The sequence below is a fragment of the Equus przewalskii genome, chromosome 5, assembly GCF_037783145.1.
Source record: "Equus przewalskii isolate Varuska chromosome 5, EquPr2, whole genome shotgun sequence".
NCBI classification, from domain to species: Eukaryota; Metazoa; Chordata; class Mammalia; order Perissodactyla; family Equidae; genus Equus; species Equus przewalskii.
Window position 1 is genome coordinate 21,186,551 of NC_091835.1, and position 72,089 is coordinate 21,258,639.

The following is a 72,089-nucleotide window of genomic DNA, read 5'->3' on the forward strand; positions in this document are numbered from 1 at the left end:
TCTAATACAACAATACATTAAAAAGATCATACATCATGATCAAGTGGGTTTTATTACAGGGATGCAGGGATGGTTCAACATCTGCAAATCAATCAATGTGATACACCACATTAACAAAATGAGGAATAAAAATCACATAATCATCTCAATAGATGCAGAGAAAGCATTTGACAAGATACAGCATCCATTTATGATAAAAACTTTTAAAAAAATGGGTATAGAAGGAAAATACCTCAACATAATAATGACAAACCCACAGTTAATATCATTCTCAATGGAGCAAAACTGAAAGCTATCCCTCTAAGAACAGGAAGCAGACAAGGACGCCCACTGTCACCAATCTTATTTTAACGTAGTGTTGAAAGTCCTAGCCAGAGCAGTGAGGCAAGAAAAAGAAATAAAAGGCATCCAAATTGGAAAAGAAGAAGTGAAACTGTTACTATTTGCGGACGACATGATTTTATACATAGAAAACACTACAGAATCCACTAAAAAACTTTTAGAAATAATAAATGAATACAGTCAAATCACAGGATACAAAATCAATGCACAAAAATCAGTTGCATTTCTATACACCAACAACGAAGTAGCAGAAAGAGAAATCAAGAATACAATCCCATTTACAACTGCAACAAAAAGAATAAAATACCTATGAATAAACTTAACCAAAGAGGTGAAAGAGCTGTACACTGAAAACTATAAAACATTGTTGAAAGAAATTGAAGGAGACACAAAGAAATGGAAAGATATTCCGTGCTCTTGGGTTGGAAGAATTAACCTAGTTAAAATGTCCATGCTTCCTAAAGCAATCTAAAGATTCAATGCAATCCCTATTAAAGTTCCCATGACATTTTTCACAGAAATAGACCAAAGAATCCTAAAATTTATATGGAACAACAAAAGACTTCGAATAGGCAAAGGAATCCTGAGGAAAAAGAACAAACCTGGAGGTATCACACTCCCTGATTTCAAAATATACTACAAAGCTATAGTAACCAAAACAGCATGGTACTGGCACAAAAACAGACACACAGATCAATGGAATAGAATAGAGAACTAAGAAATAAACTTACACATGTATGGACAGCTAATATTCGACAAGGGAGCCAAGAGCATACAATGGAGAAAGGAGAGTCTCTTCAATAAATGGTGTTGGGAAAACTGGATGGCCACATGCAAAAGAATGAAAGTAGACCATTCCCCTACACCATGCACCAAAATCAACTCAAAATGGATTAAAGACTTGAATGTAAGACCTGAAACCATGAAACTTCTAGAAGAAAACATAGGCAGTACGCTCTTTGACATTGGTCTGAGCAGCATATTTTCAAGTCCCATGTCTGACCGGGCAAGGGAAACAAAAGAAAAAATAAACAAATGGGACTACATCAAACTAAAAAGCTTCTGCACAGCAAAGGAAACCATCAACAAAACGAAAAGACAACCTAACATTTGGGAGAAGATATTTGCAAACCACATATCAGATAAGGGGTTAATATCCAAAATATACAAAGAACTCATACGTCTCAACAACAAAAAAACCAACAACCCAATTGAAAAATTGGCAAAAGATCTGAACAGAGATTTCTCCAAAGAAGATATATGGATGGCCAACAGGTACATGAAAACATGTTCAATATCATTAACTATCAGGGAAATGCAAATCCAGACTACAATGAGATATCACCTCACTCCAGTCAGAATGGCTATAATTAACAAGACAGGAAACAACAAATGCTGAAGAGGATGTGGAGAGAAAGGAACCCTCATACATTGCTGGTGGGAGTGCGAACTGGTGCAGCCACTATGGGAAACAGTATGGAGATTTCTCAGAAAATTAAGAATAGATCTACCATATGATCGAGCTATTCCACTGCTGGGTATTTATCCAAAGAACTTGAAAACACATATGCATAAAGATACTTGCACCCCTATGTTCATCACAGTATTATTCACAATAGCCAAGACTTGGAAGCAACCTGGGTGTCCATCAAGGGACGAATGGATAAAGAAGATGTGGTGTATATACACAATGGAGTACTACTCAGCCATAAGAAAGGATGAAATCCAGACATTTCTGACAACATGGATGGACCTTGAGGGTATTATGCTGAGTGAAATAAGTCAGAGGGAGAAAGTCAAATACCATATGATCTCACTCATAAGTAGAAGATAAAAACAATGACAAACAAACACATAGAGACAGAGATTGGATTGATGGTTACCAGAGGGGAAGGGGGGAGGTGGGAGGGAGAAAGGGGCAATTAGGCGCATGTGTATGGGGATGGATTATAATTAGTCTGAGGGTGGTGAATATGATGTAATCTACACAGAATTTGAAAAATATTATGATGTACATCTGAAAGTTATGTAATGTTTTAGTCCAAAGTTACTGCTATAAAAACAAAAATTAAAAAATTAAAAAAATTTTAAAATTTTTTGGTGTTTTGTTGTTGTTTCTGCGGAGGAAGAGTTATATGATCACATGTAGACTATTTCTCCACTTTTGCCAAATCACAGGAAAAGACCCTGTCCGATTGTCTTGCATCCCTGAACTTGTATGAGGATCAATTTAACAGATTCCACATAAATTTTAGCATCAGGAGAATGTTTCTTTTCAAAAACCCTGTTAGCTTTGCTTTATCACATAAATGTAAGATGTCATATTTTCCTTATTTCCTTGGTTATCAAGAAGCTAAATTTAGCTTTCAATTGGATTAACTAACTGATTGTACGTTTCTGGAATATTTATTTCTCTTCTCCTTCAAAAGATTTCTAATTTTTAAATTCAAGTTTTATTTTCCCTGAAAAAGAAATCTGTGAATCAAAAATGCATATAGTATGATATCAAACATTTGTATTTTAAATATCTAAATTATCTAAAAATTATAAAAAATTTTAAATAAAATTATATAAAGCGATTATGGACATACTCCATATCAGTACATATAGGACTAACTTCTCTGTAAGTTTTCTCAGAAAACCTGTAATCGATTATAATAAAGAAGATTAAATGCACATTAGGATGATTAAAGTGTAATTATTTATGAAAATGATCTGTAACAAGGTACAAAAATGGTAGGAAAGATTATTCTTTAAACCTCCATATTGTTCCAACTTGTGAACATGTTTTACTTCAATTATAATAAAAGAAAGAATATATGAGAAAAAATAAAAGAACGCATATATAAATAAATGTAATACAAAGTGCAGCCAACTTGAAGTGCTCAGAAACGTCATGCTGAAATTAAACAGCGGCCATGAAATACCTTTGTCCTTTGCACTTGCAGAATTCTTGTTTTCTGAATGGTGCCTTTTCACTACCTAAAGACATCTGATAGTCACCAAATAATTCCATCTAAGTGTCTCACGGTGGGGACGGCTTTGAGACACTTTGCAATTCTAAGGTTCTGCATCTGATTCTCGTTCTACTGATAATTTCAGGCTTGTCCTCTGGGCCCCAAACATAGCACATCAATGTCAAGACAAATTAAGTATACGAGGCCTCTTATAAGCAATGTCTCTGAGTCAGATGAGCCTGGATTTTAATTCTATTACATAAATTCCATTAAAGACGTCTTCTAAGGGAAGAAGCTATGGTGGGGGTTGTGAGAGATGAACAATATTTTTAAAGGCAGGCCAAAGAGATAGAAATTTTTTTTTTTGATTAAAATCATGGGAATCTTAACTACGCCCATATATATAAGCATTCACCATATATTTTCCCTTGAATGGCTTCTCTTAGCTCCTACTAGCTCTGGAGCCCTTTTGGATGATTTCCCTTTTGCAAAATTCTTCAGTTGAGCTGGGTTGGCATGTTTCAATAGTTGACAAACACACACGCAGAAAGCCATTGCAACAGTTGGCTATGGAACATACTGTTATTGTCCAAAGGCTCAGATCATCTTTGTATTATGAAAGGAGGTATTTGGGGTTTTAAATCATTATTTGTATTCATGTATAATTCAGGGCTGCCTGGCTGCCAGGTTTTCTAGAGTTGCAGAGGATGCAAGATGGGGATGGAGGATTTGAAAGTCAATCGAAATATTTTAAAGTGAATTGCAAAATGGGGCAAGGATGGGGGCTCAGCACAATAAAATTTTCATGATTGGCACGGGGCAAACTGTCTCTATGAAATTAAGAGGACATTTGCAGGAGTGTGGCTAATGAGAAACCTGAGTGCACCTGCCGTCCTTTATGTGGGTGATGAAGTCAAGGTCACCCCACAGACGCACAGTCTGGCCTGGAACAGTTGTTTTCATATTATCTAAGAATGTAAGAGACCCATGATGCTCTGCTTAATAAGTTTCTATGATGCAGCCACCCTAAGGCAAGAGCTGTACTTTATAGTTTTTAAAAAACAACAGCTCATGAATAAACAATGGATCTAATGCAAAATCCCTCAGGCTAGAGAACCAATTCTGAGCCAGCCACTCCCCTGACCCGGCCCTCAGCGTATTAAGAAAAAGCAAACCCTGTTCGACATGCAGCCTCGTCCAGCAGGAACTTGAAAGGCTGTCTCTCCTTGGCCTTAGAAGCAAGTCAACTATAAGATCCCACAAAGAGAAGGAAAACAGTTAGTGGGTGGTAAAGTAATCAGTGAGACGAAATAATAATAAATATGGATTTTCTAGGCGCTACTTTCATTCCCATTGCTGGTTTCAAATTACAGGATGGATAGCCAGCTGGCTCCACGTTTCTGCGGGGCCAGAAAAGCCCACTAATGCCTGAACTGCCTTACAGCTCTGGGATTCTTTCTGCAAAGCTTCCTGGACTCCTCATCCCACAGCAGAGAAGAACATCTGTTCTGATGCCTTTCTGAGCCATTGGTAAGAATTCCATGGAAGGAAGGGCCTGGAACTCTACCGTGGGCCACACGAGACCCACTTTTGTCAACGGGCAGTTGCTTCTACAGCGTCCTCCCACGGAAGAATGGAAGGCACTGTGAATCTCCCCAGATGCCTCCTCAACCTTCTCAACTTAGAACTAGTAATGCCAGTAAGAGTTGTATAATTTCTTTTTTACCTAGAACGAAAATTGTTCATTTCACAGTTTGAAAGAAAGTTTCCCCTACAACTTTCTTAAGAAGCAGTAACAGGTCACCTTAAATTCACCCTCATGCTAAAGTGTATTTTGCGGCTCTCAGATCTCCCAGTGCAGCAACCCGAAGCTCTCAAGCTTTCGAATCGAGAGAATCTAAGTGTCTTGAGGCTTGGCCAAGTGGCTCAAGTCGCTTTCCAACGGGATCGCCATCAGAAGTGTCCTAGAGCCAGCGCCCGCCAGCACCCAGCTCGCAAGAGCAAACTGTGAAACTCTCCTGGATTTGGCGCACCCATTGTTCAATCCAGCCATTACTATAAAGTAAATGATGCGAATCTCCAATTAAGTAAATTATATTAAGAGCAGAGGCAACAAATGTTCTACACGCATCCTTTCCTAAATATTTGACTAGAGGTTCATTAGCTGTGCTTTGAGGTTATTCGTGTCTTCTGGATGTCTAAGAGGGGAAGATACGACACAGCAGCGTGCTTCTGCATGTCTCCTCCCAGCTCTGTGCTCAATGATGTCAGGTCGGTAGATTGAAATTGACCTTGTTGGGAGTATTCACACCACGGTAATCAGCAAGTGCTATAAAGCAAGGCTTTTTTCTCCTCCCTGAAGATCCAGTTGTTAAACATTTACTAGCACACTGCTTTCTCCAGCCGGAGCATAACGATCATAATTTTAAGGATAAGCACATCTGAGACCAGATCTCCGTGTACCACACACTGCACTTCTTCCGGCACAGCGGTTTTAGCGCAGGACTCATAGTTTCTAGTGGTTGATTGACAAACATGCAACTGACGGCATTGAATCCCATCTCTTCACAATCGAATGCCCAAGGCTGACGGTCAGAAGGGGCAGAATGGGCAGGAATTAAACCAATGGATGATGGGTGCCTGAGAGATGGAGCGGTCTGCTTTTGCACCATCGGTCATTCAAAGCTCAGGTTGGCCGATGTATTTGGCCTCTGAAACTTTTTTCAACAAAGGTTTTTGCAGAGGCGGGATCTCTAAAGCAGATGCAAGCGGGGCTGCTGTGTGACGAGGTGGGAAGGGGCCGGGGTCCACCGCCCACCGGCTCTGCGTCTCCCTTCTCACTCCGGGTAGGGCTGAAAGGCGAGCTCTTCAGTTTCAGGGTGCACAGCTTGGAAACCTCCCCCAACAAGAGTGAAAGCAGAGAACAGATGATTGTTGATGTTAAAACACACACAGCAGCCTCGCTCCCACCTACATGGGCAGTTTACCCCAGAAGCTGTTTACAGAGCTGGCTGCTTTCACCTACTAACTTGAGCTTCTCCACAATGGGATCTGTTTTGAATGGAAAGAAGGATTTTGTTTAATGACTTCTGGGCTCAGGTGAGCAGCCAGGTTCCCACACTGACGGCAAGAAAGAGGCTCTCCGAGGTCCCCTCTGGCCCTGGGATAGCATCTTCTGGTGCCAGTGGGTGAATGGGCATAAGGAGCCAGGAGAGAATGGGAGGATGGTTAAAACTCCTGGAAATGTCTTGTTCAAATGTGTCGCCAGCACCTTGTGAGAGAAATCCCAGCCTCACCAATCATCCCAGTGAGATGAGTAAGGTCACAGAGAAGTCTTCCCTTGGGGCTTCTCGCCGATGATCCAGGACTCTCAGATGAGCCAGCGGGTCTGTGAATGGCGTGAGGCTTGTCTGCAGAGGGGAGACAGCCACGTCAACGTGTGGAATACTTCCAAACACTGCCACGGCCACACTCTTGACAGTCATCACAAAGCCACATTGGTGGCCGTCACGATTTTCTTTCAATGCTATAAGCATCTCTAATTCTGTACCTTTAAAGCTATGGGAAGAGTCATAGTCTACCCTGTCTTCATAATTACCCACATGTACATAACTCATGGCTTACATTTTTTCCACCAGTTCTAAAGCATTCCAGTATAGGAAATTGACCACGGTTGAACACTTTGCAGATGTGTTTATTTTCTTAGAATCTTCTTAGGCTTCTTGCGCCTAGTCTGCGCGTGTTTCTCAGTAAGCAGTTTATACTCTGCTGCTGCTTGAAACTCTGATCCAGCCTCTTTGTCAAGATGTCAGCATCCGTGAAGGCTGGATCCCCTCGCCCACCAACAAACCAGTGACCCCCAATTCCTATGCTCCTGTCCTTCTGCCCCTGCTGCTGGTGCCAGCTCTTAATGTGACAAAGAGGGATCCATTGGGGTGAGAAGAGATGGGGCATTGTGATGAATCAATGATGCGCCACCCAACCTCCTCTTTGTTAATTCAGAAAGAATCAGTCTGATTTTATACATCAGTCTCCTGTGAGTTGAGATAGCATATGTCACTTTGCCCTGTCTGCTCACTTCAGATAAAAATCATACTTTTGGGGTTAGCTAAATTGGAGGGCTCTTTGTAGAGGCAAACTCTGTATTTATTTCATTCTCACTTTATAGGTACAGAATACTTGTCCCCAAATTTAGACTCTTGGGAGAGTGGAAAACTCCACTTGGGCGTACAGTCCTGGGCTGAATCCTCCATTCCAGTCTATTCAAAGAAGCCTGAATTGAGCCACTGAGCCAGGCACTGGCCTGGCCCATAACAGGATAGACTTTTACATCCAGTTGGCTAGTGTCCTCGGGGATAGGCCCTGAGATAGGCCTCAAGGTAGATGGGGAGTATTGACAATTGAACTCTACAGCCCTAGCTCCCTTCACACACAAACGCGCCCAATTCCAACTTAAACAGAAACTGAACTATGAGAAACATTTTACCCCTGAGGATAGGAACATGCAAATAAGGTGAAGCAAAACCAGAAAAAAACCTGTTTGCCTTGTCTTAACCATCCGGGACTATGTACCTCTCTCATCATTAATGACATCTCTGTATAAATATTTCCCCGGGAGGCCACTTCTGGTGGCTCACAGACCTCCTGCCACGAAGGGAGGGGGGATGTTACCTCCTTTTCTCTATCATGCTTCTGCCTCTTGACGGGAAGACTGATGCCCATGAGTCCACCTGTCCCCTACAGGTGAACCTGGAACTGAGAACCCTGTCCCATGTCCTCCCGAAAATACAAACCCATTTCATGAGAAATTGACAAACCCAGCAGTGCATTGACAAGTCCAGATGACCCTTCTCTTGTTGCAGTCCAAATGCACAGTATCATAGTTAGTGAAAACCTCACTCCTTTTGGACAAGTATCCAGAAGACTTCTGTTCTCCTTGCAGCTCTGTCGCTCGATTGCTGGAATATACGAGGTCTTAGATAAATCCAAGAAAATGCATTTTGGAAATTATTTTAAATCCTCCCAAAATAGAAAACAAATTTAATACTTTTTTTTTACCAATTCTAAGCAATAACTCTTGTTGATAGTGTAGAGCTGCCAGATTTTGTAACACTGTCATGTACAGAACAGAAAGAGATTGAGCTGGGGTGGGGAGGGGAGTGGAACCATTGACTCAATCAAGAAAATAGGTAGAAAATTAAAAATCGGTGATAGAATGGAAAATCTAACATCTGTCACCAACAATTCTACATAAGCTGTCTCCTCACCAGCGTCCTAACAAAGAGCCACGCTTCTCCTTATTTTTCTCCTGCTCCACTTCCGTTGATTCTGCCGAATCTTGTTACCACCAAGTTCTCATGTGTTCAGCTCGATCTCATTTAAAAGAAAATAGGTATCATTTATTGAGCATGCAGGCAACTTCACCTCCACGATTTCATTAATTCTTCAAACCGACCCTGTCAGTGAGGGATGAGAGGACCGAGGTCCTGGCTCTGGGGTGACCACTCATAGCTGTTGGATGATGGAGGCCAGCATTGACTATATCACCACCAGGGGATCCTCGTGCCGCACCAAACAGGCTTTGCTTGTTCTGCTTCGGTTTGGTGTTCTGAGAAAAGTCACAAAGATTCTTACTTTTTCCTGGATATCTTGAATATCAGCTATATTTGGAAGCAGAGTTTTTTAGGGGGGCATTAAGATTAAATGGGGTCATAAGAGTGGGGCCCTGATCTAATAGGACAGGTGTCCTTATAAGAAGAGGAAGAGACACCAGAGATCACTCTCTCTCCGTGCTCACAGAGAAGAGGCCACGTGAAGACACAGCAAGAAGGCAGCCATCAACAAGCCAGCCAGAGAGGCCTTACCAGAATTCCGATCTTCTGGCACATTGACCTGGGACTTGTGGCCTCCAGAGTTGTGGAAAATAAATTTCTGTCATTCAAGCCACTCAGTCTGTGGTCTTTTATTATGGCAGCCTGAACTGACTAGTATAGCTTCTTAAAATATATATAAACGGATTTTGTTTTTCAGCGAATTTAAATATTTTTAAAAGGGGTGTCCAACACATTTACCTTTCATCTCTTTTTGCACCACGTTCTTTTTAATACTTTCTTTACAGCTCCCTTGTCTCCTGCCTTTCCTGTAGGACCTAAGTCTCATGTCTTTTATCTTTGCAGCTTGCTATGGAATATTTTACGTGACTCTGGCAATTGTGACAATGGAGGTGCAGACTTTAAGTCATTGGAATAGAGGTGATAGTTGAAGTGATGGGAATATTTGATTTCCTGAGAAAGAAAATGTAGGAAAAAAAAAAAAGGACATGGGCAATTCTTGGGAGTGTGTATATGAGCCAGAAGAATGGAGCTGTAATTGCAGTGCTGGGGGTGCCCAGATAACACAAAACCACGGATGCAAAGGGGAGAGGAGGTTTCCAGAAGGCAGGTCTGGCTGCTGTCTCCAAAGCTTCAGGGGGCTAAGAAAGATTTAATTGAGAAAAGAACCTTGAGTTTGGTTAATAAGACATCATTAGGGAGCCTAGAGGACTCATCTTTAGCTAAGTGGTGGAGGCCAATGCTAAGCGAATACGGAAAACGTTATTGTAAGTGAACTCGACTATTCTTACAGGACATTGAGCAGGAGAGGAGAGAAAAAGGCTTATAGCTTCAGGGGACAGAGGCCAGCACATGTGCATTAATTTTGGAGACAAGGCTGATCCGGCGAAGTGGAGAAGGCGTCCTTGATGGAGCACGGTCTCCAAAGACAAATGTCAATAGTGTAGGGCTGGCACTGAGGAACAAGCACCATTCTCCCCCTACTCCTAACTCGAGGGTAAGCATTAAGCATGGAATACATAATAGGCCAGACTCCATTAAGCTTCCCCTGCTGCTGTCAGGGGCTCGGAGCAGGGGCTGCCAGAGCAATCTCGGACAAAATCAATTATCAGCACAGGAGGGGATGGGGGTCATCAGCAAGTCAATGGCTGCCATGTCTAAATCCACTAATTCAATGAGGGTACTATAAGAGTCTAAGGATGAATGCACGCAGCATTTGGGGGTGACAGTCTTCATGTTTCTACCTCATTGGCATCTCACAGTCACTCTGTGAGATTCGTAATTTAACCAACTTTAAAGAGCAGGCTCAGAAGTTAAGTGACCTGCCGACCTGCCAGAGGAGGCAGAGTTGTAGGTGACAGGATCAACACTCCAATCCCAATCTCATGACTCAGACTTCAGGGTTCTTTTCACATGACACTCTCTTTTCCAGCACTCATCTCGCAACAGCCAAGCCACGTAAAGAAGACAGAACAAGAGCATCACCACGACAGACCCTACAGTGAGTGGAGGACTCCCTCACTCTTTGACCTCCATCTCCCATTTCCAGTGATTCACTGAGAATGACCACCTTTATTGCTGGAGAGAGGGTTCTTGCTGGAATCCTGCCTCCTTCCCTGCAAATAGTGAACTGTGTAGGACAACCTATAAAAAATCCTAATGTCCAATCGTCTCTTTCCTGGAGGTTAAAGGCAGCCCTCAGATCCTGCCCCATGGTCTCCTCTTCCCCTCCAGTGCTCCTCCATTGTCACAGGAGGCTCCCAAGCAGAAGCCATCCAAAGTCCAAGGGAGGGAGGAGTGGGGTGAAGAGAATGGGGAGTCAGAATGGCCTCAAATGCTATGACCCACAACTCAGATAAAGCTAGGTGGGATGTCCAAAATTAGCCAGATAGCTTCTGAAACAGTCATAAGAATTGCATCAATCTAAGAAGTTTTTTTGTCTGTTTATTTGTTTTGAGGAAGATTAGCCCTGGGCTAACATCTGCCACCAATCTTCTTTTTGCTGAGGAAGATCAGCCCTGAGCTAATATCCATGCCCATCTTCCTCTGCTTTATATGTGGGACGCCTACCACATCATGGCTTGCTAAGTGGGGCATGTCCACACCTGGGGTCCGAACCAGTGAACCCTAGGCTGCAGAAGCAGAATGTGTGAACTTAACCGCTGTGCCACTGGGCTGCCCCCTAAGAAGTTTTTTTAAAATATAAGATTACATCTAATTCAAATGGCTTTAAGTTCAAATAGAAAACATGTGTACATAATTTAGAATACCATGAAGTTCAAAGTCTGTACATCTTGATTGAAAATGTATTTAAATATCTAAAAAACTAAAAAGGAATACAAAATCCAGACAAGTAGTGATCTGGGATGAGAGCTGCTGACATCTGACACTTGAAGGAGAACAAAGTAACGTGTGTGTGTTGACTCCTAGAACAGGGCTATGCGAGCTATGACACCAACGCCTCTGTAAGCTTGTAGCTTGTGATCCAGTGACTATGAAAAGGTACTCTTTTGGCTCAGTGAGTAGGTGTCTCCAGTAGTAGAATTCTTACACAAATGAGACCTCTGGCTCTACATTCTCTCAGTTATCTGGGATGTGTAGTGGACACACCTTCCTTAGTGTCATACACTGTCAACTCCAGAAATATTTGGAGCTAAGCAATCTCCATTAAAGTGCATCTTAAGTATCTTCTTCAGCTTCTTGACTTCTTCTTAACTATCTCTTTCACTAGAAAGATTTAGGATTAAATATAAAAAGACTTAAGAAATTCAAAACCAAATCTGAGTATAATGAGTAACTGAATAACTTGTGATATTTAAAGAAATGTGGCCAGTTAGTGCGATCACCTTCCTTCTCTCTTTTACATTATGATCGATGAATTAGTTCAGACCCTTCATGTTCATTTGAAAATTTATTCACAGATTTAGAACATTTAACAGAACCTTAGAGAGTGATATATATATATAATGTATACGTATGATTTAAGCAAATTATTTATTACAGGGAAGATTTTTGTTATTACATTGCCTTCAAAGCTACACTAATAAGATGTAACTAATTTCTCAACAGAAACAGTGGGAACCCAAAGGCAATGGAACATCTTTAAAGTGCTGGAAGAAAATAACCACTAATGTGGAATTCTGTCCCAGCAAAAACAGGCTTTCAAAATGAAGGAGAAATAAAAACATCTTCAGATAAACAAATACCAAGAGAATCCGCTGTCAACTGATACAAACTAAAAGAAATATTGAAAGGAGTTCTTTGGGCAGAAAGAAAATGATTTCAGTCAGAAGCACAGCGAAAGAAGAAGGATGGTGAGCACTGGAATGGGTGAATATGTGGGTAAATTTTAAAATATCACTGACTGTATCAAAATAATAATGAATCGTGGGACTTCAAATAAAAGATCAAAATGCTTGATAACAATATTACAAAAGGCAGGTGGGGTAAACAGATTTAAAACGTTGCAAGGTCTTTACATGATCCGAGAAGGGATACAAATGCTGGTGTCTATTTGATGCTAATAAGTGAAGGATGTCTGTGACAATCCCCAGAGTAACAACTAAAGGAACAATCAAGGAATGGACCACAGAAACGCTGATAGGAGAAAACAAGGGAATAAAAAAGTAGTTGACTATCCAAAGAAAGTGTAAAGGGAAAGACAGAACAATTTTCCCCTGCGTACTCTTCAGAAAATTGTATATTTCTACTAGTTTTGCCCTCTTTTTCCCATTGTAATAGTTACACTACCTATGGCTTGATTGCTATGAACATCGTCTTTTCACACTTTTTCTCACTCAGTCTTTATATAAACCTTGGAAGGCAGGTACTATTATGTGCCTTTTATTAATAACAAGATGAGTGAGTTCAAGAAACTTGCCCAAGAAATAAAAACCAATAAGAGGTATTATCTTATACCATGGCCTCACCCTAACCTGTCCCCACAGAGGCTCAGGTGAATGGGGAAGCGTCCACGACACTGATGGTTCAATTGACAAAGCCCTTTGGGGCTGTTCTGACTTGTGATCCATTTTGCACCAGGCTTTTCAATTCAACGGACACTTGTTAAATGTATTAAAGAGCTAACATGCTAGGTTCTAGAAATATCAAAACCACTTAAACCGGTTGGCCATTCTAGCTGAAAGCAGAAGAGTGAGACTATTATTATTATTAAACTTTTTATTTTGAAATAATTATAGCTTTGTACGCACTTGTAAGAAATGATACAGAGATCCTGTGTACACTTTACCCAGCTTCCCCCAATGATACCATCTTGCAAAACCATAACATGATATTGCAACAGTGTATTGACATTGATGCAGCTAAGATGCAGAACATTTCTATCACCAGATGCTTGTGCTGTCCTTCTACAGCCACACTCACTTCCCTCCTGCTTCCTCTACTTCCTTAACCCCGGCAACCACTCATCTGTTCTCCATTTCTATAATTTTGTCATTTCAAGAATGTTATACAAATGGAATCATGTACTATGCAACCTGTGGGAACTGGCTTTTTTCACTCAGCATAAGTCTCTGGAAATTCATCAAGATTCTTGCATGTATCAATAGTTCCTTCTTCTTCTTTTTTTTTTTTTATTGGTAAGTAGTATATTCCATGGCGTGGATTTCCATAGTTTGTTCAAACATTCACGTGTTAAAGGACATGTGGGAACTTGTTACGGATTGAATGTCTGTGTCCCTCCCAAAATTCACATGTTGACGTCCTAAGCCCCAATGTGATGTATTAGGAGGCAATTACCTTTGGGCGGTAATTAGGGCATGAGGGTGGAGCTCTCATGAATAAGATTAGTGCCCTTAAGCCCAGAGAGGTCTCTCACCCTCTTCAACACGTGAAGACACAACAAGAAAACAGCCATCCTTGACCCAGAAGAGGGCTCTCACCAGAACCTCACCATGCCGGCACCCTCATCTCAGACTTCCCAGCCTCCAGAGCTGCAAGAAATACACGTGTGTCTGAGTCTGTGATATTCTGTTATAGCCTGAACCGACTCAACAGAACTATGACAAATCTGCAGCTATGAACATTTGTGCACAAGGTTTTGTGTGTATGAGTTTTCATTTCTCTTGGAGAAATGCCCAAGAGCACAATTGCTGGGTCGCACAGTAGTTGCATGTTTCATTTTTTAAGGAATTGCTTTCTAGACTGGATGCACCATTTTAGACGCCCACTGGGGACGAATGAGGGACCCAGATTCTCCACATCCCTCGCTTGCGTTTGGTGTTGTCACTATTTTGGAGTCAGATAATCTGTACGTGTCTGTCATCTCAATTTCGGCATCTATTGATTGACTATTTTCATTCAATTTGAGCTCTTCCTGGTTCTTGATATGATGAGCGATTTTCCGCTGAAACCTGGACATTTTGGGTGGTATGTTCTGAATCTTACCTGAGCCTGTTTTACCTGGCTTCCTCTGGCATTGCACCGGGGGGGAAAAGAGTACCACCTTGCCGTTGCTGCCTGAGTGGGGCAGGTTTCTTGTCATTGCTAGGAAGTGGGGGGAGTTCCAGCAGCCACAGGCATCCCCTGATACCTCCCTGGCTGGGACATAGTAACGCCTCATTATTGCTCCCTATGTTGTCTCCACTGGCACCAAGGGGAAGGTGGCCTCCTTACTGCTGGGTGTTAGAGAAAGTCCTGACTCTCCAATAGGTCTGCTCCGAGACCACCCCAGTGGGGAGGGAGGGGCATGGGTACCCATTACTGCTGGCCTTCTCTGAAACCATCCTGACAGGCGTTGGGGCACCTCATTACAGCCCGGCCAGGTGGACGTATAAGATCCCCACTCCACCCTTGCAGAGTGGGGTAGGTACGGGACCGCAGTTTTTTCTTGGTGTTTGGCTAGCGTAGAGCAATTATTGTCTGTTTTCTGTCTTGGCAGGCTGCCCTTTCCCGGTCCTTTGGGCAGAGAAAGCAGGCTTCTCTTGGGGATTTTTTTTTGTCTGCATCTTTCCAAGTTACTGGCTTTTCAGCACCAAATTTGAAATAGATGAGGGAAAAAGGCAACCCAGGAAATTGCTTCTGGTCTGTCTTCTCTCACCCTCTCGGAGTCTCCTTCTGTTTGCTTTACATAATGTCCAGGGTTTTCAGTTGTACCCAGGAAGAGGAATGGTGCATCTACTTCAGCTCCCCAGAAATAGAAATTTGGCAAGAGCTGAGTTTTTAGGAATTCTAATCACCAATTCTGATGTGTGTGGGGTTTTTCCATACCGTCAATAAGCAATACTCCCACACCAGCTGGGTGTCCCCACTTCAACTCAATTCTGACGCCATCTCCCTGGAGCTAGCCTCAGATCCCACAGATTAGGGATCAGCCCTGCAAGACTGTCTTCCCTCCAACATGGCTCAGACACCAAGCGCAAGTCCAGGTTGTCACCTGTGCTCCTGGCCAACTGACAGAATCTCCAAGTAGTGGGAGCGTTCATCCCTAGGGTAGAAGAGGTGGTAGGAAGGAAATGCTTACATTGACCTTCTCAGGGTTCCAGCAAACTTCATTCTTGTCCTTTACTGTTTGGTGTTCAGTCCTCTCATTTCCCAACAGCCTCTAGAGCAAGGCAAAAAATGCCAACCAAAATGAATTGCTTGGATGTCTTAAAACTAGCATTTCCAATTCGACTCCAAATTCTCCTAACGAGTCTCACGCTGTCTTTATGGCAAGTTTAAATACTATTTGTCACTGCACCATCCGTCAAGTCAGGGAAGCTGGCTGTGAGACTTTTGCCCTAAAAGAGGGAAAGAACGTCCTAGAAGGGACACCAGCAGCTCTTCAACCAAGGTCGACACTGCCACCAAGTAGCCATGTGACCTGGGCCCTCCATGTGACTTGATTTTAAATATATATCCCTACCTCCTCTTACAGACCTTGAATTCTGTAATAGAACAGAGGAGCCCCAAGGCATATATATGCTATCACAACCATAAAAGTGTGAAGGGTTTGAAGCCAGTCTTGAGCGGGTTTAGCTTTATGTGCTAGTTTCCATGGGGTCAATCAATTTCCAATGGGATCGGTGGATTAGATTTATATTTACAGGAACAGGAGACCTGTGCTCAGCAACACCTGTGCTCAGGAGAAACTGGTAAGCCACATCCTTTTACATTATTAGCATTAGCATTTGGAGATGTCTTTTTCCAGAGAGAGTGGTCCAACATTCCTCCCCATTTTCTTGGTAAAAGAAGCCTTGTTGTGGGGAACCCACGCCATATGGATCATGAGGCTGATCCACTCTTCTCAGCCACAGAAGTGATATGACCCAGGCCTGACCAATAATAGTAGCCCGTTTTCCTGGCCACAGTGACTGGTGAGAAAGGGCACGTGACCACAGCTGGGCCAATCAAAGTCTTTTCTAAGTCCTGATGTGTGGACCTAAGAGAGAGATTGAGAGCCTGGAGCTGCCGATGCCCACCCCTCCTGCCATGCACAGAAAGCCCACCTGAGGATGGGCCCACACAGAGGAGAAGAAGGCTGAAGAGTGATTGATGGAGACACCATAGTGGAGGGAGTTCCTGGAAGGAATTTCCTCACATTCCTTCTAATATGAGATTTCTTTTTCATGGGGAACTTAACATGAGTAGTTTAATAATGATGAGCTTGCTAGAACCAGCCAACAGAAGCCTTCATATTCTCCCAGCTCTTGCTGGGTATGAATGAATCCATTCAAAGTGGCTCTGTACAACCATCAAGGATGAGCCTGTCCTCTGACGCAAAGGCTTACCTGGCAGCCAAGGCATTGATCCTCTGCAGCCACTCATCTCTTCCTGAAAGACCAGAGGTTTCGCGGCTCTTTCTAGACACCACCTTGCCAGGCTCATGCCTTCAGTCCAGGGAGCACCAACTCCACTTGAAGAGAGAAGGTGCTTCCAGAATCTGCGTCTACCTTGGAGGAAACTCCATCTCAAGTCGCATCCAACTTCTAGCAAGATTAACCCCTCGAATTTCTCACTCGCAGGAACTACAAGGTTCGATTTGTTTTACAAGGCAAGATCTTTTAAGAAAGGTGAGACAAAGGTAATTTTATAGAGAACAATTTTTATGAGACAGAGATAGATACTACCATTTCACATCCTAGAGATGGACTGGTCACTCTCACTAATTCCCTGGTCAATCCATGCACCGGAAGAGAGAAGCCTGGCTCTGCGTTGTGTGTAAGATCTCCAAGTTTATCTTCCGTGACATGAGTTCATTGTATGAGATAGGGATGGCAAAGAGGTTTCAAATCTCGCATCAACTCTTGTATCAACTCTGGACAGTTGGTGGCGGCTCTTGGTGAATAAAGAGTAGGGAGCTATGTGTGGCCTCAGTGGCACAGGGCCTTGATCAGTGATGGCACCTGCTCTGGAGCTATCCAGTAGGGCACACAGTGATGCAGCCGTGGGCTAGATTATCTTAAATGTCTCCTCAAGCCCAGTTGGCTTTTCTGATTCTACCTGATTCTGCAGGTAAAAAAGTTTGAGTTTACTTCATGCACGTCCCGATGTTTATGCTGCAGAAGTCCCATGTTCCCTCCAACAATAAGAAATCACCAGTTTCGTTAATGGGCGGGACACAGAATTCTCCTTCCTGAGAACGTCATGACTGGAGCCCAAGCTTGAAGCTGTGGATGATTTGCTGTGCAAGTGACTCAGGACTCAACGTTTTACTTCACCTCCGACAGGCTTGCTCTCTCGGGTCTTCGTAAAGGAAACTTTGGGGAGGTTTGGGTGCCATTTCTTCACCACCCTCCTCCAGATTTCAACCAAGTGAGCACGGACACCAAGGAGCTAGCGGAGATCCAAGCATAGCTTTATACCTGCTCAGCAGAACCTGATGACGGCCAAATGGAAGCTCCCTTATAAACTATGTTGGAAGCCCCCTTCATCTTGAGTCCAGGATGCAACCCCCTCGTCCTCTCCCTTGAACTGTAGGCAGCAGGCCCACTGAGCCAGGCCTTCCTGACCCGCCTAGGTTGAAGGTGAAGAACTTGGATGCAAAGGAACAGAGGCTGGGATCTCCCGGGGGCAGGCCTTTGCTGTCTACTCACTGGTGAGAGGAGACGCAGCACAGGCTCCCCCAGGCGTGGCCCCAGCCAGGCTTTAAAGAACAGGAACTGGGAAAGAGGAGCTGGCCCCCTTTCTGACACACCGCAGAGTAGAATGAACCAATCAGATTAGCACATCCACCTCTGAGGGATGGGGGAAGACTAAAGGCTGCTCTCCAGATCTTCTGAGAGCCAGGAACCGTGGAGAGAGCTCTTGTTTAAGGGCAGTAGAAAGAACACAGGAGAGAAAGCAAAGTGTTTCTCCTGCGGGAATCAGCAGCGGCTTAAAGCGGTGGATCCAGTGTTCCCTGTGCTCTCGACTGTCGGGAGCTGCCCGTCCCGTCTGAGAGGTGAGGCTTAGGGAAGCCTGCAGCCCTATATGAAGACAAGCAATTCTACGTTTATTCCCCTCTCTGCTGGATTCCATAGAAAGCAGAGAGGGGCCCCATGACGCCCCTAAGAGAGCCAGAAGGGACCACAACCTCTCCTTTCCACAGTGGAAGAGGAAGCACGCCAGGCTCCAGAGGCTCTGAGACCCACCCCAAGACCATTCACTGTGTAAGCAGTCTTCTAGATGGTTCTACTGTGGCAACTCCCATATTATGCACTATTACGAAGCCCATTAAAATCGTATTCACAGATACTCCAGAAAAGTTTTCAAAACTCAGAGATAAGGCCAAAAATAGGATCTCATTACCTTTTAATATTAGGCTAAATGATTTTCTAACAAGCAAGTCTGAAGGTCATCTGACTCTCAGGGAATACACTGGTTTGAAGAAAGCTGATGAGGTATAATGACGGATCCATTAGACAAGATTACCCTGAAGGTTATAATGTAATTGCCCTACAGGAATATTAACTAGTTTTGTATCTAAATCACCAAGCACTTTTTCCCAGCATTCCTGTCTTCGCTGACTGTCTGTCTCCTGTCCACGCAGTCTCCTTGAACCAGGTCTGTTATTCCACTGTTGTTTTCAGGCACGCGTTAAAGACAGCTCTCCCATGTGGTATTCAGATTATGATTTTAACAACTGAAGAATTATCCTTAATCAAGGATTTGTAATAATTTGTGAAAATGCTTAAGATATAGTAATATTAATTTATAAATTTAGCCATAGAATTAAATATAATCTGTCTTCTGCTGAGATGTATTTATCCATCTATGTATCCAATTCTTTATCCATGTGCCCATCCACCTGCCCATTCATAACTATCCATTAACCTATCCATCATAACTATCCAATAAAGAGTACAGTGTCTTAAGTCAGACTGTCGGGTCTTATTAAGCTGCTGTTGATTCCATTTTAGGTTCTGCTCCTTACTAACCCCATGAGTTTGGACATGTCATAGCTGCTAAAAGATGTGTTTCCTCGTTTGTAAAATGATAATGTTAGGGGAATATGGAGAAATCTAGAAGAGGATGTATGTATAAAGCATTTGGGGTGCCTAGTTCATATCCTCAATCAGTGTACATTATTCTTAATAGCTCTAAGTCTAGAAGTAAATATGTAATAAAAATAAGAAGGAAATTTAACAAAAAGTAAAGAAGGTTTACTTGGGACTTATTGAATCATCACTCCTGTCCTTGTAACAAGAAAAGAATGTCTGTCCTTGGACTCACCAGAGAACTGAGGTTGCAGGGCCAACCGCCAGCCCCAAATCTGGAGAAACAGGAGACTCCAGAGGGCCAAAGCTGAGATCAGCGCACCTGGAGTAGAAGCGGCGGGAGCCGTGAGCCGGCAGGACACGCCGCTGGGGACCGGGGTGAATTTCTGGAGGTTGAGTGCGTTCCACCACAAGAGAAACCCCTGAGGTGGCGTCTTCAGGCGCTCTCACGCTTTTGTGGGGTTTACCGGCAGGAACCCCACCAGGTTCTCCTGGTGAAGATCTGAGACAGGGCTCCTCTTGGCTCTGGCAGAGAGAAGGGAAGAGTAATCATTGTGTAATACGCCCAGAGGCTTGTCCATAACAAAGTCGTACTCCCCAAGAAAAAGACTGCCAGGGCTTCTGAAACCCTATCGCGCTTGGGGGAAATGGGTTCCTCCCACTCAAGCCCCCTTTAGCTTTCTCCTCTCACCCCAAAGAAAACAGAGACAGCAGGGTCAGGGCTTCAAGGAAACAGTTTGTGGATGCTCCAGCCAGGGAGGGGAGTAGGCGGCAGAGGGGAGGAAGCTATCCCACTGGAGCCACCCTTGTGAAGGTCCCCTAAGACACAGCCACTAAGAGGCTGAGATTTAACCCTAAATTATAGAATGGTACTCCTCCCCACACCAACAGGCCTCCAGAACAACGCCAGTGGATTACAGACAGAGCAATGCAAGACATGCTCTCCCTGAGGAGTAGTGCTTAGGGAAGCCAAAGGTCAAGAGGGGAGATGAAAGGGAGAGAAAGAAACAGAGAGAAAACAGTTACCAACGCGAGAGAGATTAATCTAACCATATCAATAATCACTTTAAATGTGAATGGCCTGAATATAACAATTCAAGGACAGATCAACAGAACGGATAATAAAAAAAGACTCGGTTCTTTGTCGTCTACAAGAAACCCACTTTAAACATACAAACGCAGGTAAAAAGTGAAGGGATGCAGAAAGACATACTATGCTGACACTAATCAAATGAAAGCTGGAATAGCGACATCAACTTCAGATAACGCTGACTTCAGGACTAGGAAAATTACCAGGAACAGAGAAAAGTGTTACATAATGAAAAGAGGTGAATTCTCCAAGGAGAGGTACGCCTAAAAATGTATGTACCTGACTATCAACAGAGCTTTAAAATATGTGAGGACTTTCTCTGGTTGAGGTGATTATGAGTCACTTTATTTTATTTTCCAGATGTTCTCCAACAAACACAGCAAATTCCACTGCTTCCCCATGTTGCTTGCCCGATCCTTCCGGTGGTGGACAGTGGAGGAGGGCAGGAAAAGCTATGGCGACAGAAGCCCAGGGGACCAGACGTCCATTCAATGATACTTTAGGACGTGCAAGTTCACCTTGTCCTGGAGAAGAAAGAGCAGCGGCTCAGCCTGAATAGATGGCCTCGCAGAGGGAGCTCATACTTTACAAAACCAAGTCTCCACCCCAGACTTCCCCGTCCATTTAAGACCGAGGGCCCCACGGACAAGTTTTCAGGAAGCGTTTGGGAACACCGGCCACTGAAGCCGAATCACAGGCATGAAAATGTGTCAACCTGCTCATGTGTGACCTTCAGAAGGATTTTAAGCACTAACACAAGGACTGCACTCAGTCTTCAGGTGTGGGAGGGAGACGGTATGACCACTGGCTTGGGCAGCCGAGCGCCTTCTCCTGGGAGTCAGAGGGTGTTAATTAAATGGCAAAAGCTGGTTCTGCGGGTGTTTATAATTCCTGGGAAGTCTTCAACTTTGAGCTGTGATGCCAAATCCTAGCTCTGGTGAAAAACAGCACACCTTTGCCCTGTGAAAAATGCTATACAGTGTCCTACCTTATTGAATTAAAAAAACTGGATTTTTTTCATGTAGGAATGTGTATCTCATTTACATGGTTAATAGGAAAACTTGAGAAATAAATGTATGAGGTTAAGATATTTTTCTGGCCAATTAAGAGTTAGTCAAAAAGTATTTTGGTTTAGTTCGTGTTAATAAAGATACTGTTCCTGTCTTTATTCCCAGCATGGCTTACCACCAATCAATTTTTGTCTTTCTTGAGCAATTAAGTTCTTGCAATGACTTGCGGTTGTGGTTACCACACTAAATACACATTTTTTCATCACATATCTCAATCAATGAGAATGAGGGATCGTTAAATGAATATAGAGTGATCCCATGATTTATTATAAATTTTTTTAAAAATCTCCTATATCAATGTATTCAATTATAATTTCTCTTTATCCTAAAAGTAGATTGCAAATATTTTCAAATCAGTAACAGCATCGCTCTGTCATTGTCAATGGAGCCTTTTCATCAAAATGTGCCCAACAGGGGCCGACCCCGTGGCGTAGTGGTTAAGTTTACGAAGTGCTCTGCTTTGGCAGCTCAGGGTTCGCAAATTCGGATCCTGAGTGCAGACCTAGCCCCGCTCAACAAGCCATGCTGAGGTGGTGTCCCACATAGCACAACCAGAAGGACTCACAACTAGGATACATGACTATGTACTGGGGCTTTAGGGAGAAAAAAAAAAGAGGAGGATTGGCAACAGATGTTAACTTAGGGCCAATCTTCCTCACCCAAAAGCACAAAAAAAAAAAATGTGTCCAACAGTCTTAGGCTGGAGCTGAGGACACATGTTCATCCTCTGTCTGTGTTTAAGCTGCTACAGCAGCTGTGAGCCCAGACTCCAGGCAAGAATGGAGGGTTTAACGAACAGAAGGCCGGGAAGAACTTGGCTCCTCCCTCCACCCACGCAGGTGAATGCACCTCACAGAGCGTCTCTTCTTGTCCGTACCTGCCTGCTATCAACTCGTTATCTCATCCTGTTTTGAGCCCTGGTCCTCAGAGAGTTGAAAACCATTCCTTCATTTAGCAAACACTCACCGGCAGCCTCTGTGTGCCAGACTATGTTTTTGGTACCCAAGATGCAGTGAATAGGACTCTGTAGGTGTCTGCTTTGTGAAGCTTCCCTTCTAGCCGGAGACGGCAAGTCATAATCGATGAAATGAATGAGTAAAAGATCCATGGTGACACGATGGGCACTACAGAGGAAACTGCACAGAGGTGGGACAGAGAGACTGGGGTGGCACAGGTGATGCTGCCTCAGGTGAGATGCTCAGAGGAGATGCTCATGGAGGAAGGACAGACGCACTGAGGTGAGAGTGACAAGAAGAAACCAGCTGTGCAAGGGCTGGGAGAAAGAAGGGGAAACTGTGTGTGCTGAGAAACTGCACACACAGATGGGCTTAGCTTGGGGGAGGATGCGGCCTGGGCCATGAACAGGGGAATAAGTTCTGAGAGGCCCTGGAGAGGAGTGTGCACATAGCTTGCACATCTGCGTTCCTCAACATACAAACCATGAAGACTACACAGCATTGAACTGAGATGCACGTGTGGGTATGAGTTTCCAGGGGAAGGCAGATTGTCACAAAAAGGCCTCATGGGATGAGATGACTTTGGCGACTATGCAGTGAAGGGCTGGCCTCTCTCTTCCTCTCTGCCGGTGGCACTTGCTCCCCCATCACGGACACGATCTGGAAGGAAGTGGCCTCAGCCAATGTGGGATAGGAGAGGGGACAAATTCTTCAGCCTCCTCCTACTTCTATCCAACAGAGAGTAGAGAGGAAGAGTGAGGTGGTCCTTCCAGGAGGACTGTAGCCATTTCCGGCCGGTAGTCCTCCAAGGAAGGGCAGGAGAATCCCCGTGAGCTCTGTGTGGTGTCTGAGGTTGAGGACCGGGCGTCTTTCCCATGGCCATTTGTTCACGAGGTTGAGGACCGGGCGTCTTTCCCATGGCCATTTGTTCACCAAACCACCTCAGTGCCCCCGAGGGAAACCATGATGAGAGAAAGGAGCTCTGGGCATCTGACCCAAAGTTTGGTGGCATACATGAGTGTAGACGACAGAGCCAGCCTCTCATCTGAAGATTCTTGGAGGTGAAAGGCTCCCACACCGTTAGGGTGTGAAGGGGTTGTAGCCAATGTGCCCGTCAAGATGAGGTCGAGGGTGCTGCTGCCTCTGTGTCTCAGAGAACACCAGAGGGGACGCCAGTGGGTTCCCATGGTGACTACTGGGGAAGCCCAGAGGCTTGAGAAAGGGGTAGAAGTCACAGGCTCTGCAGGGGGCTTCCCTGCCAAGCCATGGGAGCTCAGCTAGGGGAAGGGCTTAGGCCCCAGGGCTGCCACTGTGGTTCTCTGAGGAGAGGGGCGGGAAGGGGTGCTTCTCCATGATGTCAGCGCAGGACTGATGCCCAACACACCCAACATCAACCGACACGCCACTTAGGCCGAGAGCAGGACAGTAGGGGTTCGCCGGCCTCTCCCTCCCACGGTGTCGGAGCAGGAGTGCGTGCGCAGAGTTAAGACTTGGCTGCCTGGAAAGACTGGGGTCAGAGGAGAGGGCACAGACGGTCTGTCAGAGAAGACCCTGGTCCTCGAAACGGTGACTGCCAATTCTGACTTTGAACGAAAGCTGGGCTGCAGGTGTGAAACTCTCCAGCTGGTGGGTTTCAAAGAGAAACGTCAGCAGTAATGGCAGGAAAAAGGGCAATCATTTCACATTTCACCCACAGTAAGTGGACTTTCCCCTGTTTTTGTTTTTGTTTTTTTCTAAAGATTGGCCCTGAGCTAACGTCTGTTGCCAATCTTTCTTTTTTTTTCTTTCCCTTCTCCCCAAAGCTCCCCAGTACATAGTTGTGTATTTTTAGTTGTGGGTCCTTCTAGTTGTGGCATGTGGGATGCTGCCTCTGCATGGCCTGATGAACGGTGCTAGGTCCACGCCCAGGAGCTAAACTGGCAAAACTCTTGGCCGCCAAAATGCAGCATGCGAACTTAACCACTCGCCCAGGGCCGGCCCTGACTTTGCCCTCTTGATGAGTTATTCTTCTCAGACTGTTTTTCTCAGCGCCTGCAGATGGCCCTGCCTTCTCGCTGGCTGGTTCCTTTTTCAGGCTGGCTGACACCTTGGGTCTCGGCACATCTTTGCACATCTCCAATGGTATCCCTTGTGTATGGATTTTTTGTGTCAATCTCAGGGTTTAAGGAATTGTCTGTTTTGATAGTATGGACACATGGTTTGACAATTTTATGATTTTTTTAAAAAGCAGGCTACCCTCAGGTCCTGTCTATAGGGCAGTTTGGGGTGGCTGACACCCAGGCTCGAGAAGGAACCCCAAGCTCCTTGCAGAGCATGGCCCTGGGAAGGGGCTCAGCCACCTTTGATTGCTTTACTACTGTCTTTTTCTTTTACAAAGTTGGTTTCTATTTTTTGTTTTTGTGAGGAAGATTAGCCCTGAGCTAACATCCACCGCCAATCCTCCTCTTTTTTTCTTTCTTTCTTTTTTTTTTTTTTGCTGAGGAAGATTGGCCCTGAGCTAACATTTGTGCCAATCTTCCTCTATTTTTTATATGTGGGATGCTGCCACAGCATGGCTTGATGAGTGGTGTTTAGGTTTGCACTTGGGATCCGAACTGGTGAACCTTGGGCTGTTGAAGTGGAGGGTGGGAACTTAAGTACTATGCCACTGGGCCACCCCCTTTTGCAAAGTTTTAATTCAATTTGCTTATTTTACCTAGTCTGCTCTTTAAGCTTTGTTTTTTACATTTTATTTTGTTTATATTGAACTGTGTCAGTTTTTCAATTAGTTCATGGCATTTACATGTTTTATCTTACTCTTTTGCTATTTTGGCTATAACCACCTCTTCTTTGAAATGAATTTGTTTAACCCTTTGCCTGTGGCCTCATTTTTCAATTCACCTCTTCTCTTGAGAGTTTTGCTTGCTTTTGTAGTTTCCCGTTATATCCCCTTTGCTCTAATTATCTATTTACCCTTTATTTCATCCTGTTATTGTTGAATTACCATATAGAGATTTTGGTTTTGATTTTAGGAATTCTAGGCATGGAGGTCTGGTGGCAGGGTGCAAGATGTGGGAAGTTGTCACCTGGCTCTGAACGATGCCATGCTTGTTTTACCGGGAAGCCAAAGGGAAATGGAAAGAACAGACATTTGTCACACTCGCTCAGGATCTCCGAGATGGATCCCATGATAGTGACGGAGCAACATTTACTCCCATGAAAGCCAGAAAAAAGGAGAATCTACAGAATTTGTTTTCAGAACTCTGGCCTTTTTAAAATGTATATTATTAAAATTTAAGAAGGAAAATATAAGCATGTTAGGATCTGATATCATCATGTATCATGGGTTGTCATGAAGAAGCCACCAAAAATCAAATTCTTTCCTTTAGTCTATTCATTTTAGAACTTAGGTTGTTACCTGAACAGAAGGGAGCAGAAATAGGAGGAGCTTGGAGGAGCTGCCTTCATAAATAGGCAACAGCTCACTTATAGAATCATGAACATAGGTCCCCTACGAGTGAAATTTTCAACAGATACAGCCTACTTTCCTGCTGTGGAAGGCAAACCACAATAAAACCGCTAGCAATCCTGCGTGCCAAGCCAGACTCGCTGCTCTGATTAAGCTCAGGATCCAAGGAGCCTTGGCCAAAGAGAGAGGCTCCTAAATGGCCAGGGATGAAACCATCTCGTTGCTGTCGCTTGAACAACAAACCTTACACCAGGTGCGATAGCGCCATTCTGCAATGCTGTATTTTAATTCCCAAGAGAGATAAAGTCTTCGGAAACCTTGAAAACAAAGCTGAAAAGTCAGCAATTTCTAATCTGTATACATGCGTATTTATAATGGTCAGATGTTTCACTGTATGTCAACAGAGTGCGATGGCGATTAAGATGGTGGGGAAAATGGTCATAACCGTAAACATGGAGAAAATTGAAGTGTGATGCGTTCTGCAGACAGAAAATGGAAAAATAAATGGGTCTGATTCTCCCTTTGGCAGTTTAGGGGGAAATTTTTTGAAGTAATGAAGGGAACTAAAATGAAATAGGGTGAGAAATTGGCTCATGAATTGAGACGCATCAGTCAGTGTCCTAAGTAATACAAAATTCCAGGTATCATTTAGAGCATTCACATTGCCTTCACGGCATCTCAATAGAGTCTTCAAATGTTTATTACACAAAGATGAAAAATTTTATAGGCAGAATATATTAGCGAAAGAGCATTGGATTGTAACAAAAATAAAAACACCTTCTGTTGAGTGTATGTGGCGTGTTCAGCACCTCCCTGCGTGTTTTGACTGTGTTATTTCATCCTCTCCACAGCTCTGTTGATACAAACAAGGAGTATGCAGCCAAAAAGTTAAGCTCCTTGTTCAACGTCATACAGCTAGTAATCGGCAAAGCTGAGTTCTAAAGCAAAGATCTCTGAAAACAGGTGCTTTTCCTCTGGCTTTCCTTTTCCCAGCATTCTTAGTGAGGTTCAGCCACATACCTGCTGGCTGACCTCCATCTACTCTCGGTCAGCATGCTGTAAGCTGGGTGTTGCTGGCAGTGGCATTGAGGGCTGGACCAGCTGCCCCCATCTCATGGGGCCCCAGCAAGCAGGGAATTCACCTTATCAGTTAGTGTGACTTTAACAGAGTCCTTTATTTTCTTAGCTATCTAGTTTCTTTATTTGTAGAGTGAGGAATTTTTAACCATTAAGTGATTTAGAACTCAGAGTATGCAACAAAATCGCCTATGAGCGATTTTAAAATGTAGTTACCAGGGTCCTTCTCCAAACGAACTGAACCAAACTTGGGTTGAGCCCTGAAAGGTGGAATTTGGGACTTCCCCCCCGGACAGTTTGAAGTCAAACCTGTATTTTAAGAACCACTGAAAGTGCTGACTGCAAATTCCTTCCCAGCTCTCACCTAGTTTTATCTTTAGAAGATCTTTAAATATCTCTCTGTTGTGCAGCATTTACACCTCCACACTGGCAGCTAAATGCCTGCTGGCGTTGCATTACCAGATAGGGGAGCACCGTCTGAAATGGAGAATGATCAGGGATCTTTACGTGGGATGACAGGTCGAGACTCTCCACTGAGCAGAATGCACAGCCAACAAGAGCCTTCCATGTCAGGCCAGGCAATGAAGGCATCAATGACCAAGGCAATCCACGGCTTGCTCCCCCAGCACCATTTCAGGCACTTGGACCAGCACTACCAACCCAATGAGTCCTTGGTGCAAGGTCTCTCAACCAAAGAAATTCCAGTTCCAAAGACATTGCTGGGGGATGGGTTCCTTCCAAGTGAAAAGATGGAGTGTTGGGCCCAGGATGATGGGGGAAGCAAGATTAGGAATTTACAGGAATCGTTGGACAGGAAGTGAATTTCTTCAGACCGTGCACTTGGGGGTAGGAGCCAAGCTGGACTGGTTCTTGGATGGGGCAGAGAAGCTGCCAATATCATTCAGATTAAGTGTGCACAGAACACGTCATTTTAGAAAATGCTTGCGAAAGGAGATAACTTCAGACCAAAGTTCTATTCCTGAGTGTTCCACGAGTGTCCACGAACTTTGTACTGAAGAAGAAAATCAAATGTAATGAACCACACTCTCAACTACACACAAAAATATGTGGAAAATGTACTTCAAAGTAAGAGAAAATACGATAGTAAGTTACAATCCAAATTAGTACTAGATCGATTTTATTTTTCCCATTAACATTTTTTTCCTTCTCTGCTCCTGTATACTGAGTCTGCAAGAGTAAATGGCTCTCCTTTGATAGATCTGCCAAAATTGGCACATGGGATAGCGCAAAGATTAACAACCAGCATTGCCGTGAGGAAAATACAAGGATGTTATTGTAGAAATCCATCCACTGTTTTCCTCCTTCATTTATTTCCACACAGCCCCTTTCATCTTCCATGAACCCAAACAGCCAGTTGCAGCTCTGGAAATCTTCCCAGGGTGTATCGAATCGTGGATCTCCAATAAGCTTTGCCCGTTCCTAAAAGGGGACCACTAATTCACATCCAAGAACGGCAATCATGGCTTTGACACTCTTCACAGATAAAAATTACAGCCATTCCAGGGCTATTCCTAGGCATGGACTAGCATGACCCAAATCAGGGGACACGCTGTAGCAAAAAACTGGGAGCACACCTTGGAACCAATGCAAGAGGAGCAGAGACCACCACGAGCCAAGTCAGGGCAACAAGATCTATAGTCAGGAATTTGCCAGGCAGACAAAGGGACAGGAGTTGTGACCCAAGGTTGACCGTGGGAGGGACTGGCTTGATTGCAGAAGACAGCAGGACCGTCAACATCTCTAGGGTGTGGATTCTTTTGAGAAGACGGATGCATGTGTTCTCTTTGGCACTGCTGGGCATCTTGTGAGCTCCATGTGGGATCCCACCCTGGCCCGGCATCCATGATCAAGCTACCTCTTCCCTAGTGGGACGCAGGAGTAAGTCATCTCTTGTGCCCCTTCTGGAAGTTTCCCAATACCTACATCATACTCTCATTGTTTAATTTCCCTTTGAGTCTGTGCTATGAAGCTGTTTTGCGAGGTAAAAGCATCTGTTCTTTGTTATTATTTGAGATATGTCTTAATCTTCTTATTAGATTATAAAATCCTTGGAGGAAATTATTTTTATCTTATTCATCTTTTTATTATCAAAACTCCTACAAACTATGTACCTAGAAGCCACTGGCTGACTAAACACGCACAATTCCCTTGAGTGGAATCCAAGGACTTGAACTCAGATGCTATGAGTATGGTTTCAACTGATGGAAGAATTTTAAACTCCGATTCCAGCTGGTATGATCTTGAAGGACTCCAGATAAAATATTTCTTTGCTCCTTAAACAGGGGTACGGAGAGGGTCTGGCACATAGACAAAGTCACAGGGCAGTGTGCTACACCATCCTGGAGCATCCATTTTTGGCTTGTGCTCTACACGAAAGCCTTCTCTTTGTTATTGAACAGATAGGAATATGCTGTGCAGAAGACAAAAATCCCACAGATGGATTACATAAGAAATGAGTCATTACCTGGGGTAGATTGTCATACACCTGTTTACCCTCCCTTGCCATTAAGATAATTCAGTGAAGCGTGTGATCCACAAAACATTAAAAAAAAAAAAAAGAGCAGAAAGATGATCTTATTTTACATGATTTCTGGACTTGGGCCTCAACGGATAAGCACCCAGACTCCAGGGCAAATGAATCTGGATTTGAATCTCAACTTGGCCACTTTCAAGCTGTGTGACCTGGTAAAGTAGACAAGAGAAGCCTCAGTTTCTCTGTTAAGTGGGGATAAGTGGTTTGTTAGAGGCACTACATGAGATCATTCATTTACATGAATGAGATAATTCACACCGTGTTGTAAGTGATAATTCTTTAATAAACGTTAATTATTATTCTGTTATTATGACGAGGAAAGATGAGTACTTAGAAGGCTGAAAATGAAAAATTAGATGATACAAAGCAAGCACGCTAAAGAATCACAAGCTGCAGTTCACAGAAGGTCGTGCGAGAGCTCAGGAGAGCCCGGAGGAGCCAGCATGGGCAGAGGTGAGGGTGGGAGGCTGGTGGTCCAGCAGCGGGAATGTCACTGGACCCCAGGCCCCAGGAAGGCTGATGACATGGACCCCAGTCCCAGAGATGCTAGTGTGCACAAGTGACATTAAAATAAGACTTCTGCCCAATGAGGGTCCTGGAACCAAAGAGAAACCTGATTTGATAGAAAGAACACTTTATGGAAACGAGACACATGGCTTTCCCAGGGCTCAGACAACCAGAAGCCCAGAGAGAAATCTCTCAGAGACGATTAACTACACAAATCTCTGTAAAAGCCTTCCTTAGGCATGGCGGCTCCCCAACAGGAGGCCTTTAACAAATGTCATTGTTGACGGCATGGCCATCCTCGTGGTTAGAGGTCGAGGGCTGCTGCCCAGCTGGGCCCACCTCCATCCCTGAGTCTTGTGTTTTGGAACCAAACGGAGTCTAACCCCTCGATGGTCTGTGTTTGGTTTTTGCAGGAAACCAATTCTCTCACACTTTGTCACAACCTGCAAGGCAAGCACATTCTAAGAAGAAGGCAACACAAGCAACAAGACGGTCAAGGTACCGAGCTGATGTCCCGGCCCCCAAACAGCATCCCTTTCAGCCATAAGTCCTGGGGTAGAAGGAATCTTGTATGTAGGGGTGGGAGGTGGAGCCATGAGATCCCAGCTCTGAGGAGTGGCAAGCAGAGGCAGGCGTAGGGAGCCGGTGGGGGGGCGGTTCTCATCCAACTCAGTAACTCTTTTCAATTAGGAGCCTTCCAAACTCAGGACTTCTTCAAGTTGCCTTCAGCTACGATGGTGCAATCGCTTCTTGAATGTTAAGCAAGTTTTGTTTTGAGCATACATTACATTAAGCAGGTGTTTTAAGCTATACTTGCTTTTTATTAACACTGGATATTTTTCTGGGCGTCAAGGGATTTCAGACTCTGTCCTGCCATCCCCATGGACCTGCTCTCGGGAAAGGAGACCCCAGGGGAGGGCCTACACTCACACCCGCTCAGCCCCAGGCCTCGCTCTGCACTGAACACTCTCACATATTGAGTTTTCTTATAAGATTCCCTGTAAATGGAGACTCTGCCACTAAGCACCAAAGGCACCAGTGGACATAACCATGCCCGTGTTGGGGATCAAGGCACCTGCATTGTCCCTGCTGTAAGTCGCCCACTCGGGTCACCCTGGCCTTCAGGGTCACTGGGCCTTTCCTCCCTCAGTCATCATCTAGGGACCTAAGAAACCACAGGTTCTGGGACGCACATGAAGCTTAGCAGAGGCTGGCACTCCTGATGCTTTTCTTGAAGGTTAAGGGCAAATCAAAGGGTCCTGGCTCCTCCCCCACCACCCTTCTCAGAACACTGATAACCAAACCCGCATCACGAGGATGCAATGCCGCCCGGTGGGAGAAGGCTGCTTATCGGGCCTCCACCCCGGGGCTCTCCGCACAAACAAAGAAGCTCTGTGGAAGGCTACTGACGTCATTTTTATCAAAACTTCAGGGTTGAAGATTTGGGAAACCAGCCAGCCTTTCACCCCCATCCTTCCCAAGCCCGGCTGTGGTCATCCAATGTGTGTGGACCACCACATTACAAAGTTCTGGAATTAAAGGACTCCAGTGATGAGGGAGACCCCCTCACCGGGGTCTTCACCGTCCCAAACACTGGACAACAGCTGAGGAGGGGACAAGACCCAGAGGTTTTCTATCAATGCTGTATGGTATAGAAGACAAACCCCACATCCTAAGAGGGCCTCAGGAAGCCCTGCTCTTCCCTCTTGGGTCTCACAGCTCCCTTTGCTCAGGGAAGTGAAGGAGCCCAGGCACGAGGGGCAAATTTGTGACAGAGCATGGATAACCCCACTCTGGAAATCCAGAGCTCGTTGAGTCTTTCTTGCTCCAGCTTCCAGGCCAAAGCTTGACCTTTGACAAGTCCCTCAGCTGTGGCCACGTCCAGGAAATGGGTGTGAGTGAATGAGCGCCTGCCTGTCTGGGCAAACATTGCCCCAGGTGAGTTTTGTTCCCATGTTTTAAATCCTGCAGAATGGATGGTCTCCTCAAGGCAGCCGACTCTTCTGGAGCTGAGGAAACCAATATTAGTTAGTGTTTTTGCTTGGAACAGAAAAAACAATGGCTGCCGTGCCCACCATCTGGAATTGGCTGGTCAGTGTGTGCTGACGTATTCTCTGTAATGGGATTATGTTCTTGTCATCAATGCAGAGGGCGCCGAGCTGACTCCTTAGGACGTAGGTGTTTGTGAGGAAGCAAGACTGAGCAAACCAAGCTTGTAAGGAGGAGCCTAGGAGAAGCATTGGTTCTAATAATTGGGGATAATTTGGTCCTCCAGGATATGACCTGGAGAATCCATGAAGATTCTCTTGGTTACAACTAACAGAAATTCAGTCCATCCTAGTTGGAGTAAAAAGGGAAATACACGAGAATACAATTGAGTTGTCTCATCTAAGGAAATAAACATGGGCTTCAGGAACAATTGCAGCCAGGGAATTGACTGCCCACAGGACTCCACGCTCCATCGTGTCTCCACTGTGCTCTGAGCATCGGCTCCCTTTCCTCTCAGCACAGATGTGCTTCCTCTGTATGGCAGAGAGCATGGCTGCCAACCGCGCCTGAGATTCATATCTCGTGGCTTCCTCCACCAAATAGCAGCCCATCCTTTCCCATGTCCATTTCAAACCATTCCTGGAGGAAAGCCCCGTTGAGCAGGCTTGGGTCAGGCCCATCCCTGGACCAAACAGTCGAGGCCAAGAGTAAAGTCCTCATTCAGAAGGGAGACCCACCACAGGAGAAGGGATGTCGCCTGGGCAGACCAAAAAGGAGGGGTCCCAGCCCCTGGGCTCAGCCTTTCCACGCTAAAGCAGGAATTGGCAAACTGGGGCCCCTTGGCAAAATCTGGCTGACTGCCTGTTTTTATAAATAAAGTTTTATTAGAACACAGCCACACACCACTGCTGTCATGCTATGACGGTAGAATTGAGTAGACCTTATGGCCAGCAAAGCCTGAAATACTAGCATCTGACCCTTAACAGAAAAAGTTTGTTGGCCCTTGTGCTAAAGGTTAAGACATCCCAGAAGGGTCCTCAGGGCTGGACCAAGCTCATAAAGAGACATCCTCCTGTCTCAAGGCTTATGCTGTTTAGAAGCATCCCATGAAATAATAAAAAGGACACTTTGTGACATGGGGCTGAATTTAGTAGAATCCTACAGTATGTAGCTTTTTCAGATTGGCTTTTTTCACTTAGTAATAGGCATTTAGGTTTCCTCTATGTCTTTTCATGGCTTGACAGCTCATTTCTTTCTAGTGCTGAGTAATATTCCATCGTGTGAATGTACCACAGTTTATTGATTCACACACTTACTGAAGGACATCTTGGTTGCTTCCAAGTTTGGGCAATTATGAATGAAGCTGCTATAAACAAGCGTGTGCAGGTTTTTGTGTGGACATAAGTTTTCAACTCCTTTGGGTAAATACCCAGGAGCACTATGGCTGGATCATATGGTAACAGTATGTTTAGTTTTATAAGAAACCGTCAGACTGTCTTCCAAAGTGGCTGTACCATTCTACATTCCTAGCAGCAATGTGTGAGAGTTCCTGTTGCTCCACGTCAGTACCAGCATTTGGTGTTGTCAGTGTTCCAGATTTTGGCCATTCTGGTAAGTGTGTAGTGGTTCTGTGTCATTTTTTTTTATTGAGATATAATCAACATATAACATGATATTAGTTTCAGGTGTGCGACATAATAATTCTGTATTAGTATATATTGTGAAATGATCACCACAATAAGTCTAGTTAACAGACACCACCACCCATAGTTACAAATCTTTTTCCCTGTGATGAGGACTTTCAAGATTTACTCTCTTAACAACTTTGAAATACACAATATGGTATTATTAACTATAGTCGCCACATTGTACGTTGCATCCCCGTGACTTATTTATTTTGTAACTGCAAGTTTGTACCTTTTGATCACCCTTACCCATTCTGCCCATTCCCCTCAACCCCCAACCCCCTGCAATCATCAATTTGTTCACTATATCTATGAGTTTGGTTTTTCCTTTGTTTGTTTTTTAGATTCCACATATAAGTGAGATTTTTTTTTCCTTTGCAGAACTGTACTATTTAACTTGTGCTGTCATGTGCTGGGGGTCCCCCTGTGGGAGCCCCCACCCCCTAGAGGATCTCTGCGGACCCTGGGACTAGATGAAATGAGCAGAGACAGCTCTTCCCCACCTTGTGCGTACATGTTCACCAGGCAGCCTGTCTGCAAGAGTGTTCTGGTCAGCTTGAAGTCTTTCAGCGGAACTATTAAAAAGGCATTCACCGGTCCTTGATGGGGCTCAGGTATGTTGGTAAGGACTGGGGAATCTACACCCAAGGTGATGTGAGCAGGCCTCCCCTAACACATTGCTCATGCCCACATCCTGGAGTTAGAGGAAAAGCAATGCTCCTGCTTGATCCCAAGTCCAGTATTAAGCCCCTTGGCCTCTCAGAGAGAAATCAAGGATGGAGGGACTGCTGCCTCAAGCCTCCTGTCCCTCCGCATCTCCCTATCCACCCCCCTTTCCCCAGTTCACACAAGAAGAGGTAGGTGAAATGAACGAACAGTCCCCTGGGCTACAGCCCTAAAGTCAGGAAGTTAAAGGTCAAGCAGAGGGTATGGATTTTCTCTTTGGGAGATTTTCTTTGCAGTTTGGCTGGATTCCCAGACCACCACCTCTCCTTGGCTTTTCTAAGCTCGCTTTGTCTTCTTCTCCTCATGGGGCTGAGGTTAGAAGTTCACGGGTGAGCTTCCCCGACATTTGGGTGGCCTGGGACGAACACCAGGAACAACTACATCTCAGCCTCAGGGTAAAATGGTTTCTCTGGCCTAATCTTTCAGGCCAAGGTTGGTTCACCACGTGATCCAACCTTTGCCAGCTCTGAAGACCATGCTGGAGCTTAGCGCGTGAGATCAGAGCTGCAGCTGGGATACACCGATCCCCCAGGAGATTGTCCTCTGAGCATGTACCTCCCTCGCAGACCTCAGGGGAAGGGGAGATGGGCTGAGGGGGAATTAGGATTCTTCCGGGTCCACTGGCCTGCTATTATCTCATTATCTCACCTCTTTCCCCAGATATACCCACCCTGATGCCCTACCTCAGAGAAGAATGCTTCATCCACAGCCCGGAATAGAGGCGATCACTGACCCCAACTTGCTGTCCACTTCTTTCTGAGCACGAGGACAAGGGAGCCATCCCAGGAAGGTCCTGTCCTAAGGGTGCTCTCTGCTAGCAAGATATTGTCACAAAAAGAGCTGCAGAATTGGGGATTTCTTTTGAGTGAGACCAAAATACATTCCAAGCTCATTTTCTGAGGCCGTAAGACCCTTTTTGAGAAGACTTGTAGAAGCTGTCCAAGTCATGGAGTTTATCTAACCCAGATTCCGGGATTGTTGACTGTCCACTCATCACCATTCTTAGCAAAACTCCCAAGGACAAAAAAACAAGCCAGATAAACACTGCTAGGAAGCAAACCAAATATGCCGTACCACACAAGGCAGCATTCATGCCCACCACACGTCAGGCGGGATGCATAGAGACCATCACCCTATGGTTCCCTGGGAGATTTGACAACCTCAGAGTGACACCCCCACTTAGAATACAGCAGGGCCCACTGAAGTTTCCACGTGATCCCACTGGGAGACCTGGATGTGCTTTGGAACACGTCCTCCCAGAGGTGAGGTTCCAACATCTGGACCACTTGAGAGAAGAAGGAAGAACCCTGCTTTCTAAAACCTCCTGGCACTGACCATTCATTATTTCATCACGAGGCCGGGTTGTAGGTAAATCCTTTCCTTATTTATCTTTCCTCCTAACAAAGAGTGCCAGAACTAGAAGTTTCTTTCATTAATCGAAGTGGGTAAAAATCCAGCGTCCCTTCGGTGAGAAATAGCTTCAGGACAATGAAACAGAGATTGACTTCCTTCAATTCCTTGTGGCAGGATGACTGCTGAGCCTCCATCAGTCCTCAAAACAGGGACAAGTGACACCTATTACTTTCCTGATAGAGTTTTGATTTGTGTCCACATGGCTGAAAACTAGGTAAATGATAGCAAGGCTGCCTTCCAGGTCCCAAAGAAAATATGACTAAATAATGGCACGGTTCAATCTCCTTCAGATAGACTGAGAAAAAGGATGGAGTTATCCAAACAAAGAAGGACAACAGGAGTTTAGAAATTATTCCACCTGTTGCAGTGGTCCTCCTTTTAGTGGTCGGCCCCTTCTGAAGCTGTATTTGCTCATCTCTGAGGTTGAGCGGGGATGAAAGCTGGGGGAGGGGCGCTGGACCCTCAAGCTAAAGCTCCTTGTTTTCCAGGGCTATTTGCTGTGTTTTCTTCCTGGACCAGTACCAGACACACCTGTTTGAAAGAAAAGACAGAGACTGTTTAATAAACAGAATAAGTAGATTTTCTTCCCGCTGTTCTGAATGGATTGCTTATTCTTACAAGCAGAGACACGCTGCTCTTGCTTGCTTTCTAAACAAATGCCACCCACTTGTTTCTAAATCTGACTGCACATTGAAAACACCTGGGGGGCTTGCGAGAAATACAAGTTCCCAGACTCCACTCCCTCTCCCCCCTCCCCCCGAGATTCTGATCCAGTTGGTCTGCCTGGGGCCCAGGAATCTGAATGTTGAGCAAGCATATCTGGTGACGCAGAGTGCTAGACTCCAGGGACAGCATGGTGACCCCACTACACCATAGCGAGCATTGGCATGCTAGAGTAGAAAAAAGGAACCCGGAGATCTCTAACTCAGCCTCCTCATTTTGCAGAGAAATGACACTGAATAGGAGCGATGAGAAAGACCTACTTTGATCAGGCTGCGATGCTGCGAATGCTCAGCGTCTGCATAGAATTGATTGCCTCTCACTGAATTTGGAATTAAGAATAGGGTTCTGGAAAGGGTTGGGAACAAATATCCTTACAAGAAAAAAAAAAGGTTTATTAGGAGTCATCTGTACAGAAAGAAGCCTTTGTTCAGGAAAGATGGCTTTGAGAAAGCAAATATTAGTGAAAGATGCTCTGTCAGAGGAAGGCCCGGGGCGAATCCGGCCTGGAGCACAAGGCCCGCTCTTTGTCCGGCCATCTGCAGCCTGCGTCTGAATGCCCCTTGAAGAAGCAGGGGCCCCAATGGCTGATGGCTTTTGGACTTCAAATAAAAGAGAAACAAAGCGATTCTTAAACAAAAGAACTGCTGTCTGAAAGCAATTCTTAAAGAGAAAGAGCCCTATTGATGTGTGTGCTGCCCAAATGGAGCTTAATTAGGCCACACATGCTAATGCGCTAGGGAGAGACCCCCAAATCCAATTCCCTTCTTTATTTCTAGACCGAACAGGAAAGCTGGGTCACTGAAGTCTGCCTTGGGAGCTCTACCTGGACCGTCAGATCTTAGGTCGATTAGGGTGCCCTTGGAGTTACCCCTAATGACATGTAAACTCATAAGTGAACGGCTTTGGGTGGTCTGTGCCCACCCTTCACCCCAATTATTGAACCACAGGCTCCAGAAGTAGAAGAGACCTTTCTGGGCACCTCATCCGTGGGTCTGCCGGGCAGCGATGAGCACACTGTGGGCTCAGCATGGACCAACACAGTCCTAGCTAAAGGTGAGTATAATTGTTTCCATACTTCTGGGCCTTTCCAGTTCTGTTCCACTGAAATCTCACCATGAAACAGGGGTCCCTTGAAGAATATTCTTAAATGAAGTGAAGTAGGACAGAGCGGGGCCTCCCTGGGCACTTGCCCCGCAGTTGGAATAATTTGTAGACTGACTGAGATCCTTTGAGGTCACCTCTTTAAACATTTAAAAATGTCTGCAGTGCTCTTATCCATGAATTTCTAACCATGTGGCTCATGATATAGAGCTGACAAAATTCAGGTTCCTTGATCTATCCTCAAGTAGTTAGTGACAGAGCTGGACAGCACCTAAATGTCCCAACACCCACTCCTTGCACATCAGTGTGCAGCCTTGAAGTCGCATCTTCTGTTGATGTTAATTTCAGAGTTGTTAGATCTTGCCTGAGTAAACAGTGGCATCTCATCTTCCTTATGTTTGTAAGGAATCTTCTGGAAGATTCTGGCACACCACTGTAGCAAACACACCTTCATGTGACCCCCCCAATGAGTCAAGCCTTTGTGTAACCTCCTCCCCTTGAGTGTGGGATGAACCTGTGACTTGCTTCTAACCAACAGAACAGGCAAAAGGTGATGGCTGTCCCTCCCATTACGTTATCCCATTTTGTTCTATGGGATAGTCACTCCCGTGATTATGCTACACTTATGAGACTCCCTCATAGGTACCTGGAGTAAAAGATTCTCCTGCTGGTCTAAAGAAGTCAGCTGCCACGCTGTGAGAGGGCCACATGGCAAAGAACTGGAGCCAGCCTTTCGATGTTTATAGTAACTGCAGCTAACAGCTGGCTAGAAAACAGGACTTCAGTCCTACAGCCACAAGGACTGAGTCCTGCCAACAACCATGAGAGCTTGGCACCCCAAGCTCCTGAGAGGATCACAGTTTAGTTAACATCTGACTGCAGCCTTGCAACACCCTGAGCAGAGGACCTGATTAAGTAGTGCTCAGAGTCTTGCCCTACAGAAACTGTGAGAGAATACATGTGCAGTGGATTCTCGTTATTTGCAGTAGTTATGTTTTGTTTTTGTTTTTGTGCTGAGGAAGATTTGCCTTGAGCTAACATCCATGCCAGTCTTCCTCTATTTTTTAGTATGTGGGCCGCCAGCACAGCACGGCCACTAGCAGGCAGTGTAGGTCTGTGCCGGGAAACCAAACCCAGGCCACCAAAGCAGAGCACACTGAACTTAACCACAAGGCCACGAAGGTTGGCCCTGCAGTAGTTGTGTTTTATGAAGTCACCATGAGAAATGTATTAGTGCTGTGCTCCCGGGGAAAGACAGGGTCAGGTTCCTGTGAGTCTCTGGTCACAAGATTTTTGTCAACCAACCAATACATAATTTTGCTTTATGTATGTTTCTGTTTGAAGACACCTTATTTAATATATATGTTGATTCATTAACACGGAATCCACAGCCAGCAGAACTCTAACTTATGCCTGAACGAAGCTTCTCTAACACACATATTTCTTCCATAAGGTACGCCACAGCCTTCTTGTGCTTAGAAGCACTAGACAGCACTTCAGCATGATGCCTGGGGGTCACCTAAAACAGTGAAATCACCCCCAAAAAGCACAAAAATGCAAAAACTGTGGCACTGAATAGACCACATCAAGGGCTCTTGTCTATGATATGAAAGCGGAAAACAGAAAGCAGAGCCTCACCTTGTCCAACCCCAGCTGGGAGTGTGCACACTGGGTGACGTGAATTTTTTGCTACTCTGCACAAGTCTGCAAATGATGATGAAAGCACTGCAAGTATTGAGTTTTTGAGGATTCTCAATAAATTTTATTTGCTCTATCTCAAGATATTAGCAGGTGCAGAATCTGCAAAGAATGAGGGTAGACTATAGATTTGAAGCTGCTACGTTCGTGGTAATTTGTTATGCAGCAATAGCTAACTACTGCAGTCTTTAACTCCAGTGACTCCTGAGAATATGTTCTTCCAGATGGACATTTCCAGAACTTCTCAGCATTAGCAAAGTATGAGGAGTTGAGAGACTTCGCTGCACTTCATTATGATATGGTCTCTGTAGCCGGCTTGACTCATTCACTCAGCCTGGCTTAAACAGTAGGTCAAATCTCTTCTATCCTTAAAGTCAAACGGCTCAAGCCTTCTTATTCTATAAGAACATTTATTTTCCTTTTCCAAGGATCCCACCGCCTTTCCCTAATGGGTCAAAGAATCTAAGAGCTCATTCACCATCCGTGCCCCAGTCCATGCCCCAGTCAAGCTCACCAGGGTGGAGAGAAAATCAGGAACGCTGTCCTGTTCTCTTGCCAGGCCAGCCCTCAGCTGCTCTTGCTATGGTCATTGCCCTGCTCTGTGGCTCCAAAACCCTTGGCTTACTGGCCACCAGCCCCTTTCCTTCATTCCTTACCATATGTGTGCAATAAACCAGATTTATACCTCAATAGACTCAAGTAAGGCCTCCTCTCCCACGTCTGGTCCCCTAGCGCAGACACACCTGCCACTGGACATGGCCTGGAATACCTAGAAGGCCAGACATGCCCCGACTTTGTTCTTCACAACTGCAGCTCTTGGCCCCCGGATGCCACACGCCTACAGCCCAGCTTCAGCTCTCTCTCCAGTAACCCAGCTGGTTGGGTTGACCCACATTCATAAAGCTTCTCCCAAGGATGGTACAGAGGAACAAGGAGGCAGTGTCTGAAGTGCTTTCCATTCCCAGTTCAACTTTGTGTCAGCGACTCCTGTGCAACTCTCCGTATATGCACCCCCCTCACCCTCCTCACTTGCCCCTTCTTCAAACCCAGGCTGCCCTCAAAAGACAGAAAAAATCCCACCCACTTACATATAGTCCAAATATTATGAAAAAGGACCTTTGAGCGGGACACAAACCTTCTTACATCAGACTGCACTGCTAGCCGCAGCACAGGATTTAGAAAGACGAAGAGGACAACGTTGCCTTTATAAAAGAGGAAGAAAAATCGGATTGCCACACATAATTAGCAGTGTCTCTCCATCCCAAGGGCTTAGAAAGCCTTAGCTGTTTCCCCATGTTGCTAGGTTAATAATCATCTTCTGCTTCAATGCAGCAAAATAGGAGGAGAATTAATGATCCGTTTCATGGTAAGCGCTCACTGCGTCCCAGCGCAGGCTTACAGAGTGGCCTCAAAAAGTCAATTGCACAGACCTGCTCTACGCTTGCAGAATGGAGGGATGATCTAATGAAACCATAATTTCCCCTTCTTTGAAGCCTCTGCACAAAATATATAGTTTTCCACTTCAATTGACTTCCCCAGGGTTTCATATTGGTGGTGAAAGAGTGTCTTCTTGATCATTATCAATTAATGCCATGTTCCCAGATCACTGAGCATTAGCGATGCTCCCATCCCATTTGCAGAAAGCTGTAAAAAGTTAAATTTGGAGAATGAGGGACAATACATTAAAAGCAGTTTAAAGCATGTTAGCACATTCGCCTAAAAATAACGAAGATAATTGTAATAATTTATAACATAATTCTGCTTAAGATTTCATTATGCTGTGACTTTGAGATTCCCTTTTCCAGAATTTATAACCGAAATGAATCTTAAAACAATAAAAGGAATCAGAGAATAAAAGCAGAAGATCCTTCATATAAAAAAAATATATACCCACGGGATCCTTCAGGAAAAAAAAAAAAAAAAAAGAATAGGACAAATTCAGGCACCAGTGATTACTCTCCACTTGATCATAAACGCATTTGCGTCACTTAAACCACATCACCTGCTTATAATATTCCACTGGGCTTCCTGCTCCAGCATTCTTTCTCCTTCCATGGATGAAGTGATTTGGCTTTATTCTCATTTGACTTCTTTATCCTAGACTTCTCCTTGATGGCTACATTCCAAACTAATATTTGGAACTGTCATCCAATGTCATTCGAAAAGTCTTCTGAAGCACTCATGGAAATCAAAAGGGATAAAGTAGCATTTTCCAAAATATGTCAGCAGTATTCCTATTTATACTTCACCTTTTCCCAAAAAGTATTTGGGATATCTCACTATTAGACATATAATAAAATACGATTTTAAGTAAGGGAAAAAACAGTGAGAATAATGGAAAACAAGGATTGACAAGTAAAAGTCTACGCACCTGTTTTGGTCAACTAGTGCCACAGAAGAACAGTGCCAAAGTCTCAGTGGCATACATGTGTGAACAACTTCCTTGCTCAGTTCATGGATCAGCTAGGGGTAGCTCTCACTTCAGACTCGGGGCTCTGCTCCACGTTTCTCTAATCCTTCTTCGGGGACTCAGGGCCAGTTAGGGCATATTCTTCTCATTGTGATGACAGAGGCACAGGGAGGCAAATGGAAACGCACGACGCTTCTTAAGGCCTAAGCTCAGAAATGATAAGTATCACTTTCACTTTCCAATCTTGCATAAGTTCTTCTCTTGGGTGAACTCTAAACCAAAACTGCACAGGGAAAGGGATTCTGGGAAATGTAGTTCCCTGCCTTAGATGCATATGGCAGTGGTGGTGGTGGTGGTAGCGATGGTGGTGATGATGGTGGTGGTATTGGTGGTGAGCACGGTAGTAAGGGTGCTGTTGGTGATGGAAATAGTGGTAACAAACTGACAACAGATAATCTGGCACAATATGCAAAACGTTCAATTCCTGAGCACTTTCTGGAGACGGGCTGAAAATTTACCTTTGCAATTTTTAGAAATCAACGTGAAGGGGAAACATGATCAGTTACATGACCAAAGAGGCTGTAAGATACAGCTTAGGGTGGAGTCATCTGTAATTCATCGTGGAGTGAGCCCTTTCATCGATGTTTTATATCCTTCATCAGGTTCATCTGATGTTTATATCCCTCATCAGTTTTGAGTCACTCCTATATTTTATCAAATAATTCCACTGTTCTCTCTGCTCTTTCTTTCTATGACCTATGACAAAAGGTCTCACCATTTCACTCATATTTTCCATCTCTATCTTTGGGAGAGCTCTCCCTGACTTTACTTTTACTTTTTTTTAATCTCTAAAAGCTGTTCCTGTGTTGCAATTTTTTCTTTTTCATATCATCTTGTTCTTGGTTTATGAACTCAAAATTTTAAATTTCTCTATTTATTGGAGTTTTGTTCTTAGTTTTTCTTTTGTATCCCAAATTATCCTGTTTCTTCTGGGATCTATTTTTCCTGTTCCTGCGTCTAGGCCTTTCTCACTTGAGGGTCTAGCTCTTCTCATTTGCCTGGTGATCCTCGATTTTCTGTTTGAGTTTGAGAAAAAAGGCTGGGTATCTGGTGTTTGTTCTCTGCTGTGGATCTATATGGTCATTGCGTGTTCAATTATTTTAGGAATCAGGCTGTAGGATTTTTGCCTGGCATAGCTAGCTACAGGCTGCCTATTCTATGGGTGGGGAGAGGGATGGTAAGTGGAGTGCTTGTCACCTCTGGGAACTTCAATAACCCCGCTGCATTCCCCCTTAATCTGTTCTAGGGAGTGACTTTTCCCACATATTTCATCAATACACTGCCATCTGACTAGCAGCGTCTGCACTCTCCATTAAAAAATCCATAACTTCTCTGACTATTTGCCAACTTCCTCGTATATTCAGACTCCCTCTCTATTAATAGCATTAAATGGACTAAAAATTAACATAGCTTTATAGTATTTTAACATTTGGAAAAGCCACTTCCCCTCATAATACTTCCATTTCCAAACATTTAAATTTATTCTCATCACTTTTTTCTTCCAAATGAACTTCAGAATTATTTGGGGAAGTTTCTCTAAAAACATTATAGAGGTTTTGTTTGGACTTATTTTAATCGTGTAAATTGGAAAGTTTTATCATACCAAGCAGTTTTATCATCCAGGCCATATTAGGTAACATATTGTTATTACACATTTCTTAGTAAGTGTAATAATAATATTTATGTTAATAATTATTATGTTTTCTGAATGGTTATAGGGTATAAAAAGACTTGATTTTTATTTATTACTTTCATATTCAGCCGCTGAATTCTATCAACAACCCACGTATTATTTTGATTGATATTCTGGGTGTTTACATATAATCACACTGGCTGGAAATAACATGCTTGTCTTCTTCACGTCCTTGTGTATTCTTTATTTCTGTCTCATATCTGGAGCCTCCAAAATAACATTGTAATATAATGGCAGTAATTTCTCATTTCTAATTTACTTTTCTGTGGTCTCTTCATTTATTCCTTGATTACACTTGGCAGAGGGGTTTGTCATCTTTGTAATTGAATTGCTTTTTGTTTCATTTATTAATCCCACCATTTTCTAACTTATTCCTTTTTGCTTTATCTATTTTATGTTCTTTCTAATTCCCTCTATTGAATGATTATCTATAGATTTCTTTTCTTATTTTACATGGTAATAAAGGAATTTGGGGTTAAAAATTGACCTCTCCTGATAACTCTGACAGCCATAGATACATAGTGTCGTCCTTTCTACGATTTTCTAAGCAATCTGAAACAATATTTGGTGGCTTGTCATTCGAGCGTGTTTTTTGCTTATTTGTAATATCCAAGTAATTGGCTTATTCTTTCTAATTGTCTATTATAAAATTTGAACTTCAGAAGATGGCATCGGCAATGAATAATTTTTGCTTTGGAGGAGTTTATAAAGCCAAATTTATGCAGTTTCGTGAACGTTCCATGGACCCTTGAAAATAAGTCGTCCCATCAGTGTGAGCCTGATCATTATTAAGTCTTATTATTATTATTGCAATAGGTTGAACGATGGCCCTGAAGGACATCTGGGTCCTAACGCCTGGAATTTGACAGTGTTACTTTATACGACAAGAGATTTTGCATATGTGATTAAGGTAAGGATCGTGAGATGGGGAGATTATCCTGAATTACCCAGGTATGCCTTAAGTATCATCACAGGTATCCTTGTAAGAGGGAGGCAGAGAGGGATTTGACACAGAAAAGGAAGGCAATGAATGTGACAACGGAAGCAGGATGCTGCGCTGCTGGCTTTGAAGATGGAGGAAGGGACCACAAGCCAGGAATGCAGCTCCAGGGCTGGAAAAGGCCCAGTCACAGATTCTCCCTGGAGCCTCTGGGTAGAGCGCGGTTCTGCTGACACCTTGACTTCAGCCCGGGGAAACTGATTACAGACTCCGAGCTCCAGGACTGTAAGAGAGTGAAAGCATGTTCTTTTAAACCATCAATTTTGTGGTAGCTGTGATGGCAGCCATAGGCAACTAGTACAATCATGTAAATTTACTTCCTTTGCATTGTTTCATTTTTAAAAATTGGCACCTGAGCTGACATCTGTTGCCAATCATTTTTTTCTTCTTCTTCTCCCCAAAGCCCCCCAGTACATAGTTGTATATTCTAGTTGTAGGTCCTTCTGCTTGTGCTGTGCAAGATGCCGCCTCAGCGTGGCTTGATGAGTGGTGCCACGTCCGCGCCAAGGATCCCAACCAGCAAAACTCTGGGCCACCGAAACAGAGCGCGCGAACTTTTAACCACTCGGCCATGGGGCCGGCCCCTGCATTGTTTCTTGATCTATCATAGAGGAGAATTAAAACTTCTGCCCAATGATTGCGTTTTTGCTCATTTCTTCTTGACCTTTAAAGCACACATTTATAAATACCTATACTGTGTTTATTAGCACATGAAGGCTAACAACTGCTTTCAGGATTATTACTTTTCCTAACGTAACATGACTCATCGCAACATTAAGGCTTTGTGAAGCGATGTCTATTTTTTCTTCATTTTTAAATTATCATCCTTTCTTTCTGCTTGTGGGGGCCTGCCTCTCTTTCTTTGCCCAGGCCTTTATTTTAAACTATGGAAGAGCTCTCCTTCGTGTCTGTCTCTTGTATCACATAGTTCCACTTTTGTTCCCCATCACAAGACTTCGCTTTGATGTGGTAAAATTTAAACTCTCCGCGTTTATCATATAACCACAAAGTTTAACCCTCCGTCTCTCATCCTTGTTCTGCTTTCTGCTTTCTTGCAGCTTCCTTTTTCATTTTGTTATGTGCACTGTGGTATTTTTTTAAATTATACCAGTAGACGCTTTTAATTCTTTCAAATATCTATTTAAATGTATAATTCTTTAATGATCTAAGCTAAGAATAAAGCAATTACTTTGGCCCCCTCTTACACAAGACTTAAAATTTATTACACTTGATCTTTTCCTCAGCTCTCAATTCTTTCCTAGTCTTTGTTAAATTAATTTTGCATTATCCACCTAGATTGATATTATATTACCATTGCTATTTTTAGTAATTCAAATTAAAAACTGTTTGGGTTTTTTCTCTTTTGTGGCCATTTTTACATGACACATTTTTTCATTCAACAAATACCTTTTGAGGAGTGACTCCTGGCTGGGCTCTGAGCTGAGGACGGCGATATGACAGTGGTGAGAACCCGCGAGCCTCTGCCTGGTCTCAGGGTCCATGGGGTTGACTGGTCTTCAGATTCCACCAGTTTCAATTCTCACGCCGCCCGGTGTTCCAGCCTCACTGCTCCCTCTGACCCCTGTGCTCGTGGGCGTGCTCTTCCCCGCATGCAGTCTCCTTCCTCCCAGCTCTTCTTCAGCCTGAGTCCTCCTCAGTTCAGGCTTCAGACTAGATTTTACTTTCTCCAAGAAGCTGTCTTCCCTCACCAGGACAGCGTGTCATCTTGTCATCATGCCACCATGCCACCAAACCACCATACCACTACATCACCCTGCCACCACATCACCATGCCACCATGTCACCACTTCATCATACCACCACGCCACCATACCACCACATCACCATGCCACCGTATCACCGTATTACTACATCACCATGCCACCACATCACCATGCCACCACAACACCATGCCACCACACCACCATACCACCACATCACCATGCTACCACATCACCACATCACCATGCCACCACATCACCATGCCACCACACCACCATGCCACCATGCCACCACATCACCAGGCCACCACACCACCATGCGACCACATCACCATACTACCACGTCGCTACATCACCATGCCACTATGTCACCTGTCCTACTGGTAGGCGTTTGCCTATTTATTTCTCTGTCCCTCGGGGCTGTGGGGGCTTCACAGGGGCATGGACCTCTTTGGTTTTGTTCAAAATTTTACTTATTAGGGCAGTGCCTGGAAACGTGTAGCCATTCATTAAATGTTTATTAACCAACAGAGTGAATAAAGCGTTCTTTTTAAAAAAATAATTGTTGATACTGATTGTTTTTATTTTGGCTGGAATAGCCCTTTAATTATTTCAGGAAGAGGAGGTGAGCGGTAGCGTTTGAGCCCCAGTGTAACCTTGTGTTATAAGACACTGACAAGGTACAAAATTCTTTGCTCTCGGTTTTTGATCACTTACAACTATAAATTTTGAAGCACTGTCTTTTGGCTCTTGGTGCTGACAAAGAAATGTCTGATCCCAGAGTAATTTGTGTTTCTTCTTACATAAACTGCTTCCTTTTTCTCCTTTAAATATAGAGAGAGATTTTTATCTTTTTCCTTAAACAAAAAACTCACCATGTCTATTCTTGGTCTGCTTTCATTAATTTTGCCAGGTATACTGTGAGCTCTTTCCCTTGTGGCTTGAACCCTTGTTCCATCCAGAGACGTCTCCATCAGCTACAACCTCCCTAGACTTGCCCGTGTCTCCGGGGCTGGGGTCCAGCCAAAGAGACCATGGCCTGTTATCTTCACTCCTCTGCTCCCAGCCATGCTCAAGACTGGCTGAAGAAATAGAGAAATCATAAAGGTGGACGGGAGTGGGAACATCACTGATTGCCTCAAAAACTAGGTCTCCTCTAGTGAGGGGATGTTTGCTCTCTTTTCTGCTAAATGTGGACTCAAGCAAAGATCAGCCGAGAGGTCCAAGTCTTTCGTGTCTCCACCAGGACCCACCTTGCTGTTCTCATGCAGACGATACACTGGGTGTGGGCCTCCATGTCGTTCCTCACTCAAACCAAATCCCTCTAAAATATACAATATTTTCCCCAAACTCCAGGTCCAGTGGGCTTAAGTTTCAAAGCTGTTGGACGCTTTTATTTTCAATATATCTTAATGGGAAGTGGCAGAGGACATATCAGGTCTGGTCAGGTAGCTCTACATAAACCATGAGATCTGCGTCCTCGTTTTTCCGGGAGGAAGAGGATGCTGGAGGGGGGCTCCATCAAATCCCAAGGCTGTGGCAGCACCAGGATGAGACCGGCACCTCCTGACTTAGCCCAGCACTGACATGGAGAGCCTCACACGTGTCTCTCAGCCACCCTCGTGTCCCCTTCATCCCGGTCTCCTGTCTGGTTACATCCTGTTTCTCTTGGTCGGTGTCTCTTTATCTCTTGGCTTCTGTGGTCCGGAGTTAGGAGGGGGTTTTGCCCAGGGGCATGGTAGTGTTTGGTCTCTGGGGCCTGAGCCCACACACAGCATGCTGACGAGCCCCAAGTCCCGGAGCAGGTGCTCCGTGTCCCTGGGCACCTGCAGGCGGAATGTGAGAGGAGAGAGGCGTGTTTGTAAGGGCTGAGTGAACAAAGGACGCCAGTTAAGCAGCCTTCAGGCTCTGAGGCGGCTTCTGGACGTCTAGAAGGTTCTCTGGGCTGGGGTTGTACACAAGACCAGTGAGAGCCTGGGTGGGTTGAAGGGAAAAATGAAGCATCCATCGCAGTGTCCACAAGGAGAGAGATTGTCCTGTCCCCTGGCCACAGTCAGATGGGCAGCCACCCTTTGTGCCCACAGTTCATAAAGCACAGCGCCCCGGCATATTTCCTCAGGAAAAAAAATGAAGACCCGTCACCTCCAGCCGTCTTTGGGTTGAAATGAAACGCAAACCTGAATTCTTTGCATCTTGGCATCTGGACAGGAGAATGGCTGGTCGTGAGCTGCGACATCTCCATCGTGCAGCGTGCAGCTGCAGACCCCGCACACAGCCTTATGGTCATGCCAAGCAGTTTGGCCATTAACCAGCCGTGCAAGCTCAGGCAGGTTACCTAACCTGTCTCGGTTCCTGCTTCTGAAAAGTAAAGATAATGGAGCCTACGTCATGGGACTACCGGAGGACTAGATAAGATAACAAACACAAGGTATTTGACACAGAAAGTGTACCTGAAAGCAGGATGGCTCCCTGTCCCCTTCCTTCAGAACCAGGCTGAGCCCCTGCTCACACAACAAAGGCCGACTGGCTTTAGAGATCAAGTAGGTCAGCCGCAGCTGCTCTTCACGTTTCTAAACCTTTTGCACAGGAAACCTGAGATGAGAGAACGTTTGAATTGGCTCATGCAAAGAACAATATTTGCTTGAGGTTAGCTCCTGCGTTATGAATTTTTAACCTCACATAAATCAAACTGTAAAAATGGACAAAGGCTGAATTTCCTGTGCCAGGACCAAAATAGAAGCCACCTCTGTCTCTGAAACAATTCCGATTATGTTTCCATAACCAAATCATGCTGAGATGAATAGCTGGAATATTTATATTTAGATCCTAAAGTATAATGTAAAATAAATGGAAATAGTCTATCTTCTCGGTCTTGACGCTGTGCCGCTGTTTCCATTTGCAAAGACCAGGCTGTGGAGAGGCCACTGTGGCCTGAGGCAGAATGTTGCTTCTCCATGCTCGTTCTTTTCCCCACAGCTGTTGTCACCAAGTCCTCACCACTAAATGTTTAATAGAAAGCCCCCAGGGGAACCGGTCTATAGCAAGATTTACAGAAGCTTTGTACTGAGAAATATACACACTTTCTAAGATCCATGAGATCGAATCTTATATCTGCAGAGGGCAATATTTTAATTAAACAATGATTTCCATTAATTCAAAAAACGAATCTTTAGCAACTCCTATGAGATATGAACCTAGAATATAAAACAACAGATACAAAAACCACCAAGAGATTTATCTTCTTTCAATCTAGTGGGAAAGGAAGATAGGAGAGCACCCAAAATACTGGAAGGCAGAAAGAAGCGTGGCCTTGAGAGAGTTACAAGCAGGTGCGAGAGACTTGTAGAAGCAGGAAAGACGTCACCACAAAAGGTGGAGTTGGCTGACCTTTAAAGGATGATAAAGGTTTTAGTAGGAAAACTGAAGCTGTAGAAGCCAAGAGAACTGTGGCTCGGCTGATGTGAAACCAGCAACAGGGTGTGGGGTGGAAGTCCGTGACATGAGGCTGGAAAAATAAACTGGAGGCAAATCCAGAAGCAGCTAGATTCCAGGCTCAAGCCAGAGCCTTACAGGAAACCGGAGGCTTTTAAAGGCGTTTAACAAGGTTGATAGATGTCAGTGGTGTGAAGATTTTCATTCATTCATTCATTCATTCATTCATTTAACAAATGTACTGAAATCCTTGAAGAGAGGTAAACTGGTGGTTAGCAAAACTGATAGGGCCCTGGCCCTGGTGACCTTATAGTCCTGTGGGGTGATGAGCATTCACAAATAAACTCGTAAATACCTGTATCGTTACAGGTAGAAGTGAGCACCAGAGAAGGGACAGAGTGGTGTCCAAGGGTCTCAGGGAGCCCTGACTTATCCTGGAGGTGGGGGAGGGAGGGTGGGCGTCGTGAGGAACTGACACTGACATTAGGTCCTTAGGGATCAGTGGAAGATGGAGAACAGGCTGTGGGTAGGGGTAGGGCCGCAGCGCTGGCTGGGAGCCTTCCACGTACAGAAAGACTAGGAGGGAAGAGCCCCAGTGAAGAGGCTGGAATTTTCAAGAAATCAAAAGAAAAGAGAATGGCATGCAGTGACTCTGGAGGGATGGGGGCGTCTGGGGGTTCATTCAGCGTTTTAAGTGAGAAGTGCAATGGGAAGCCACTAACATGTCTGGCTGGTAGGGTCTGGTTTGTTCTAGAAGGCACTGGGCTGCTGTGCGGATCTGAGGGGGACAAGTTTGAAAGCCAGTGTCATGGTCCAAAAGGGATGTATGGGTGGTCCTCGTGGACCGGGAGAAAAGAGGACAACTTGGGACCTACTTCAGAGGCAGAACTGGAGGAAGAAAGACAACAAATAACTGTGGAATCATAGTGAGGGAGGTGAGGAAGAGAGAGCGGAGGGGAGGGGTTGGAGAGAGATGCGGTGGGGGTTCTGCTCTCTGCAGGCCTCTCTATTATCTGGATAAGGCCCTCCCGTAGGATGACAGTTCGGCAGAAATGCGGAGGAAGTGAGGGAGTGAGCCACAAAGGCAAATGGAGGAAAAGCATTCCTGAAAGAAGGAACAGCAGATGCAAAGCGGAACACACCTGGAAAAGGAAAAGCATGAGGCCAGTAAGGCTGGAATATAGAGACTGAGGGCGACCACAGCGGGAGACGTCAGACACGCGGCTGTGGACAGACCACAAGGCAGGTGATGGGGCTACGGACATTCCAGAAAGCAGGACAGCTGACACATGAAGGCAGGGACTCCACAAGGGCCATGACACCATAGCCAAGCTTTGTCTACAGCATGGGACCCCTGGCCGGCTCCCCAGAGCCTTTGTGACACTAACTCTGCCTGGTCAGCAGACGCCTGGTGCGAGAGCTCATGCTACATGGAACGTCGGAGAAGGCCGCCACGGGAACCAGGCCAGACATGTGGAGGACCCCTACAGCAGCTGTGAATAACTGTGGGCCCCTTAGGAATAACTGTGGGGCACCCCAATGTCATTTGCTCATTCAGCGTCCAGCCTGGCTCCCGGAGTAGCGCCCTTTGGCTTACTGACCTGGCTGGCTTATTTTCCCTGGCTCACTCCTCATATTCCTTTAGGTAATTAAAAGTAATTACCCACCGACTCTCATCCCATAACGCTGGGTCAGAAACACCCGCCTGATGTGCTCCCAGGCCCCAAGCCCCACCCTAAGCGGCTATGCAAGACTCGCTCTGGCACCACTTACTCCCCCTCAGTTCACACCTGCAGGTCAGAGACGGCGTCATAGGACAGCAGGTGAGAGTGACCTTGCTGGGGGGGTGGGGGGGGGACTTGAAACAAAGTGAAAACAGACATCTAGTGGGCTCCCTGACCATAAACAATCTTGGCCTCAGTTTCCTCATTTCAAGGGTTGAGCATAAGCCCGTATCATAGGATAAATATGTGGATTAAAAGATAACTGTTGGCACACGTAAGACATACAGAGCAGTGCCTGATACAGACTATTGGAGCAAATGTGTTAGGTGATAATTATTTTTATTATCATCGCCATCCTCGTCACACCTGGAAAAGTCAGAAAATTAGACCTGTGACTAGAATGTCATAGAAGTCTGGGAACTCCATAGTGTTCCTCCCGGGGGGGCATGAGGACAATGCCCTAACAATTCCAAGGGCCAGGGAGGGAAGCGGGAAGGAGAGCAGAGGGGGTGAGCGTATCTGAGTCCACTCTGGAAGGGTCCCCCAGCGCATAGGTGAGTGATGCTCTCAAGAAGTGTTGTGATGGAAAGGGAAAGAGATGGGGTGCGGTCGGAGGGTGAAGCATTGTCACGGGAGAGATTCGTGGGCATCTTTTAGAGGCTCGCTGTATCCCTCAGAGTTGCCTCAGGAAAAATGAAACCGGTGCAGAGTTTTCAAACAGAGAGAATGCAATGCAGAGACTTTGTGACAGAGGTGAGGGACCAGAGAGGGGCTGGTGATTCACCCAGGAGTGGGTACAGCGGGCAGCCACTGCCTCCCTAGGCTGGAGGGATAACCAGCAGGGGTGACGCTGCCAGAACCCCGTGGGGAGGGAGCTGAGTCTGGTGGGGGGAGCAGAGCCAGGTGTAGGGAGCTGAGCAGGGCAGGGAGAGTTGAGCGGGGTGTGGGCAGCTGCCACCAGAGATCCAGCAGCAAGCAGAGTGGGGCGCAGACCCCAGCATCCCCTCTCCCCCTGATGTCCTCTAATCTTCCTCCAGGGTCTCCAAGGGGCCAACCCTGCCCAGTAGCTGGAGGACTAGGGAACCTGGGCATGGGGTCCCTGTGACCCAGAGAAAGATGATCTGAGAGCTGGGAACAAGAATAGACAGCATCACGGGGGGCTATGGGAATGCTGGGGACCAAGCAGAGGGAGGGGAGAAGCAGAGACCAGGGTGGCCGTGGGAAAGGGGAAATGGAGGACATGGGGTCCGAGGTGTGGACACAGGGCTGGGGGAAGGAGAAGAGAAAGTGACGTCGTTCTGAGGAGACGGGGACTTGGAGCTCACGTCCCCCTGGTAGGTAGAGGACAGCTCGACGGGTGCAGTGGGGACAGAGAGCGGCTGCCCTGGGGGCCCGAGCCACCTCTGTGAGGGCTCACCTGGGACCCAGCAGGGACATGATGGGGAGCAGACCCAGAGACGGGGATACTGGCTGGCTCTGGGAGTCCACCCATGTGAGCCCAACTTGGGGGTCGCACCACCTACCTCACAGACTGAGAAACTGAGGCCAGAGAAGAATGCTCACCAACCCAAAGGGGCAGGGGCAGGACTCTGATGATGCTGAAGCCCAGGTCCCTTCTGTGGACACTTTGTCCCCTGTGGCAGGAAGTGAGGGGGTCTGGGAAGGAGGCCCTGGTGAGTCTCGAGTGGAACGATCACCCTGGAGTCTCCGTCACCACCCGCAGCCAAGCCCAGGTTTGCCTGGGCGCCACCTCCTACCCTCACTCCCCACCCCTGCTCTGTGACCACCCCCAGCCCCCCTCCTGTGCACACTCACACATGCACTTCCACACCTAAATCACCCTCATTCACTCACACGTGCACACACGCATGCACCCCACCCTCAGCTACCCTCAAACACACTCTCATGCGCATCCACAAACACACACACTCACACATGAACGCCCACACTCAGATACCTTCAAACATACTCTCACATGCACAGTCACGTACACCCACAAACACACACCCTCACATGTGCACACTCACGTGAACCTCACACACTCAGATACCTTCAAACATATACCCACAAACACCCACACGTGCACACTCACGTGAACCTCACACACTCAGATACTCTCAAGCACACTTACATGCACCCACACACTCTGACACCCTCAAATACACACTCAGGTACACTCACACTCTCGCACACACATACTCTTGCACACTTACACCTTCACACATTCATACTCACATGTGCTTCCATCCCTTGCACACTTGCTTCCATGCTCACCCACTTGCCTGATGCCCTTGCACACTCGTCCATGTGCTCACACACTTTCAGTGACACTTCTTGCACGCTCACACATCCTCTCACACACACTCACACCAACAGCACAGCTGTCCATCCACCTGCAGGCAGAGCCATCCTCTCACAGCCCTCGCTGTGGGAAGCCCCCCATTGTTCAGGGCTCTCCGGAGGAAGCCTTCACTGATCCCCACAATTAGGTCACTCTCACAGTAGAAGCCCTTGGAGGGCCACATACCTCTTCTGTAAGCCCTTGTCCCCTTTGTTTGTGGGATTCCTGGACAAGCTTCTGACTTGCCCCTTTGAGCTGAGGTGCCAGGCAGTCGGGCAGGCCCCCCATCTGATGTCACTCCCCTCCCCATTTTATGCCCAACGCCCAGCACCTGGCTCTTGATAAACACATGATGGAGGAATGAACGGATGGATGGATGAATGAAGCCCAACAAGGCTGGGAGGGAGAGAAAGCCCCAGAGCCAGAAGAGAAAGATAACACATAAACTTGGGGGCCGTGGGCGAGAGGCAGTGGGAGGTGTGTGAAGCAGTGGTGAAATGTTTATTATCTGAAGAGCTGGCTGGAGAGTCCTCCCAGGGAGAGGCTGGTCTTTGTTCAGGATCCGCTCTAAGTGGGTGGGGGGGTGGGGGCAGCCACGTCCCCTGAGGGCTGCCTGTGGGCTGGTGCTCTGCTTCAGAGGAGGGGAAGTTGCCCCAGCTGAGGGGTGGAGAGCAAGGAGGAAACAGCGGGAAGGAAGAGAAAGGAGGAGAGGGAGGGGGTAGCAGGGTGAGGGGCTGGCACCAGGCAAGGACAGAGGGCTGCGCAGAGCCGGCTCTCCAGGGGCCACACCTGTCTCATGCTCTCTGTCTTATTTCTGCACCACTGCACGCAGGCCCGCCCACAAAATTCCTTCCACTCGCTTGAGAAGGACCTTATCTTGGTGGTGGGAGGGGGATGGAGAGTGAGAGAGATGAGGAAGGGACAGAGTCTCACGTGGGGACTGAGGATAAAGAGCCGTGTTTGCATTTCGGCACAAAGGCTGGGACGGAGCCTTCTCAGTAGATGAACAATAACATGAGTTCGCAGAATCTCGAACTCAGAGTCGTGTCTTCCTGGTCAATTTGGTAAGCCTGCCCCCCAAATAAATTCGGTCCGAAAGAAAAACAGGCAGAAGAATGTAAATTATTTTTTGAACTTTCCTATGATTGTTCCAACGCTTCTTCCTTTTTACCCAAGATTCTCCAGTACCAGCTTGTTTTGATTTTCCAAATGACCGATGCTGTAGACCATTGCCATATAGCTGAAAAATTGCGTCTTCTACTTCAGTGACCCTCAATCCTCTCTGTGCATTCGGAGCCCCGGGGAAATTTTCAAAGCTGCAGGTGCCAGGACTTCCACCCGAGGAGATTCAGAATCAGTTCACCTGGGCTGGCGCAGCTCTGCTTTTAAGAAGCTCCCAGGGGCTGGCCCCATAGCCTAGTGGTTCGGTTCAGTGCGCTCTGCTTCTGCAGCCCAGGTTCAGACCCACACCACTTGTCGGCAGCCGTGCTGTGGCAGTGACCCACAAACAAAATAGAGGCAGATTGGCACAGACATTCGCTCACTGACAATCTTCTTCAAGCAAAAAGAGGAAGATTGGCAACAGATGTTAGCTCAGGGCCAATCTTCCTCAGCAAAAAACAAAGGAAGCCCCCAGATGCTTCAAATGTGCATCCGGGTCTAAGAACTGCCACTGTGTGGTGTTTAAGCTGATGCCATTTCACCCAAAGCCTCAATGGTTGTGTAGATGCCCAAACACTTCTGCTGAGAAGAAGCTTCCAGAAAACACACCGACGAACCCCTCAACATAGCTGCAAGGGCAGACCAAATGTTTTGGATCCATCAGTATCTGAACCCAATAACTTTGAAAATGTTTCTGTTTACAAACCAAATGGAACAATCTTAAAGGTGGATGACATGGGAGCAGAGGGGTACCCGGGGGTTTGGTTCAATGATAGAGAGCATCAAAATGAGGCTAGAAACTCTGATGAGGAGTGTGTCCGTTTCCGTTAATTATTTGCAAGAGTTTCTATCTTATTTTGAATAACTCAGATTGTTCTTCTTGTTCAAATCCAATGATAACCAAAAGCTATGAATTCTTTGAAATATGGACTGAAGCTTAGAATGTACGACCTCTTTTCCCCTTCCGAGATATTATGTCTGTACTGTTTTAATATAAGACGTAGGCACAGCCTTCATAAATATCATCATATAATCTTTATTCCTATTCAGGAAAAATTCAGCTTCCTTTTGAGAGAAGAGACCGCTAAGAATCCAGTTTCTATAGAGAAATAAAAAGGGTTTTCTGCTTAGTCTCAAATGGCTTTGGCCACAATTAGATTTCAGTGTGGAAAGTGGGGCAGCTTGTTCAAGGTGAGACAGCACGGGAAGAATGCAGAGCCACTGGGAAGTGAGTGACTGCGAGACAATCATCAAACATCCTGAGCCCCATCTCCCCGGGGGAATGAGGGGAGCGGGAGTCGGTGACGCCCAGGTGCTGACCACTCAGAGCTTGCCCCGCGGTCTCAGCACACAGAGGACCTGTGGACAAGACAGAGGTGGCCTGCCCCACATCTCCTCTATGATGTCATACCCTCTTATCATCCTAGCAAGAATTGCAGGTGACACTGCGCCTGGTGAGTTAGCATTATTTCCGCCATCGCTCGTCTTCCTTCTTGCCCTCCCTTCTAAGAACTTATTATCTGAAAGTGTTATTCAAGCATATTTGTTTGTGCCCTGATTATTGCCTGTCCACCCCACTGGAGTGCCACCTCCACTGGGGAGGGGCTGGACTGTCTTGTTCACTTGTCACCCTCCAAACCTAAAACAATGCTCGGCACATGAGAGCATCCGTCTGTTGGACGAATCCATTTGCATGTGAATATCTCTGTTTGCACATAATCTATGTAAATGTTTGAGGGGTGGATAACCGGACACACCAGCAAACAGCTCATTCTCATTCTGTCTTCATGGGCTCTTTCTATAAGAAGAAACTGTAGGACTCACTTAAAATCCTCATTTTGTTGGCTCTGACTTGAGATAAACAAGATCTCAAAAAAGAAAAAAATTGCTCAAGTGAGAACTAGTTGTTTTTCTCCTCTGGACTTTTCTTTCTTCTTTCTTTTTTTTCTAATAAAGCCTCTCAAGAAATTCAGTGTTCTGGTGGAATTATTATTTTGCTTGTTGTGCTCATCGTGAGTGGGTTTCCTTTGCCCCCCCTTAGATCTCCTTCCAGGGACATTGACATGTCATCCAGATTTGAATGGTCATCAATGCTTTGTCCAGTTTGGTAAGACAAACACATCCACAAACATTCTTGTCTATAATCATGTTATTTTTTCCAATTGAGTGTCAATATCCTACAGTCAATGTGAGGGGCTGTGGCAGGCAGGATGTCAGTGACCTAGTCCCCAGAGCCTGTACATATGTTACCTTACGTGGGAAAAGGGACTTTGCTGACGTGATTGAGTTAAGGGTCTTGAGATGGGAGATTATGCTGGAATATACAGGTGGACCCAGTGTCATCACAAGGGTGCTTAGAAGAGGGAGGCAGGATACTCAGAGAAAGTGAGGTGAGGATAGAAGCAGAGGTGACAGAAAGAGACAGAAAAAGAGGGATGACTTGAAGATGCTCCACGCCTGGCCTTGACCATGGAGGACGGGTCCATGACCCAAGGAATGCAGGAGGCCTTAGAAGCTGGAGAAGGCAAGGAAACAAGTTCTCTTCTAGAGCCTCCAGAAGGAGCATAGTCCTGCCAACCCACTTTAAATTTCTCGCCTCCAGAACTGCAAGAGAGTAAATTCGTGTTGTTTCAGGTCACTAAATTTGTGTGATTTGTCACAGCAGCTGTAGGAAAGCGATACGGGGGAGGGAGAGGGAGCTGACTGTTGACAAAATTTTGAAGCAGACACTTGGCCTTCCCGCTCCGTCGCCTCTCCTCTGCCTCTTCCCTTTAATTCACTCTAACAAGCATTTCTTGAGCACCTGCTAAATCCTACATACACAATTCCTGCCTCATCCCTTCTGTCCACACTGGCCCCATCAACCTCTGCTTTCAAGATGGCTGCCTCCACTAGACATCTGTCTCTTGGGGTGACTCCTCCTAGTCTTTAGTAGGACTCCATGTGGGCCTTTGTCCTTCAGTTATGAAAGGAAAGCAGGATTACTTTCAAAACTTTAAAGATATAAAAACGTATGAGGAAGGAAACGAAAAGGATCAGTAACCCCACACTCAAGAAATAATCGTTCCTTACATGTTGATGCATTTCCTTCCAGTCATTTTTCTGAAAAGGTCTCTCAAATATCCCTGGGTCTCTCTTCCATGTGGCCCCCAGGAGGTTCAAGAAGATTTGTTCCCCACTTCTCTTAGTTCGTGTCTCAGTCAGCTTGGGCTGCTATAATATACGACCATAGACCGTGGGCCTTAAACAACCAACAAGGATTTCTCATGGTTCTGGAGGCTGGAAGCCCATGAACAAAGTGCCAGCAGGGTTGGGTTCTTGGTGAGAGTCCCTTTCCTGGCTATGTCCCTACATGGCCTTTCCTCGGTGAGTGCACTCATAGAAAGAGGGAGATCCCCTGCCTCTTCTTATAAAGGCACTAATTCCATCACGGGGGCCCCACCCTCACGACCTCATCTAAATCTCATCACCTCTTGATGGTCCCAGCTCTTCATATGCCCACTTTGGGGATTAGGGCTTCAATGTACAGATTTTGGGGGGACACAAACCTTCAGTCCACAGCAGCTTATACTCCCCCATTCTACCTCCAATTAACTTGGAGCATCCACAGGGGTTCTCACGCAGGGGAAGAACCCTGCTCCTTCACTCCGACCACCTTGTGCTGTCAAGGGCATCTAAGATGCTCCTTGGCACTAGAGCCATCACCACCCAGGAGGACACCACCTCCCTCACCAAGGAGTCCCCAAAACACCCCAAAGGCTCCAAGGGCCAAATGGGACTGTGTTCTCCTCCACCTGTGCTTAGCCATGGACCTATTCCATACTCCTGGAGGGAAAAGAGAAATGCCATTTTTCCCAGTTTCTTTTGTACTTTGTCATCTGTCTCTGAGAAAACAGCCCCATACACTTAGCCTGCACTGCCCACGCCTCAAATTCCTTCCTCATGGGCCCTGCCAATTACTCAGGCAAACAGACATGATGTGGGGAGGGGATGTCAGGACATCACCAGCCCCCTGGTCAATCTCAACGTAAGCTTGCAATCAAGCTATGTGTGTGTGTGTGCGTGCATGCACACGCATGCATGCACGTGTGCCTGTTTGGTTATACATGTAACATAGCTGTAATCCTGCAATAAGCACAATTATGTGTCATTTGTTGCTATATGTCATTTAAGATTATATTATGAATATTCCTGCACATTAAACTTTTCGAAACTTTTTTGTGTGTGTGCTGGGAAAGATTCACCCAGAGCTAACATCTGTTGCCAATCTTCCCTTTTTTTTCTTTCCTCCCCAAAACCCTAGTGCACGGTTGTATATCTAGTTGTAAGTCCTTCTAGTTCTTCTATGTGAGCCACCCTCACAGCATGGCTACTGACAGACCGGTAGTATGGTTCACGACTGGGAAATGAACCCGGGCCACCAAAGCAGTGAGAACGCCAAACTTTAACCACTACGCCATCTGGGCTGGCTCTGGAACATTTTTAATCATTGTCTCTATTCCATTGCATTGACACAACATGGTTCATTTCTCCTGACTGGGCATTTGGGCACTTTGCATGTTTTCCCATTTTAAATAATCCTGCAAGGAATGTCTTTCCATATCAACCATTGTTAGTTGCTTTGGGGTGAAATTACTGTGTCAGAGGGCACTTAAATGTTAAGCCATGACTCTGACTATAGAACAAAATGCTTAAGCACAATAGGAATTTGCCAAGCAAAGCAAGTGCAATTGCTGTGTGGGGCTGGGAGTGGTCCCCCTGGAATCACAGCCAGTGGGAGGGGTCTAAGATACGTGTATATACGCCCTTAGCTCCTGCCCCTTCTCCCCAGAGATTTCTCTTATAAGCAGTGAAAATGGAATCTATGGAACTGCCATTAGAGAAGCCAGCATCCAATATTGCCAATTATCAACTGATACCCAGAGGAGCCCTTCGGGGTGTCTGCTGGCATTGCAACAGCGCCCAGCTGACCACCAGCCTATTATGTACTGCATCTTGGGATTCAGCCCAGGATGCATTCAGTTGCTAGAAATGTCACAGCACTTGTTGTGAGTCTTTAGGCAAGAAAGTGTGTGCTCCTTCCAGAAATTCAGGGTAAGCCTTTGTCCCTATAAAACAGATACAAAGTCCAAAGCACCTGAACAGCTGGATGATGTGCCAGTCGCTGGCGCTCAGCACGTTCCATTGATTCTTCTCACATCTGCCTATTTGTTGAGATGCATAAAATTACTCTGTGACCTCTAAACTTGGAATCCACTTTACAAGCCCCAGGGGACTCAATAAGGAATTCTTATATCATATTCAAGAATGCCAAAGAGTGCCAGCTCGCTGCTGTGGCAGCATTGTTGTTAGTGCTATAGATTGGGTTCCAACTCCTAGTGACCCTGTGGACAGCAGAGCGGAACCCTGCCCGGTCTTCCTGTGCCATCCTCTCCCATTCTGGTGCTGTATCAGACAACACTCCTCTGCCATTCATAGGGTTTCCATGGCCAATTTTTCAGAAGTGGGTGGCCAGGTCCTTCTTCCTACCCTGTCTTAATCTGGAAACTCCCCTGAAACCTGGCTAGCATACATGCTAGAATAGCTGAATACACGAAATCAGAGTCCTGAAGGATTCATTTGTTTCCTTCAACAAATAGTCATTGAACACTGAATCTGTGCGAGGCCCCGTGCCAAACCCAAGATGCGGTACAGGAAGGCCAGTGTGGCCCCTACCCCCTCCATGTGCCCTGGGGCTCTTTATCAACAGCAGGGGAATGACCTACCTTTGTCCTAAGCATGCAGACCATTGCTTTTCCTCTTTCCAATAAAGTCCTGCAGAAATAACAGCCAGAGCAGTCTTGTTTCCTGACATTCCAACTCACATTCCCTGCACCCCCCCACAGTGAACTCTCACCTGCCCTTGCAGTGCCGTCCTGTCTCAGGTTTCCCTCCACTCTGAAATGCTAACCTGCATCCTTCTGCTGGAGGACATCGCACAGCCAACTCTTCAAGGCCCCCCACAACACGTTTACGTGGAGCTTCGCCAAGACTCCAGGCAGAAATGGTTGCACTCTCTCTGTCTCTCTGTCTCTCCGTCCCTCTCATCTCCTAGCTGTTTGTATGTGTCTCTGTGGTGGCACTTACCACATCAGTCCAGGTGGACTAATTTTGCACGGGTTCATCTAGCTCCTTCTCCAGATGTGAGCTAACCGAGGACTGGGACATGTATCATTGATGCCTAGTACCTGCTGGTTGGACGAATGAATGAGTGAATAAATGAAGGCATATCTGATGCACACACACTTTAGTCACAAAGAAAGTTTTCCTGAACCGATATTAATAGAAAATGGGTTTTGAGGTGTTTTCCTAATAGGAGACTCTTACCTAACTCCCATCCTGCCTTAGGAACAAGAGGATCGGTACGTAAGATGGCTGGGTGCAGAGATATAACCTGCATCCATGATGCTGAAAAGGACCAGTGGCTTGTAACTGGCTTGGATCCATAACCCTGGACTCACTGCCCCGTCTGTTGACAAATAGGGCTCAGAAACATTGTGCCACGAAGCACGAGATGACAAATCCACCACTGTCACAGTTTGACAAAAATAGACATTAACGGTAACCCACACGTTATCCTGGCCCTCCACCCCTGGGAGATTTGGTAGAACTTAACCCAAACCCCAGTGCCATAGCCTGTGGCTGGCTGGAGCTCTCACCATGATTTCTGTGTGCTGCCACAGCCCATGTCTCTCTCCTCTGCAATCCTGTGACCTCGTGGGCTGGCACTAACAGACACTGAAACACAGTTTTGCCTCTTTAGCAGTTTCCCACAGGAAATCCATTCACATAAAGTGGTTTATGATTTCTGTTCAATCTGTACTAGAGATCTTGTTTGTCAAAGAAATAGTCAGACACGCACAACATCACACAAAGAGATGCACCATCTTGTTTCAATACTGCTTCCCTCTTCTATCTTCTCTCTTCCCCTTTCTTTCTGGTGAAGCCAAGATATTCCGCACCTGATTCCGGCCCCACACTTTGGTCTATCCTCAGTCCCTTAAGGTATTAGCGTCTACACCCACTCAACGTATTAATAAACTCCTCTGAACAAATATGGAGCTCTCACTCCTAATGGTTCTGGTGATTCTGACTTTCTCCATCTCGCTTCATCAAATATGCAGCAAAGTTTAACTGTTCCCCTCCCCCTAATCCACAGGACTCTTCTTTAGAAATTGGTATAAATAAAGAGTATGGTTGTTGGAAAATAACTGCTTTTTTCATGCTTCTACGTGGTCAGGGCTTTCTGAGCAGAGCGGTGGTGATCTGAGAGAAAGGATGCTTCCCTGCAATGACCCTTGGAAGTTAAAGACAGTGACCACTGCAGAGATCGACAGCTCTCCCTCCCCTGGAGACAGCTGATTACATTCCAACGAGTAATGAACTCAGAGACCTTCCTGTTCTCTCCCCCGAGAGCATCTGTTTACAGTCCAGAGCAGAGCTCTCTTTCTATCTGGGTTGGGGGGACGGGCAGCAGCTCCTTGTCCCTCCCCTGTGGCCCAGACCCCAGCATCTGCAGGTCCGCCTGGATCTCACCACACCACAGTGTGGGAGGTCGGAGCGTGGGGCGTTGGCACTAAGTTGGCTGGGTCAGTAATTACAAGTCTGTCTCTGACCCAGAGACCTCGTGTTTCCCACCAGGATGAATAAATAAGTCTAGATATAAAAACATGCAACATGGAACGAGGACACCCACTTTTTTGCAATTTGACTGAGGATGGATCTCTTCTTTGAACTTCAGTATTTCTTAGATAAATACTCTAGAATGGGGTAGAGGAGTATGTAAAGAAAAAACCAGGGAAGAGATCATTAAAGTCCCTAAGAATATATTTTATGGCGATGTGTTGTACATTTAATCAAATCTAAGATACTAATAATTATGAGACGAACCATGATTTTATGTAGCACTAAGAAAAAAAGAAACAAGCTGTCAGTTAACTATGACACAACGCCTTCTAGTACCTCAGAATTTTAAATTTATTGAAAGAACTTTTTCAGACTTATTTAGATATAGATGTTTATCCTATAAGGGACATAATTTGCTTAAGGTATTCATAAAACTTTTTCATATTTAGAGTCTCATACTTATGGATTTCATTCCAATTTAGTGTCATTAATGTTCGTGTTGCAGAAACAGCATTTTTTCTTTTAACAGTTGTATTTTTCTTCCAATTCTGCAGATTTTAGTACTGGAAACTTCTTGATTCCATGGGAAGGTGTTGATGGCAGGTTTGCAGGCAACAGGCCGGGCTCAAGTTCCTTTTTCAAATGGTCCTCTAATGGGTTGTTGACTGAAACACAGGGAAGTCATAGTGGTCCAAGGAGTCTGTCAGAAATAAACACAAGTGCATTTCACAAATGTGCAGTCAATGACAAAGATATCCTGTCATCAGGCCAGTAGAGATTGTAGGAAGCCATCAGCTGTCGTACGCATCCCGATTTCAGACATATTGAAATGTGAAGAAACGTGCTTCTTTGAATCAAGACAATATGGTATCTGAGATAACCTTCTTGACCTTAAAAAAGGGAGAGGGTAGAAAAAAAATAGTAGTATCGATTGACTGAAATTAGTCTACTAACAACATGAAGAAAAACATAGCTAATAATCCCCATTAATTGTCACCATGGAAATTTTTAAGGTGACTAGAGCCAGTTTCTGAATTCTCCTTTCTCTCAAAATTCCCAATAAATAATTAATGCCCCAAAAGACTTAGATTATGGAAAATATATGGGCTGCAAAACAAAAGAGTACATAAGCAAGCCAGTGACTGAGGATTTGACGTGAGATGCAGTATAGACTGAAGGAAGATTTCATGTGAGATACAGTACAGATAGAAGTAGGTAGAGGGTATCCTAGCTGCTCTGATTCCAGGTGAGAGTAAGCCCACTCGGACAGTGAGTGGACAGCATGCCCTCAAATCTCCAAATGCAGAGTGTCAGGGGCGGACCCTAAGAATAAGATGGTGGCCCTTCAGTGGGGGACAGACATCCTGAGCACAGCAAGTGCTCCTGGGTCCTCACCTGGAGCAGCTCAGTGCTGGTTCCTAGACATCCCTGAGGAGTGGGGATGCCCTGGTGAACAGAGCCTGCACCCACACCAGGAAAAGGAACTTCTCTGGGGGGCCCAGCACTACACTTCCCAGCCAAGAGCCTGCTGCATCAACTCCACATCTTGAGAGGAAAACTCACGTCTGATTGCTCACCAGTCCATCTCCAGACCCAGTCAGTAGCTGGCACAGAGCAGGTGCCTAACTGTTGACTTCATTCATTTCACACATATTTATTGAGAGCCCAGAAAGGGCCAAGCGGTGGTTGAATCGCTGAGAATACAGGAATTAACCGAGCGTCAGAGTCTCCCACAGCGAGGCTTACATTCTAACAGAGGCCACAAATAGATGCCTACATCCCGAGTCAGGTGGTGATGGATATCAGGAAGCACAGGGAAGCGGGAAAGGGATGGAGAATTTAGGGGAAAGATGAGCATGGTTGCTCCTTAAATAAAATGGGCAGGAATCGCACTCACACAAGTGCGGTGGGACCAGCCTCCATACTTATCAAAACCCGTGCTCTCCAACATCCGTGTTACCCAAGACTGAAGATTAAACACATTCGCGTATAGTCTCTGTGTGGGCAGACAAGGCCTCCGTGATCAGGATGCAAAGGATGGAGGTTACCACCAGATGCCCAAAAAGACGAAGGAGTTCAAGAGATGGGCACCTTTCTGATGAGTTAGAACTAACGTCCCCTAAGAAATGGACTCGCTTCAAAGAGCAGGAGAGAATGATTTCCAAACTGTTTTTTTAATACACAATTTTTACTCTCAACGCGATTGGCGAGACAAGGCAGTTCTGGAAAGAGAACGTCATCCAGAGGTCAGCGAAAATTGCTTTCAGCGGAAAAGCCATTACCAAATTTTAAAACGCAATAAAAGAGTTTAATAAGGTGTCCAGTTTACAAAATAAATCTATAAAAATCAATAGCTTTGTTTTATACCAACAATAATCTGGCGGAAAATGTAATGGGAAGAAAATTCCATGCACAATCATAACAATAAATATGAAACACCCAGGAACAATTCTCATGAGGTATGTTGAAGTCCTAGATGGATGCTTTAGAATGTACTTGTAGAGAGGGGAAGATATATCGTGCTCCTTAGAGGGAACAGTTGATATCGTCATTTGAATTTTCTGTGTTGTAATTCTCATTACACTTGTATTAATTTGCTCTAGCATGTGTATTCCCCACTATGCTGTAAGCTTGATGATGGCAAAGACTCTGTTTCACGACCTGCTGTGTTCTAGGATATATCCAAGTTCCTAGTCCACAGCAGGTGCTCAAGAAATATCGGCTGGGGGCCAGTTGGGTGGCCCATCGGTGAAGTTCACATGTTCCGCTTCTCGGCAGCCCCGGGTTCGCTTGTTCAGATCCCACGTGTGGACATGGTACTGCTTGGCAAGCCATGCTGTGGCAGGCGTCCCACATATAAAGTAGACGAAGATGGGCACGGATGTTAGCTCAGGGCCAGTCCTCCACAGCCAAAAAGAGGAGGATTGGCGGCAGATGTTAGCTCAGGGCTAATCTTGCTCAAAAAAAAAAAAAAAGAAATAGCGGCTGGATCAATGAGTGAAGATGGAGATGACCACAAATCAAGGTTGTTTTAAAAGACCTGCAGGGAACCCAAAATTGAATCGTAGAATGACTTCAAACCACAGTGATTCTAAGACCATTGGGAATTTAATTCTCCCAAAATAGTATTCCTGGAGCCTCAAAAATGAGCGTAAGTATTAACTCTCTTAGGCAACGTTCCTGGCCTTGAGTAAAAGGATGTTCCCCAGAAAAATGACCGTTCCCGTGAAGCAACGAGAGCCAGAAGGCCCTCTCTGACTTCTTCACAGGCCTGGGGGCCCGTGGGGCTCCTTGAAATGTTCCAGACACTTCCCTGGAGAACAGGAAATGCCTCCAGGACTTCCGTGTTGATTATATTGACAACAGTAGTGGAAGGAAACACTTGTTGTCGGAAACCAAACCTAACCGGGTAATTGTAGCCCTTCCTGTCTTCTTAGAGGGTGGGGATCCAGAACATAAGCCACAGAGTCGTGGAGCAACATCTCTACCACCTCATCATCCTGAAGACATGGGTGAGGAACGGAGAGGAGCGGCTCTTGAAGTGGACGCCCCACAGCGCGGCAGAGGACACTCATGAGTCTCCGGTCTGCGAAGAGAGGCCCCGAATCTAGTTTTGGGGCAAAAAGAACAGACAGCAGAATCATTCTGTTTATTAAAAGAGAAAGGGTATTCTGGGTTTCTGCCAGGAGGAGCAGAGCAGAAAGTGAGAGAGCAAATTAGGTGGGTAGACACGGGAGCCCAAGTTGGTGAGAATGGTCCTGGATTTTAGGAAGCTGGGGTCCCAACGCTCCGTTAAGCAGGCGTAGAAACAGGGAGCTGTGTCCATCCAGGAGAATCTGCTTAGCTCTGTGCCTATGTCTGCACAAAGGGCAGGAAGCAGCTGTGGGAGGGAAGGACCCAGGGAGGTTTAGGGTTCTGCCAAAAGTCAGACACAGTGTCCAGAAGCCACAGGGAGACTTGTGGCAAGGGCTTGAGACAACAACTGATTACTTGCAAGGACGTTCCAAAAAAGTTCATTTGATCCAGGGCCACCCGAGAACAGGCCTGCTAGCCAAGCAGAAGGCGACACACGTTCTTGCCCCACTCTGTCCGGGGCAGACCCCCCTCAGAGCTCACGCCCGGAAGGGTATTTGCAAGAGCCTGACGCATTTGCAACCTGAAGCTTGTCCGTAAGTCACCGAGAGACAAGAGGGAGAGGAGATGCGGCCAACGAGGACTGATTGAAAGAATCTGGGAGGTGTGGGCTAAAAAGAGAAGGCCTGGAGGACGAGATGGTCATCTCCGAAAAGGGGACGGGAATGTGCTTGTCATTTGTTATGACTCTGGAGGGCAAAATTAGGGTGAGAAGATGGAAGTGGCAGGAAGAAATAACTTGTCCAATAGAGGGGGGACCTTCCTGGTGATTAGAGAAGCCTGAACACAAAAGGGACTTCCTGTGAGCAATGTGAGCTCCTCTGTCACTGCGGGAGGGAGGAGCAGCAGAGGAGGAGAGCCCCACCTGCAGCGCTTTGTGGGGGGAGCAGGGGTGCAGTGTCCACGCTGAATGAGGTGAAGTGCTCCCATGTGACTCCACGTCTAGTTCCCCAAGCGCCGTGGCATGAGTACCAGCCCCAACGCCCACCATGGGAGACGGAACGCCTCACAGGACGGGAGGCAGCTCCTTACAGCTGTAATGACCAAACACTTTGCGGATCATTTCTAGTATAAGAACAGATGCCCTGAGAAGGTCTTTCCTCACTTCCAGGGCGACAAGGTCCGTGGGACGTGGCCTCAGCATCTGTGACCTCAGTCTGTGTCAACAGCAGTTACAACGAGAGCACTGGCATTTGCCACCAAGCTGGGAGGCTTGACAAAGCCAGGTTCCATTGCCTAGAGTGACCATCCAGTCACCACAGGGCCAGGAGCAGGAAACCCAGAGTCTCGGATTTCAGAGAGCACTTTCACGATCACGGTCAACCCCAGAGCACCCTCAGCCTGGGCCCAAAGAAGAAATAGACTCTGGTGCAGGGGTTCCAAGATGTCACAGAGGACTCCCGTTAAAAATGATCACTTTCTCCTTTTTGTGCTGCTAACACCCTGGGTTTTACTTTGCCTGTTCCCCGCACGGTCCCTGCCTCACAAACTGGGTTATATAACATTTGAGTTTCATAAAGCGCTCCAAGCGGTGCCCTTCAGGGAGAAATCAGGCTCTCAAATGATCCAAGGCAAGGAAGACTTGAACGGCTAAATAGGATGGGAAGTTACGGAGAGCAGACCGAGCGACAATATTTAGAACACTGCCATACCCAATTTTCCAGACCCACAGATACAATAGCACAGGGAAGATGGGGCTCATGGAGCTGAGGTTTGCTTACACGGCTATAAAAAGAGTATTGACTTCAAATTTACCACCTCGTAGTAAAGGAAATTCTATAACAAAATTGTCTCCTCAATGTGGGTCTGACTTGAAGCTTTTTTAACAGGATTGAGTTTAAAAAGCTCACAAGGAAGGATGTGGAGAATGTAATTGCTCTGATTGCCCCAACTAGAATACTTAAAGTGACATGTTTATTTCTGTTGGACCGAAAGTTAGAAGCTAAAATTCTCTCAAGCGCAAAACAGCTGAATTTTGAGAGGGTATGATTAATTAAGCGGGTAAACATTTCACAAAAACACTCGACCATTTGGCTAAGAGATAGTCGCCGCTCAGAAGCGTGCTGCGCTGTAATAATGAAAAAGACCATTTTACCGAAAACAGAGTGTGCTGGCGGAGGGCAGACAGAATCCCACAGTCCAATTTGTCATTTTAAAGTAGGCTCGTTTTCTCTCTTAGCACAGACATTAATTGAATACAAGACAGCACTATCGCTGTGTTTTCAATCTACGGTGAGAATTATCTTTTTTTCTCCAAGTCCCACAGCTTTAGAAAGAAAGAGAGTTTTTGGAGAAGAGTGTTGTTCTCCTCAAAATGTGGGACCTGAGAAACTGATATATAACCAGCCTCATCTTGTTGAACTCTTAAAGAATACAGTTATGTGCCGTGTAACAATGTTTTGGTCAGTGACAGGCCGCATATATGACGGTGGTCCCATGAGATTATAATGGAGCTGAAAGATTCCTGCTTCCTTGAAGGCAATGAGACTAACAAACATTCGAGAAGGGCCTGTATCAGACATGGAGAAACTTCTAATGACCGAGACTGAAGACCAGACACAGAAGCATGTCCTTCTCAGCACCATGACGATCACGGCCACGGCAAAAAGTTTGCGATGTTGAAAGAAAAGGCTGCCCCGACTATGACGTTGAGTTTACCGCCAGCTCTGGGTGGTTTATGTGACTCCAGAGTCACTATTCATCACATCATGTGAAAGTGAGGGGTGAGTCTGCGAGCGCAGATGTGGAGGCAGCTGAAGAATTGTTGGAAACTCTAGATAAGCTGATGGTGGAGGAAAATTACTGTCAGAGCAAATATTCAATACGGATGGAACCTCCCTATTCTGAAAATGGATGCCTGAAAGGACTTTCATCCATCAGGAGGCCAAGTCAATGTGGGGTTTCAAGGCTTTTAAGGACAAGATAACAGTGTTGCTTGGGGGCAATGTTGCAGGCGACAAATTGACACCCTTTGTGATCTGACACAGTGAGAACCCCAGGGCCTTCAAGCATCGCAAGATGCACACACTGCCAGTGTACTAAAGGGGCAATAAGAAGTCATGGACGACTCGGCTCCTCTTCCAAGATGCCCTCCTGAATTGCTGTGCCAGCGAAATGAAGTACTGCTTGGAGAATAGCATAGCTTTCAAGATTTAGCTTATTGTTGATAATGCTCCCAGACATCCTCCTTTTATTGGTGATCATCCCAATATCAAAGCGGCATTTCTCCCTCCAAACACCACTTCTTTGATCCAACCAATGGATCGAGGAGTTATATAGCAGCTTCTAAGGCCTGCTACCGCCCAAGGAGGACCTTTGCCCAGGCTACTGCCACAAATAAGGAAGACACTGATGCAATTACGGAAAGATTACAACATCTGTCACCACATCAGGAGCCTTGCTTGGGCTTGTAGTGATGTCACCAGGGAGTGTATGGATGGCATCTGGAAGAAGACACTCACGAGGTTCGTCATGACTTCAAAGGACCTGCCAAGGATGCGGAGGTTGCAAAAGTCAACAAGGCTGAGGTTGAGATGGCAGACACCTTCAACCCGGGTGTGGACGAGGACGGCATTGAGGAGCTCCTAGAGGGGGTTCCTGAGGAATTTACTAATGAGGACTTGTTGGAACTGGAACAGGAATGCACAGCTGAAGAAGAGGCAACCACAGGAGAAGAAAAATAAGAACCTCCAAGAAAATTCACAGTGGAGGGTTTAGCAGAAGCTTTTGCAGACCTCAACAAGCTCCTTAAAAAGCTTGAAAACATGAACCCCCAACCCCGAAAGGTTTTCACTAACAGAGAGGAATGTTTACGGTGCATTATCTGCTTACAAGCAAATCTATGCTGAAAAAAAGAAACCAAGCAAACCACCATGGACATATTTCTGAAAAGAGTGATACTTTCTCAAGAAGAGCCTCAGGCAGGTCCTTCAGGAGGTGTTCCAGAAGAAGGCATTGTCATCATAGGAGGCGACAGCTCCATGCGTGTCATTGCTCCTAAAGACCTTCCAGTGGGACGAGATGTGGAGAGGAAGACAGCGGTACTGATGATCCTGACCCTGTGCAGGCCTAGGTTAATGCGTGTGTTTGTGTCTTAGTTTTTAACAGAAAAGTTTAAAAAGTAAAAAAATAAATAAGCAATTGTAAAAATAGAAAAAAACGTAGAGAATAAGGATATAAAGAAGGAAAATATTTTTGTACAGCTGTGCAATGTGTTTGTCTTTTAAGCTAAGTGTTATTACAAAAGTCAAAAAGTTTTCGGGGCTGGCCCCGTGGCCGAGTGGTTACGTTCGTGCGCTCCGCTGCAGGCGGCCCAGTGTTTCGTTGGTTCGAATCCTGGGCGCGGACATGGCACTGCTCATCAGACCACGCTGAGGCAGCGTCCCACATGCCACAGCTAGAAGAACCCACAACGAAGAATACACAACTATGTACCGGGGGGCTTTGGGGAGAAAAAGGAAAAAATAAAATCTTTAAAAAAAAAAAAAGTTTTAAAAAGTTAAAAAGTTTATAAAATAGGAAAGTTACAGTAAGCAAATTTTAATTTATTATTGAAAAAATAAAAATTTTTTTTATAAATTTAGTGTCGCCTGTGCACAGTGTTTATAAAGCCGACAGTAGTTACAGCAATGCCCTCGCCCTCACATTGACTCACCACTCGCTCACTGACTCACCCAAAGCAGCTTTCAGTCCTTCAGGCTCCATCAGGGTAAGTGCCTTACACAGGTGCACCATTTTTATCTTTTACACTGCATTCTTACCGTATCTTTTTTATGTTTTGATACACAAGTACTTACCATCGTGTCACAGTTGCCTACAGTATCCGGTACAGTAACATGCTGTACAGGTGTGTAGCCCAGGAGCAATAGGCTAGACCATGTAGCCTAGGTGTGCCATAGGCTATACCATCTAGGTTTGTGTAAGTGCACTCTGATGTTCACACAACGACGAAATCACCCAATGCCGCATTTCTCAGAACATATCAGCATCATTAAGTGACACTTGACTTTGAGTATATATAAGCCAAGAATTTGCAAAGAACAAAACCAACTGGAAATAACTTAAGTGGAAAAGGAAAGTTAATAGCTCACAAGCCCACAGGACAGAGTGAGGCCAGCAGTAGTTACACTGTATTCAGGTGATCTCTCTCTCTCTCTCTCTCACACAGACACACACACGCGCACACACACACACACACACACACACACAAACAAGTTTCTCTCTCTGAGTTGGCCTCATTCCCCCCGTCAGCTGGCCCTAGACGTCTGCTGTACACCTCAGAGCGCTCCATCCTACGTCAGCCTTGCAGCCTCCCACCTCCTGACCAGACAAGGCAGAGATCTTCCCTAGTTCCAGTTTTTAAATCACAGAGAAGGACTCTAACTGGGCAGCTGAGGCCACAAGCCCATTGCTGGGCCAATCACCAAGGTCAGGTGCCTGGGTGCTCTAAATGGCAGCCTCCACCACAACCACACCATTGGAGTGGGAGGAAGAGAGGGCCTCTAAAGGAGGGAGGTGATCTTCTGAGGAGACAAAACATTATACATCATGCTGGCAGATTCGCTTCAGTCTCTCTTCTAGGAGCTCAGACACAAAGGGCAAAAGGAGCTGAGACAATTCACTCCAGAGCCGGGCTGTCCAATATGGCGGCCACTAGCCACATGT

At 45.6% G+C, this 72,089-nt stretch overlaps 2 long non-coding RNA genes across 4 annotated transcripts; one reads left to right on the top strand and one right to left on the bottom strand.

The window, feature by feature from the left end:
- Window positions 1-28,001: 28,001 nt before the first annotated feature.
- LOC139083274 (uncharacterized) lies at window positions 28,002-54,442 on the bottom strand. 3 transcript variants are annotated; one of them, XR_011539869.1, is made up of 6 exons: window positions 54,153-54,442; window positions 48,920-49,061; window positions 41,957-48,827; window positions 40,721-41,229; window positions 35,334-36,594; window positions 28,002-30,693 (listed from the first exon to the last, which is right to left on the bottom strand). It is a non-coding gene; the product is annotated as an uncharacterized lncRNA (long non-coding RNA). The 3 variants fall into 3 exon arrangements; XR_011539868.1 differs by lacking the exon at window positions 28,002-30,693 and having other exon boundaries at window positions 33,866-36,594; XR_011539867.1 differs by lacking the exons at window positions 28,002-30,693; window positions 35,334-36,594 and having other exon boundaries at window positions 39,548-41,229.
- On the top strand, window positions 37,449-45,383 carry LOC139083275 (uncharacterized). The gene is made up of 3 exons (XR_011539871.1): window positions 37,449-37,628; window positions 37,734-37,839; window positions 44,565-45,383. It is a non-coding gene; the product is annotated as an uncharacterized lncRNA (long non-coding RNA).
- Window positions 54,443-72,089: the final 17,647 nt, after the last annotated feature.